Raw genomic sequence first — 72,089 nt, 5'->3', positions numbered from 1 at the left:
TTCTACCAAACAAATGACCAAATGTCTCACATGGGTGTGGGGTCCGCAATTTTGTGGACCCCACACCCATGTGAGACATTTGGTCATTTAATTGGTAGAAAATTTGGGACCTCTAGCATTTTCCATTTTGGAAAGATGGTTAAAAGTCATCTTACAACTTTTAATCTATTTTGAGTCACATTATCTTTCATATTTTTTACATATTTTTTCAAAAAAAACTAAAAGACTAACTTTTAACTATCTACCCAAAACAACCCTAAAATCAATTTTTTCTATTTCATCCATAAACACTAATTTCATCAATCTAGTCCCTAAATTTTAGGATTTCAATTCAGGTAGTTTAATTAGAGATTTCCTCTCCCCCCTCACAAGATATCAATTAGTATGTTAGTAGTTTAATTACAACGTATGCTAACGTCTCTCCATATACTTAAATATAAAATCTCACTCACTTTGGCACATAAATGCCCTCTCCATGATCACGTGGACAATTTCTCACGGTCTTAATTAAAAACGATTATACAAATCAATAACTATTTAAGTTTTCCAAATTATAAAATTACCGTTTTGCCATCAAATTTGGCTTCAAAATATTACTAATTTGTACAATTGTCTAAAATTGAACCATATGAACAAAAGCAAAAATTTTAAGACTAAATAGATAACATTAATAGTTTAAAAAAATAGTGATAAATCATCAGATAAAAGTGAAATTAACTCTTTAAGGAAAACTAATACACTCTAGTCATTTTATGAAGTCACCTTCCAAACGCATCACTTCCTTAAAATTGCATATTTTGAAAAACACGTTCAATTAACTTATTTAGTTAATTGTTAAAAATTTAAGATGCTCAAATCTAAAGTAGCATTTTGAAAACACAACCTCATAAAACAATTTGAATTAGAAAATAAATATAAAACAACTTACATTTAAAAAATTAATTAGTAACGACTCAAATTTGTAATATCATAATGAGTAAATTTTTATATCAAATATTCTTTATGATCTCATCCCTATCCCTACATTGGTGCAAAGAATCTCACTTTTCATACATTATATCAATACATAGATGACATGCAAAGTATCTGATCAAGCAAATTTAATTATCTTAATGAGAGAGATTGAGAGATTCAAACAAGCCTACCACGCTAACGTCTAAATAAAATGCTACAAAAATGGGGAGAGAGAGAGAGGATTCTTCCCCAACTAGCTATCATGCACCTGCCCACTTGAACTATTCCCACTTCGATACACATCCGATTCCATTCATAACATAAATTGTTCATTGGTTTCTATATTTTGGGTTCTCTCAAAATTTAAGGCCCCTTTGACCCACTCACAGAGGATTCTTCCCCAGCTAGCTATCATGTTCAATTTTCTGTTCTGACCGTCTGATTTCAATACCATTCCTCATCAGAGGGAATAGTAAGGCACATAGCCCAGAGAGCTCCTCATGTTGGTTACTACCTCATTACACTTTGTGAGAAGGCTAAGCATCTTCTGTGCAATATCCATGTTGCTTGCCCTGGGCACCACCGGAGCCGGGGCCAGTGCCGGAGTAGTAAATGTGTTAAAATTATGAGAATTTCTTGGAAATTGGGCTGGAATTTGAAAATTTTTACTATTAAAATCTATTCCATTTGAAGAAGAAATTGTACCATCATCACCAAAACTAGCATTGAAGTTGATCTTATTACCAACCATCAAATTCTCTCCCCCACCACTACTTTCTCCCTTCACTGCAAATTTTACGCGAGGTATCACTCTGCTGCCAGTGGGTCCTGCCTCATCGCCCATTGGTTTCTTCAGACACGACTTGAGCTGGATCAATGGCGGCTGTGCTGATAGCGGTGGCTGTGGCCTCTGTTCGAATGAAGAATCGCGGGTTTCTATGTGGGCATCTTCTTTTTGGACCTTGCTTTCTGATTCGAGTGCCACTGAAGCCCCCAATAGCCGAATGTGGCATCTCACATTCACATTGCCGAATAGAGTATTGTTTCCAGCAAGATGCCTATGTGCTGCCTCAGCATCAACTCTGTGAATGAAGACGACGCGGCATGTCGAGGACTGCCAGAAAATTCGGGTAGATGAATGATCAAGCGGCCCAAAACGAGCGAGCCTCGCCTTCAGCTCAGACCCAGATGGTAGTGTTGTCTCAGGAGGAAACTTCATCACCAGCATAGTAGGGTCGGGTGATTTTGCCGTGGACTCTGTTTTCCTGGCCAAATCTGGTTTGAGGGGTTTCGGAAGAGCCAAAGTTTCTTTGCCATCTTTTTGAGCAGTTTTTTTTTCTGCTGCCAGAGACTTCATGTCATTAATTTTCTTCACCCTCTTCGCAGTCAATTCTTCTTGGCGATCGGATGGGCCACGTTTCCGGCCTCCTTTTGTCAGATCACTGGGTCTGAAAAGAGGTTTCGGGGGTTTCAAAGATGGCAAAACTTTGATGTTCTCATGGGGAGGATAATCAGAACCAATCTCAGTTGGGTTCAGCAGGGCCAAGCTCTTTTGGTAAACAACTGACCGAAATTTCAAAAAGGCACGCTGTATAGTTTCAGAACCGTTCATCTCCACACCATGGAACGGATCAAGGGCAATAGCTTTCAAATCACCCAGTAAATGTGAAAGCTTGATCTCAATATTTCCTATCCCATCCGTTGGCTGCGTTCTAAGAGAATCAGGCAACAATGTACTACTGGCGCCATCATCTTTCCTCCGATGCTCAATTTGAAAATCATCTCTCAGACACAGACCAACATGGACCAATTTTTCTGTTACTCTTCCAATCGATGCACCAACTTTTCCAGTAGCAGCCCGCTTCTGCATACGATCAGAGCTCATTTCCAAGTCCATTTCTTTCTTTCTCTTCTTCTTCTTCTTCTTCTCCCCAGAGACTGATTTTTCAGCACCCAGTTCCCGAACGGGATGTTTAAAAAGCTTGGCCTTCTTTGCCTCCGTGTCAATAAGATTTCTTGAATCCAAACCGTGAAACCTAGTTTCAATTGTTGGCAAAACATGTCCACCATTACCACCGATGTGAACTTGTTCCTGTTCATGCACTTCTTCAACTATAGCTGGTAAACTTGGAGGTTGCTGGAAGCCTTCACACAATTTCAACGGGGTTGCACTCTGATGATAATGTTCCAAGTTAATTGTCGCATCACCTTCTGGCTCCGAAGTAAGAAGCACATGATCTATTCCGCCATGGAATGTCCCTTTCCCAGACAAACCAGAAGCATTCATGACTCTGGGGTCTGCTAATGCTACAACTTTCTCACCAGTTGCATCTTGACTTGAAACTGAACCGCCATCCATTCCAATTGCTACCATCTGCTCAAGTTTTGCTCGAGTCTGCTGCTTCACAGAGGGTGCTGGAGCCCTCTTTTGCAACACATAATCCCCAGCTGCTAATTCCACAGAGCCCACTACATAAGCCGGCTGCGTAGAGGAAGTTGTTTGCCCCATTTGCTGGATTTTCAACTCATTTGACTCATCTCTCTGTTTAAAAAGGTATTTATCCTTGGTTGGTTGGTCCTTTGCTTTATTAGGTTTTGAAGTGTTCTTCTTCTTACCCAAAGCTTCTGCAAAAACCATTGGGCCACTCAACGGAGCTGCGAAAATGACACAGACATAATAAGATGCACAAGTTTAATTTGTAAGCCAACACATGATACAAATTGGATTTGAGAAACAAACTCGAGTATTAAAGGATGCATAAATTACATCCAACAGCAAGAAGTGCTGAACTTGGAGATCTGCAGAATTAAGAGTTCTACTTGAGATTATGCTACCATCCTGTAGAAAGACTGAATTTTTGAACTTGATAACATGTTTTAGCACAAGCAGAAACCAAATGGATGAGAAAGCCTGATTAGTTAAAGAAAGAGGACCAAATTACAAGCATAGCAACTAAGATTTGGCTGACGAGCCAGGGGAAGAATATTGGGTAATTTGGCATGACTTGACTGTTCAAAACAATGTTTCGAAACACGGACCGTTGAGCAAATTGAAAAAGGGGCAGGGTCAAGGGTCACTGGTTCAACTGGAATCGAACTATGACAAATATATTAAAAATTATAGATAAAACTATATTAAAAATTAAGCTACGTTAAGTAGAGAGTGCGCGTATATCGAACTATAACATCATAATTACATCATAAATATATAAAAAAATACACATAAAACTATAAAAAACAAGTATTAAGCTACGCTAAAAGTGGAGAGTGCGCGCATGTTTATACTTTAAGATATATATTTACATAAATATATTATTTAAATTGTTTTTATATTGATTGTTTGTTTAAAAAAGTAATTTTACATTGTGTTCGGAAAAAAAATGAATGTACTAAATAATAAATGTTTACTTAATAATAAATGTTTACTTAATAATCAGCAGCAGGTAAAGTGTTACAGTGGCTGCAGCTCCACATTCGTGGACAAATGGTCTCAAGTTTGAGGCTTAGCACCCCACATTCCTGTCTGCAGCCTTTGATTTTTAAAGGGGAAGATCCAACCAGTTTTGCAAACCAGCCAACGGTTCGAGTAGGTTTCCGGCTCAACTGCGGTTCTCAACAGTACTTCAAGATTAAGCCGGTTTTCCATCCAGATCGGGTTCGATAGTTCATCCGGACCGGAACCTAAACGGGTCAACCAGTCGAACCAGCCAGTCCGATCTAGTTTTAATAACATTGGTTAAAAATTATAATTAAGAAAAAGAAAAATTAAAACCACTCAAGACTACGATCTCGAGGATTATTTTGTATAACTAGTGTCACCAATGAGCAGAAAGGGAAAAGAAAGTAATCTTTAGAAGTGGATCTTTAATCCAGCATAGAACACAAACAGAAGTTTAACTGCAAAAGCTACCAATACCCATTTTTTTGAGAAAGGCACAAATACCAAAAACATTTTATTTAATCACATTTTAACCATTAAACAAGTATCTGATTCAGCCCAAAAATTAGTTGCACGAAAAGTCTAACGTTGAGAGTACCCAAGCGACATTTATGTATTTTACATATAAATATATTGTAATAAATATATATTTTTTTTTTTGATAAATAAAATTTATTAAAAAGAGCATCAAGGAGATGTTAAAGAATACATATTGTGAGTAATAATTGTGTTCCTTAATTGTAATATATATGTGAAATCATAAATGTCTACATTACACAACTGCATTTGTTGTTAAACAAAAACATAGTAAATTCTCATAACATCTCATCACCAATAAACATATATTTTACTCCCCAATCACATAACCCAATTTGAAAGATCTATTAAAATGCAATTCTGACAAAATTCTTGGCCAAGCTCTACTCTATAACTGGTCTAAACGTGTGCAAGTATTGTAATTACTGAGTAGACGATCTACTGCTACTTTAATACCATGTTAAATTGTTGACCACCATCTCATCTAAAATATAAAAGCTTAAGCAATTACAGATAGGTGTAATTTTATTATTTATATCCTCAATGAAAAAAAGCCTATATATGTCCACTACTTTTATCGACTCTCCAAATCTTGCACACTTACGTTTATGTTGTCTTTCTAAATGTGCAAAAGAACAACATTATGATAAACCTCGAGTACCCAATAAAAACAGTAACCAACAAGTCATGTAAAGAGCAAATAACAAAATACCTCTGACAGTCTGAGCCACAGCTTTCATTGGTTCACGACAAGGGCGTACGGGCTGTGCCCCAAATGCTTGAGCATAGGTCTCATCAAACTCCTCAAACACTGCTTTTCGATAAGCCAAAGCAACAGTCTTATTCATAATAAAATCAAGACCGCTGCACTCATCACTAGTAGGCATCAATGCCAACTGCTTCATAAAAGCGAGAGTATCTTTAGGGCGAAAACTCTCTCTCGCTTTACCAATCTGGCTCACAGGGTAAACCACTTCAGGCTCATGGTCACTCAAATCAACGGCAAAGTAACCTTCAACCTCAGTTGGCCGAAAATTAAACGCATTCCTGCACCGACAAGCCAAAGCCAGACAACGAATCCGGCTTGCCTCATCAATTGCTTCTTCCACAGCCTTAATAAATGTTCTTGAATTTGTCTGCCTCAACTTCTCAGAGAAATTAGCATCAAATGGGATGAGCTCGGCTGGATCAAACCATCCATAACTACTATCACCAAAGAAAGCAACCAATACATGACCTGGTCTCTTTGACCTACGAACCAAAGGTGATGCAAATGCTTCATTATATATATGGCCTGGCCACCACGGGTGTGATTTTACCTTCCCCCAAACCATATCCCCTATTTCATATCCATAACCCACAGAACTTGACTGTCCAGCCCCTATGGCTTTACACTTCTCATTTGCTGCAAATTCATCAGACATCGAAATCTTCAAATCACTCTGAGAAACACTATGCCCCTTCCCCAACCCACCATTCCTGGTATCACATTTTAGGTCATTTGCTCTAGGAGACAATTCTACAAACACCTTTTCCGCAGAATTGACCACAGTTTCCTCAACCCTGGACGTCCATTGCTCGGACCCACTGTTCTTGGCAACCATTTTATTGTCATTCACCATCTGTATCACGTCTTCATTTCGAATATCAGAAGCACGAGATTTCATTTCCTCATCAACCCCTTTCCAATCAACCAACGAAACCCTAGTTTCCTCGGATTCACTATTATCTCCAACCGAAACCCTACCATCAACATCACTTTCCGGAGCTCGATTCTCCAGCTCCGTTGAAATTCTGTTTTCTTCAAACCCTATTAAATCAACAGACTTATCACCGTCATTTGCACCATTGATCTCTTTCTCAAAACTACCAACGATACCAGCTCGAGAATCAGAGCTAACAACACCAGCGTTTCCTGAAACCCTAGCAATTGACTGAGACTCGTCTCCGATTAAATCAGTCTTTCGATCTAACTCGATATTGTTATTGTTCATCACGTTCGAAACCCTAGAAATTGAGTTCTTGAGGGTTTGGATATCAAAAAAAACAAATACCTTATGTTACTGTAGAGGTTGATAAATCAGCAAAATGAAGCGCCTTCAGGCGTTTGGATTCCAGGAAAACGCGAGAAACGGCGAGAAATTTGTGAAGAGCTTCGGGATTTGGAGATTACAGAGTGGATCACTGGGTGAAGAATTTTATTAGCTTCTGCTGCAACTTGGGCGCCCCAACCCGAGAAATCCGAATTCAGTTTGAATTTTTTTAAGGCTTAGATTAGATATTTTTAAATTTGGTATGAATTTGAATAAAAATTTAAAAATTTGAATTAAATTTAGATGGATTTGGGTAAAGACGTCAAATAATTCGAGCAATTTAAAGTCCGAATTATACATATATAGATATATAAAAATATTAAATATACATATAAATTATTAACCATTACATGATATTAAAATAATTTAAATTATTAAATTATATTGAATATATTATTATATATACGAATAAAATAAAATTTTCTTTTTTTTTTTTTACTCATAAATTGTAAGAACTACTACAGCGGCATATCTCTTACATTATATAAATTTATTTATTTTGGTGATATTACTTATTTTCTATATAAAAAAATTTAAATATAGTCAAATTTAAATAATTTAATAATGTAGCTAGAAAAAAAAAATTGAAATTCATTTACAACTCAGGCAATTCGGACAACTCGGACATTTCGGGTTCAACTCGAGTCAGGCTTGGACATGCAACCTCGGGTTACAATTCGGGTTTGGACAGGTCTGGGCAGGTCTCAGCACAACTTAAATTGGGCTTGGACAACCTCTCAACCGAATCAAACCCGCCCGAGTTGCACCCCTAACTCTGGAATTTGCGATTTAATTTTTCCATTTTTCGTACGATTTTGTAAGATTACGATTCTTATGCGCCACATCACTGAACAGTGGCACACACGTCATTTACCTTAAAATTGTAATTTCTGTTGGGCATGTATCAAATTTTTTTTTTAAAATTTGAATAATTTTTTTTTTTTTTAATATCAAGTATCCAAATGGAGAATTTTGTAACTTTATCAAATCATTGGTTGACTAGCTAGTAGAATTTTTTCACAAATTTTTATCTTGAGATTGTTATCCAGGAACATTCGGTGGTAAAAATCCAATGATAATGAATAGTGATTTGATGAAAAACATATTAGTCATCAGTTTGATGAAAAAAATATGAAATCTTAGATTTGATGAACTATTAAAGGAAGAAAAAGTAATTTTTTTCATTAAATTTAAATTTAATGATAGATATGAACCATTAAAAATGATCTCATTGATCAGATTTGAGACGAGTTTGTAATTTCTTGCTCCGTCTCATATTAGAGACAAATCGAATGTATGAAAGAATGGGGACATGATAATTGTATAACTTTAAAAGATATAAATATTAATAAAAAATATATATAATATGGAGAAATTATTGGAAAATCCCATTTGGGAGAGTTTTAGGCCATTTAGTCCTCTTTTTAGAATAATACATGTGGGAGTCCTCTTTTTGTGCGCATTGTGTTCAACATGATCCATTTCAGTTTTGTGGGTTGGTATTTCTGACATTTGTACCTTTTTATATTTGGTATTTGAAAACGTTTTTGGGAGGGTTTGATATGAATCCCTTTGATTACGTTGGTTTTGGTGTCGACGTTATAGAAGATCATATATTAGCAGATTTATAGGGATTGCAAGGTTCATCAATATTCGAATACTACGCAGAGGAAGGGTGAGGCAAGTTGTTCGAAGGGTGGTTTTAGTTTTGTGTTGAGTCGTTTGTTGTGTTCTGTAGTCCGTGGTGTAGCATTTTTTGAGTTCGTTGACGGTAATGTATTTGTTATTTTTTTTCTTTTGTTTTTGATTGTTGGGGAGGGGGGTGTGGGATGTTTGATTATCATGTGCGCGACATCCACATCATCCTGATTACTGTTTCGTTTGATACGCTCCAGCAGGACGTATAGTAATGGTATACGTGTAATGCATACTTGATGAACATGAGTTGCATTGTTTTTTTTTTTTTCTTCTTGTTTTCGTGTAGGAATGGGTGACTGTATGATGTTGTTGTGTTCGTGCGAGAATAGGAACATTGTTGTTATGGTGCGTGCTAATTTCACGTTTACCAGATTGACCACTTATGTGTGCGAACGTTTCTCAAAATTTAGAGCAAGGCAGACTTTGAAAACATGTTGTGTCTTGCCAAGTCATTTCGGCTAGATCACATCAAAGTCAATGTAGTAGTCCGTGGTGCAGCTCGGGGTGTCAAATGTGGAGGTAGTTTGGCACATGGGCATGATGACACAGGTGTTGACGTCGGGGAAATGGTCACAAATATTGATGAGAAGGCTGATTTGTTACCAAATTTTTGCCAACAAGCTGGTAAGGTGTTGTTGTCTGCGGATTAGGCAGGTGGCATAACTCATATCGAGCAATGTTTTGAGGGTACACTATCAAATGTGGGTTTCAATTTAGGTTCAGAAAGAATGACTCGGTTCGCATTACGGCGAAATGCATGTTTAGTGAGTCAAGGGGTGTTTGTGGTCCATCCATGCAAGGGTGTTAAATGTGAATAGGTATTTTTATCTGAAGAAATGGTGTCGTGACCACATGTATGGGTTCGCTGTGCGTACTGACAAAAACCTGAGGATGGGGTCTGAGCTTGTTACAGATGTTGTTGCGGAAAGTGTGCATGATAAATCATTGACTCGCCCTACCAATGTCAAATATGATTTCAAAAAAGTATACGGGTTGCAAATTAGTTACCGTGTAGCTTGGTTAGGGGTTGAAAAGGCCAGAGGAGAGCTTTATGGCGATCATTCCATATCATTTAACCAATTGCGTTGGTACAATAATGCCGTTATGGAATATAACCCCGGAAGTTATATTAATCTTGACTTCGATGAACACAATACACGTCGGTTTAATAGGTTGTTCATATCATTCAAAGCATACATGTATGGGCTTAACCACTATCGTCCGTTATTGTTTCTCGATGGTGCTTTTCTAAAAGGTTGATTTAAAGGCAACCTGCCTGCAGCTACTAGAAAAGATGGCAACCAAGGTAATGTTCTTCATAATTGTTTTGTATGTCATGGTTGTGTTTGATTATACGCACATTGGAGTGTTATACACACAGTGGTAGATATTGGGATTTACCTTTTTTTTTTTTGGGGGGGGCTTGTTTTCAAGTCTATTCCCAATGGCTTTTGCGATCATTGATTCTGAAAATGCAGCAAATTGGGCTTGGTTCTTACAAAATCTGGCTAATAGAGTTGATGGGGATCGGAACTTGACATTTGTTTCCGATCGGTACGTCGGTATCATTGAATCTTTGCCTACTATTTTCCTGTCTGCCCACCACGCTTTTTGTATGCAACATTTACAAAGGAATTTGAAGGATAAGATGAAATATGTGAACAAATTGTACCGTATTGGGTTGGTAAGTAAAATGCGGGAATGTGCATATGTACCAACCGTTACTGACTTTAATGAAAAAATGGAGGCGTTCATTAAGTCCAGGAGGCACATCGCTGTCAATTTCTTACAAGATCTAAAGTCGCACCACTAGGCGAACGCGTACTTCAAGTAACGGAACACGTAAACAACTTCATTTAATTTTCCCTCCCACCATGTTCATGACTTATTATTCCCCGTTTGACATTGAACATTACATATCACAAACCGCACACATTTGCAAGGGCAATCGTTATGGTAAGATGCGTTCGAACGCTGCAGAATCATTTAACTATTGGATAAAGGAAACACACCATCTACCAATCACCCGAATGGTTGACGCAATTAGGACATAGATTATGAATCAGGTGTCGGACCGTAGCGGAGCGTCAAGTTCGTGAGCTGGTATAATATGTCCGAAGATGGAGTACAGACTCAAAATGGTGTACAAGAAAGGAAGATCATGGACTGTTAGTCAATCTACCCTGTTCTGGTGGACATTGGTAGGCGTACATGCTCATGTTTCTAATAGCAGATCAACGAGCTCCCGTAAAAACATGCAGTGGTGGTTATCCGCAACTGCGACAGTGATTTGAATGCGTTGGTTAACCCTTATTTGCACGTCACCAACTATCAATCATCATACTCCCAAGCCATATTTCCGACACTAACAGTTGAGAAACCACAGGTTACTACCTCCAAGTGTGCGGCAACCACCCGGTAGACCAAAGAAAAAGACGATACCGTCAAAAAATGAAGAAGTGCAACAAATCCGATGTGGCCGTTGCGAACGATTAGGGAATCATAACAGGAAAACATGCAATGAACCATTATAGCGTCACAAATTATGCGGCAAGATGTTTAAGTTAACCCATTCCACAATGCTTTTATTTTTTCTTTTTAATTTCCTTCGTTACCAATAATATGTGTTAGTTTGTTTTCAATTTGACATGCAAAATAAATAAAGGTAGTTCGATTCATGGTTGGTGTTATGTTTTAATGTTGGGATACCTACCCATTCCATAGGGTTGTTACGTTTTCGTCTACTTTCCGTCCTTACGAAAAATATGTGTTAGTTCGTTTTCAATTTGACGTATTTTTCTTTTAATTTCCGTCATTACCAATAATTTGCGTTAGTTCATTTTCAATTTGACGTGCATAATTAATTTGGGTAGTTCGATTCATGGTTGGTGTTATGTTCCAATGTTGGGATACTTACGCATTCCACAGGGTTGTTACGTTTTTGTCTACCTTCTGTCTTTACCAAAAATATGTGTTAGTTTGTTTTCAATTTGACGTGCAAAATGAAATGTGCTTGGCCGATTCACCGTTGGTGTTATGTTTTGATGTTGGAATACATACCCATTTCACAAGACTGTTACGTTTTCTTTTAATTTCCCTCGTCAGCAGACATATGTTTTAGTTTGGTTTCAATGTGACGTGCAACACAAATTTGGATAGTTCGATTCACCGTTGGTGTTATGTTTTTGATGTTGGAGTACCTACCCATTCCATAAGGCTATCATGTTTTCGTTTAATTCCAGTCAATACCAATCATATGTTTTAGTTCATTTTCAATTTGACGTGTAGCGTAAATTGTGCTATCCCAGTTCACGGTCAGTGTTATGTCTTCTGTCGGTACCAATAATATGTGTTAGTTCATTTTCAAATTGACGTGTAGAATTAATTTGGATAGGTTGCGTCACATTTGGTGTGACGTTTTATTGTTGGAATACCTTTTCCCTGATTCTATAATAAATTACGTTTTATAGAATATGTGACTTGTGCCATAACACCAAAATTATAACAATCCCATACATTGAACTTTACCCAAAATGTAGCACCCACACAATTCCACCTGGTTTACAAAAATTACTATCGTAATACAAGAACGTGATGTTCATTTTTCAGATCGATTTTCTTCATTACCATCCCCGTTTACAAGTTCGGGCATGTTATTTGGGGAGGGAATATTGTTCAAATGCTAATGGACCACTAAACAACATGGGAGAATGACACTCGCAAGAGGGGTTCGATCCAAATGTGACCTTACAAACGGTTAACAACTTACATGCATTTGTGGGCTTGCCACATGCATGCCCAGCGTCAACGAACAATCAATAAAAAAGCACACACAAAAGCATGTAAGTAACTGCATTTCAACCGCATTCATTCACAACGAACAAAGTCATAACCATCGTCCACCTTTGTTCATAACCAGCCTCCTTATGTGAATTACCAACACCTGTAACATGCATACGAAATACATAAAAAAAAAAAACACATCCCACAATACATGCACCTGACACTATTACCTCCGTTTCGGATGGCCATCTAGACAAGTTCATGAACTGTGCAACTACTGTTTGCACTCTTCACATCACGAACACGACAATATATGATTAACCACAATTCAAACAAACAAACACAAACAAAGTTGATTGGGGGAAAAATAAATTCAGACAACCATAAACATTACCACACAAGCAGTTAATTTTCTTCAAAACAAAATGTAACATATAACCCGGACATTCCGGGTCGGTTAATCGAAAAATTGCCGCTATTCGAAAATCAATACCACCCAAATGTATCATCACAGTTTGTCTTATTAAATTGGAGGACAATTACCATGTGAAACAAAAGTAACCGTCCAAAACGAAACAGAACAAAACACTTCATCACCAAGCACATTAATCGCATGTCTGTCTTCCATCCCTTTTTGTGGGTCATTCACAAAAGCTTCCACCATAGTTGCACGTGCACTGATGCAAGTAGTACCTTCCATTGCCCTCTGGATCCCAATGTGGTGTACATATTGCCGCATTAAGTAACAAACGATGATTGCACAATCAGGACTGCCGTGGATGGACGTATCACACACAGACAAAAACAAGACATCAAAATCAGTAGCCAATGTAACCAAAACAATTTCACAACTAAAAATACTTACGTATCCAGTCGCTGCTGCGAATAATCAATAACAGCCTCTAGCACCATGTCCCGATCAGCGGTACAAACAATTTCATCCTTTGCGGCTGTCTGGCATGTTCGGCAAACATATTCTAGTACATTTCATTTATATTACATTAACCAACAACCAAGTGTCACACAACGCCTCAACATTTACATATGCAACACACAACTTCACAGAAAAATACAAAATGCACAATGATACTGTAACAGTTTATGAAAATACATACCAGAATTGATACTACATTGTAATGTATGTCTTCCGAACCAGTGCGTGGCCTAAGCAAATTGTAATGTTTCCACGACCCATTTTCTGTATCGTACACCACTAACATCCAATGGCGTTTGTGGCAAATAGGGAAATGTAAGTATCTACAACCAACGCAAGCGCAGAGTTGGCCTCCAGGTATCGATCCCTTGACGTTTCACTTACATTTACTACTATATCCTGCATTCCATTATGTGACCACCATTTCAAAAAACAACAACAACATACCTTAAAACCAGAATTACGTGGAGTGGGAATAAAAATAAAAAAAACAAACCAGACGTATGCCACTGAAGAAATATAACTTCTCCGGAAAAACCAATCCCGCTGCAAGCACATTCTGTTTGCTCACCAAAAGCTCTGCGCATGCATCGACCACCTGCCACCAACCAACTACACATTTAGCACAATTATTCACTACACTAACACTACAACGGTAATAGATGCGACACCACAAGCATGTTGAACAAGGTGCCACAGTGTACAGTTAAAATGCATGCATACGTAGTTCAAGCTACTGTGCGCGACATACATTTCCCCTAGTTACAAAGTGTTTGACTAAATTTTTAATGTTTGAAAAGTAGACAAACACATCTTTGTTACCACCGGTCCAAATGACAGCCCTAAAAAAATACCACACATTAGATAGTGACAACCACAAAACAAAATGAAATCAAATAAAAAAAATTTGCCAAACACGACTCACTTGTCTCCATCCCGCTCATATGTTGTGCTAAGTTTACGTTTTACATCCTCTTTCATTAATTTCCAGACAGCAAAACGATTATTCAGCCCAAACCCCTACCTCTTCTTGTTATACGCATCAACGTCGTTAACAACTACAACTTTATCGCACAAATCAATATTAAAATTAATACCACCCTTGCTAACTGCACGTTGCCCCTCACTTCCATCCACATGACGAAGTCGCCCCCGAAGCATAGGATACTCAAATTCCAGCAACTTCTTTTCCCGCCTCACCTTCTCTTTGATTTTCTTGACAAATGAGTTTTGTAAAGCAGAGCCTACCGATACCTTAACAAGCGTTCTACCTACCATTTGCAATTCTGTTCGGTTCCCACCATCGGCAACAAAAGTTTCTGCTTATAACACTTTCCCACTTGCCGCTCCTAATTCCATCCGATTTTCGATGCCAACATTGTCTCAACCCACAACTTTCTAAGTAACATCATGGATCATCTCCTCTGCATTTTCTGCATCCCCAAAGGCAAATGAGTCTATCTCGCTCTTGGTGTCAACCCTGTGTGCACCTTCTCCAGTGGGATTTGTATCTGACAAAGCGAGTTTCTCCTCAAGCTCGGTTATAGTGCTCCTCATATCACTAATAACACCTGTCATCTGTGCTATTTCATCCTCTTTCACTTTCAGGCAACCGTTGAACACAACAAACATATTTGAAGCTTGTTGTTCAAGTGCAGTCATTAGTTTTGAAACCTGGTCCTCCAACTTTGCAATCACAAAATCTTTGCTTTTGTTCTCCGACTCTAGAGCAAAAAAATTCCTCTGTGCATCCTCAATGGGGTTTGGAACCAATGGGCCATCAGAATTTGTCAAAAATCAAACTCCATCATCTCCCGTTTTAGCTACCTTTTTGTTTTTACCAATTGGTGGTTCATCTGCCAACTGTGTCTTTACCTGCATTCTAGATGGGACTCCTCCGATAACCACATTCATATCAGATTTCCTTCCATCTATTGTCTTCTTATCCATGTGTACGTCATCAAACATGTTAACCTTATCTACGAAGTCATCATCACTCTAGTCCACCATGTCATTACCACTCAGCAATTGCTCCATTTCGTATACCAACACTTGCAATCTACCTGGTACCACCTACTTATACAACCCACAACTATACAATTACACACAAATGCATATACGTTTCAAACAACCATGCTAAATGTCACCAAACTTAAGGCACAAAGGTGGCAGATCACCTCAAAACTGTCAACATCATCCAACGTCACATTCCACATCTTTGTCAACAAAGTGTCAACATACCACTTTAGAAATCTGGGAAACACTCCGGGCTTGTCGGCCACCTCCAACGACGTGTGTTCGCATAGGAAATATTGCATCGAAAAGGGAAATAAAAAATACTACCATGCAGTCCATAACATAGTACACCCACAGAAAAGCACAAAACCCAAAACAAACCAACTGTCTTACTTACCAGCAATACGATGATGCATCCAGTAACTTTTTTAGAGGTACGATGGAACTCTTTCACTAACCCCATCACCGTGTTCCGTATCGCACCAGTCTAATTGTACAACTTCATTGAATCCAATTTATCTATAATACGAATAAACGTTCAGCTCACAGATTCCCTCGATGTCGAGAAAAATTCACACAAACATACAACGTTATCAACTTCACGGCATCCTCAACGTCTCTTGCAAAATGTGCCACACACTGTGTAAAAAAAAAGGGTCTTCACAAGCTTTGAACTAATACGGCTCATGGACCCACATCTTCGTTACATGAAGTCGGACAGTGCGCGCTGCCCAGGAGTCATCACTAACGGCTGACCACCACATTGCAACCCAAATATCAATCTGATGTCGCTGTCCTTCAGCGTCAGCATGCCATTTTCAACATGAAAACAACCAGGATCCGGCACGTACGTCTGTATCAGTTTGAACACTAACTCATCACATTTTCTGAACTCGTGTGGTTTTAGATCATTCTCCTGAATGGCTTCAAACATCAACCAGAATGGGGTCCTCCTCAGGTGGACACAGTGGGCCTCTGTCAATCCTACTGTGGTTACAATTTTCACGATCTCTACAATGTTGGACCGATAATTTAAACAGATTTTTCGAGGAACCACGGCTGCAGGCGCACTTCTGATATGGTTTTACTTGTTTGAACAATATACGTCCTTGAATCCTAGGACCAATCTTCTTCGACAGTGACCCAACAACAACATAAAGGCAGGTCCTATCTCTTGAACGCGTGCACGGGCTCGATGTCATCACACCTCCTGCAATACAAAAGCCAAAAAACAATTCACATTAATTATGCACATTACACACATTCAGCTGGCACATCTAACTCCATTGTCAACACACAATTATGTAACTACATATCATACGCCTCAACAAATATAATGCCACCACACCCCACATTACTACTACAACACATCTATGACAGCCATAACACACCATACTTCCCCACAACACACAAAACCAACATACATACCCACAACAAATTGGACACGCATACAGTACAATAAAAACCACACCACCACTACATGACACCATGGGCTGTGCTTGCACGCATACACAACTAACTACCGTATTCCCTTCTTAACAAATACAACAAAACAACAACACCAACAAACATGACCAAACAAACATCCATGTACATTACCACACACAAACCATCACAACACCAACTAAACTGTCATGACCCGAACCCGCCCCTATGGGTTAAGGACATAACCGGCCAGCAATCTTGAGATTACCTACAGCCTCATATTCTACAGACAGAACTTGTCAGAGTAAAGGGGCCAAATGGAAGCAAAAATTAAAAAATTTGTCCATAGAGCCGTGCTTATATGCACATCAAACAGACCATATTCAGTTACGTTAATAACCCACCTCAAAATTACAGTTTCACAAAATTCATTACAGACAGGATCATTCAAAACGAGTCAACCTATGACAGGCTATTTACAGATATACACTAGGCCCTTGCCAACAAGACAAAACATAAGTACATAGCAAAAAGGCAAGGTAGGTCTCAAGAGTGAGACGCAAGGCTGACTTTCCCAAAACTCGGATTTCTCCTAGCAGACTTCACTGGGGCTGGGTTTGGACTTCCCTTGGCTCACCTACAAACACATGAATGAGTGTGAGCGATAGCCCAGTGAATAATATCAAACATGACAATTATATGACAATATGTAGAACAACATGCTTCAAACGGCCTTGGGCCCAATTCATACTTCTATTTAACACGGATATATATATACTTATACAAAATTTAGATCAAGTGACTGTAGTTCCAACATACTGGCCTTTGGCCCATTCAGGTTTCCATTCTTGTCAAAACGGCCTCCGGCCCATTCATTTATGTCAAAACGGCCTTCGGCCCATCCATTTACGTCAAAACGGCTTTTAGCCCACTCATTCATGACGGAACGACCTTCGGTCCATTCATATTCATCTAAACGACCTTTGGTCCATTCATATACATCAAAACGACCTTCGGTCCATTCTTTCTTATCAAAACGACCTTTGGTCCATTCATATACATCAAAACGACCTTCGGTCCATTCTTTCTTATCAAAGCGACCTTTGGTCCATTCATATACATCAAAACGACCTTCGGTCCATTCTTTCTTATCAAAACGACCTTTGGTCCATTCATTGATTCTTGTCAGACTTTAGTCCACAATCCCAATTAACAGCTCATAAAGTTTATAAGGGAATAACAATTGGACATTGACAAACTTTCAAATATTGATATTACTCACAGTGATCAGCTTGTTGATTTGCCCTGGAGCTTGACCCTACACGTTTCATGAACACAAAAGGGTCATTAACAGTTCAATCCGTTCTTTAATTCACATATTCCTCTTTAGGCTTTATTATTATCTCATTAACTCATTTACAATGCTTAACATATGCCTAAGAGTGCTTGCAAGTGAAACAGAACGGAAAACAGAACACAAAATGCAAAAACAGGATTTCAGAAAATAGGGTCCCCGCTCAAGCGTGAACTTCCCCGCTCGAGCGGACCCTCAAGGCCTGCAAAAGTGCTGGTTGCATCAAAAATACGCTCGAGCGTGAAATAGGACGCTCGAGCGGAAGGCCTGTCAAAATAGCTCCCACGCTCGAGCGTTAATTACCACGCTCGAGCGGACATTAAGTCTGCAAAAAGTACTGGGAGCACGCATTTCCCGCTCGAGCGTCAGGTTCCCCGCTCGAGCGGACCTCAAAATTCTGGAAAACCCAGAACTGTGTTCTTGAGCTTCAACTCGAAATTCAAAGGTTCAAGATGCATGATTTCGGCTCAAATATCATAGAAACATACACTAACATGGCATAAACCCTAAGTTACAACATAATGAAGCTCAATCCCAAGAATTACTTACATGCATGGCCCATTTTGACTCAAATTCATTTTCCAACATAATTAATTCATGCATTCCCACTTCACATCTTCATCAATCATGCATGCATGCCAATCCTTGACTCCATTTCTATTACAATTGGTACAAATGGTGCTCATAACCATGAAGCTCGACCAAACCATACTTGCATGTATGATTCGACACCCAATTTCTCATATTCTACTCCTCACATGCTTGATATTATGCAATTTCATGGCAATTCTATGCATGCATGTGCATATAAACTTCAATTTCATCATACTCAATACCATTCATGTTCTTGATCAGATATTCTCTTCGAATTAACATTATTACATGCACAAATTCATGAATTAAGGGTTGATCACTCACCTAGAAGCTTCAATCTCCACCCGTTCTTGTTAATTCTAGAGTGTAGCTTCCCAATCCACAATCTTGAATCAAAATGCCCAATGGTGCTTCCCCTCTCTCTCAAAGTCGACTCTCTCTTTTCTAGAGAGTTAAACTCCAGCCAAAATGATATAAGGAGGAGAATTGAATGTAACAAGGGCCCTTGTATGGCCCCACTAACTTAAAATTATTAATATTAAATAATTGAGGCACTAGACCCTCAATTTAATCAGTTTAATCTGACCCGAATAAATTTCCAATTAAGTTTCACCGTAGGCTCTAAAATTTATGCCAATCACAATGGCGTAATCAATTTCGGGTTCTGTGGCCGATAGGGCCCTCAATTTAATTTCCAAAGTAGGTTACTCAAACGGATATTCCTACAGTGAACAGATAGAATTGCAAAATCACATATATTCACATAATGGCACATAAAGTCAGGCTGAACACCTAATCGTATTCAAATTAAGGACCAATTTAGCATAATGCAGAACAGGGGTATCACATAAACCATACTCCCAACTTGGGCACACACATGCCACTTTAAACCCCTACTCCCAGAACACACACACATTATTCTGTCGCGATATTCCTCTATATATGTGACACGAACAAACCTACACCAAAAAGCACCCACAAAAAAAAACACTCCCACACTCAACATTATCATAGTCTAAACGCACACCAACCCCCGAAACAAAGAACCATTTCCCCCCACCCTCACCCACAACACCCACACACCTACACTACACCCACCAATCCATAACCTCCAAACCCAAAATAGTAGGAACACACACAAAATTCTCATAATGTTAAACAAAAGGACACCGTCATTTTCAAAACCCCATCATGACCAACACTTACACACCATACACTAAACATGTAAAAGACTGCATGACAACACATTCATAACCAACACTGTTCACATAATCGAAAATGGGAGATATGGACACTTACTGCGTCGCGTCGTCGTCATCGGATTTGGATTGGTAAATCTTTAATGTACTACCAAGAACACCTATCAAACTCGCCAAGTACACCAACCCTCGCCAATAAACTATGATGTTACATTCGCCGCTACAGATTCAATTGGATTTGGGGGTATTGGGTTGTTGTACATATTCCACGCTTGGGCATTTTCATTCCATATCTACATCACCAAATCTGGAATGATTTACAACAAATCCAAACCCCCTTCCCACACTTTCGCCGTAGATTATGTGCTGCAGTTCACACATCCCTGTCGCTAGTAACAACCCCGGCACCCTAACATTCACACCCCGCCAACTTTTTAGTCGCCTCCACAACCTGCGCTACGTGTAAGTGATGAACGTGGATTATTGGAATGTGGGAGACGACACTCCGAAATGACGTTGGAAAACCCTAAATACCAAAACCACACGCAATACTTTAGTTCACCGAATTCCAACACAGGCACCTGAGGAGTTGATCGCAATAACCAAAATGTGGAAATAAGAAACTAAACCAATTTGTGTGTAATATCTAAATGTGGGCCAGCCCAAAACACTACCAATCCAAAAAACCCTATAGTGCATTTTTTCAAAACGTTCCATCTACGCCAATCAAGGAACCATTATTTCCCAAAACTAATACCCATTTCAAAAGGACAAAAACATAAACAAACACATAATGGGACCTCTGTGTGTACAAATAAAAATATGGGAGTGATTAGTTTCTAATTCCACATTATGGGATTTATGGGTCAATTATATAATATAGTATTATTATGAATATTGGTTTATAATTAATGAAAGTTAAAACATATGATATAAAAAATAAATAAGTGAAAATGAATATATTTTGAATTTTAATTTTATAATATTAAAAAAATAAATAATATATGTATTATATATATGAATACATTTAGTAAATACAACAACGATTAAGACTCCCAATTTTGGGGATCTCCATGACCCCAAAATGATTTGGATCACTCATGTGAGAGAGATAGGAAAAAAAAATTTGGAGTTGCCGGGTAGCTCGAAAAAATTATTGCCCGAATGGCTCAATTGTCGGAAACAACGTCATTTTGACTTCTTTTTCCCCCCCCTCTCTCTGCTGCCTCTTCTTCCTTTCCCCTAGGCAATCTGAAAAATTACAAGAAGAAGAAGAAAAGCCCAAAAAAATCAAACGGTCCCAAAATCTAATCTGAGAAAAAAAATCAAAAATCTAAATCTAAAATCAAAACCAATTTCAACAGCAAATTCAGCACACACACACACAAAAGAAGAAGAAGAAGAAAAGCAACCCCAATTTTAGCCAAAAAAACCCCTAATTTCAGCACAAAATAACCCTAATTTCAGTACCAAAACAACACCAAAACAGTAGCAATTTGAGCAAAACCCATGTCCAAAACCCACAAAAGCCATCAAAATAGAAACATAATCTACTTATTATTATTATTATTATCAGCCTTTGGAGCACCATGAAGACCAAAGAAGTAACCCTGAGGGTTGTTCTCAAAACCAGTTCTTGATATATATGCTCCATCTCAAAACCAGTTCTTGATATATATGTTCTGTCTGCGAGTCGACACCAGTAGCTCACAATCTATCTCTACGTGTTCACAGAGATGGATGTATACAGATTTGTTCCCCCTCTCTATTTTTCTTCTTCTTTTCCTCCTCATTCTCTCCATCTTTTTTTTCCCCTTCTCCTTCTCTTCCTCCTCCTTCTCTCCATCTTTTCTCTTTTTCTTCTGTCTATTCTATCTATTTCAGAGAAGGAAAGAACATGAGGGGAAAAAAAAAAAGAATACCCAAAATGACATTGTTTTTGGGTATTTGAGCTATTTCGGGTCAATTTTTTTCGAGTTACGAAGTATTATTCAAAAATAAATAAATACATGAATAGTCTAGATCATTTTGAGGGTCATGAGGTTCCCAAAAATAGAAGCCTCAATCATTTTTGTAGTAAATATAAATAAGCAAGGGAGTGTTAGAACATGATAGGGGAAGTAAAATTTATTTCTGCCTCACTTACACTTTAGCACATGAAAAATACATGCAGGGTGGACGAGATGTGGGAGTGAAAAAAAAATGGCCATCTCTATTCTTGACTCCAATTTTGTTCAAATTTTAAACTACGTTTGTTTCAATTGATAATCAGTATGTTTGGTTTGAATTTTTTGGATTAAGTTTTTTAAAAATTGAGTTTTTTAGTTTTCATATTTTTTTGTTTTTAGTGAATATTATTAAAATTTTAAACATGTTTTTTACTTTTTTAAATGCACCTTATTTAGATGTATCTAAAAGTAAAAAATTTGTGAAAAAATATTTTTAAAAATTAATAAATACAAAAAAATACAAAAAAAAATATACTGAATTCTTATATTTTTTTTGTATTTTTGGTATTTAGTGAATTTTTTAAATATTTTTTTACTTTTTAGGTGTATTTATGTTAGGTGTGTCTAAAAAACAAAAAAAAATTACTTAAAATATTAAAAAAATTCAATAAAAACAAAAAAAAATATGAAAAATAAGAAAGTAGAATTTTCTGAAAGGTGTTTTTGAAAAAATAGAATCAAGCAAGCTATTTTTAATGAAAAATATTTTTTAAATGTCTAGTGGTGATGGCTGCCGTAGTACTATGGTGACATTGGTTATTGGAAAAGGAAAATGAGTGAGAGCACTGATTAGTGCTATCACTAATGATATGACAGTGAATCCTATTAGGAATGATTTGATGTTTTGACCTTGGTGTTATATTTTTTTTTCTTTTTTTATTGAGTGTCATGTCATTAGTAGTCTTTTTAAAGTTCCAAAATTAGTAGTCTCTATCATTGTTGATTGGAAAATGTTTTCCTCCTTTTAGAAAGCGAAAAATATTGTTTACAAATAGGCTTATGTTATGTGGATCATGAAAAAAAAAATTTGTTGACTTTTCATTTTTTACCAAATATCATAAAATACAAAAAAAACATTTAGGGTAAGAGTCAAACAAGATTAATTTGTTGGGACTTTTATGTTCAAATAAATCTAATTTGTTTGGATTTTTTTTCTTGTCCGAATGTCCAAAAATTGATTAATTAGTAACATTTCAAGTTGGTTCAACCATATAAAATCCAAATGTTTTAAGTTTAAATTATTTTGAAAAAATGGTGAAAAGTTATTTTTTAATTTTTTTTGACAAAACGTGAGAAATAATGCAACCTAAAATGGATTAAAAACTAAAAGATGATTTTTAACCATCTCTCCAAAATAATCCTGTTTAGGTAGACAATTAGCATTTTTGGAGATAAAATTAATATTATTTGATATGTTTAAATAAAATAATTAGAGTTACAGATTTTGTTTTTAACAAATACAAGTGATTTTAAAATAAAGATTTTCAAATCGAAAATTTTTTGAACCTATATCTCAAATTCTTGTTTATAAAAAATTCATGTCGTTTCGTAAAATATATTGCAAAATGTTTTGAAGGTATGTTTTCTAAACGTGATTTCAAAAAATAACATGAGTTTAAGCATTACATTTAAAACTATTTCAATTTAAACAAAATAAAAATAAAAATGAAAAATTTACATTTGGTAAAACTAAAATATAAAAAAATAATAATTGTAAAAATGTCAGTTATAAAGTTTTAGTTACATTAAACTAAATTAAAAGCAACCCTAAATTCTAAATTTTGAATGAGGGCAACCTGATTAGGATTTTATTTTTTTTTAAAGATTCTTCTGCGCTAGAAGCCTCTAAAAATTTAAAAATGTATAGATCAATTTTGAAAGAAAAAAAAATTCACTAAAGATAAATTTAATTTTGTTTTTTACAGTTTAATATCTTGTTACTTAGAAAAACCCCATCTTTCAAGATGGAATTTAAAGAACCACAAACGAGCGCAGAACCGAAAATACTTCAAATTTCATTTTATTTTTATAATTACCCTGCAATAAAATTGGCAAACAATAAAATTCTATACTTCAACTCAATAATTTTGTCACTACAAACACAATCTCTAAATAAAAATCGCAAAAATATATCACCAATAATCACATTTAATTACAGACCTGAAATTACAAAACATGTAATGATATGCATAAACCTAATAGAGGTCCCTCTGGCCAAGTGAACCTGAGACATCTTATTTCTGTATCTGAAAAGAACTGGGTTAAGAGAAACAAAAATACTCGAAGAACCAAAAAAAAAAAAATTGGATTGAGGCGCAAACCTAGCAATTGCTGTGTATTTGGGTTTATATTTTCAGTCTTCAGGAGCGTTTTGGTTAGGAGGAGTTCCGGCAAGCCAACCCCACACGCCACCAGAGCTCTGTCTCTGCTTTGCACTGAAGGCAGCTTGTTCAGAAGCAGCCTTTTGTCGTTGAAGAAGTTCAAGTTCCTTTTGTAGGGTCTCCATTGTTTGCAGCTTTTGTCGGAGCTCTGCTACATCGACCTGTAGGTCCAAAGAAGGATTAGGGTTGCACCACTTTCCAGTGAAGGAAAATATTTGAAGAGGTTTGGTCCTCCTAGATAACATTATTCAAAAAATGAAGGCGGCAGCCCTTCAGTAGAGCCCCCCCCCCCCCCCAAAAAAAAAAAAAAAAAAAAAAAAAAAAATTATTTGGATAGCATAGACATGCGACAAAATATGACATAAGATGGACACACCAGCATGACAATTTTGACATGACAAGTTGGGGCTATGCTCAAAATATGTAGTTTTAAATATTTATTATACATTAAAGGAGGGATTAATATATATAAATTTGTATTATTTTTTCTTTTATCAATGAATCTCAAGTTATTTTGTTCAAAAATTTGTAACAAATTTCATGTGTCCAAGTGTCCAAAGTGTATATGGGTCTAAATTACTTTAAAAACATAATAGGACATGTTTGTACGTGTGCCAACATATGTCCGACACAATCGTACTTCCTTCTTAAAAATGTTTGTGCTTCTTGGTTTGGATCTCATGGCGAGCAAACAAAAAAAGGAAAAAATATTAACTCTATCCTTTTTTTTGTTGGCGCAAATCCAACTTAAAGTTTGAATGTTTAAAAGGTAATTTATTTTTTGATGAGGGTTTTTTTTTTTTTTTTTTTTTTCCCCGTTAAGAACGTTTTTTGAGGGTTTGAAAAGGAAATGCAGTGGTTATTTACCAAATCATTTATATAATCTTCTTTCCCAGCAAAGGATTATCTAATTGGACTAATCAAGCAATATTCCATCAACTATCAAACACAAAAGCTTAACATTATAAGCACGTACCTCGAGTTTGAAACATCTCGACTGCTCAGCAGCTAGCTGTCCACGCACAGATTGAAGCTCCTGCAGTGTCAATTTCAGTATATGTCATTGGAATTTGGTTGAACATACCATCACCTCATGCATATGAGAAGTAAGATTTTTGGTGGAATAAAATATAAAACTTAATCTGCTCCTCTTTTACTGAAACAATAATTTTGGCTGGCAAGCTAAGCATGGACACAGACACAAGACACAGTGATTTTAAAATATTGGGGATACAGACATGGTGAGGACATGACAATAATTATATATATATATATATATTTGCTATGCAAATTAATATAATATCCACAAACAATCAAAATTAACAAAATCTAACACTAATTCAATATATATAACGTCACTCTCAAGTTAACTCTTTACCATTTATGTCTTTTCTATGGATGATCTATTCATTATTTAAATCTAAGCAAAAAGTAATAAACATTCAACATCCAACATCCATTAAAAGCACTAAAGAATAGAGGGGAAAAAATAGTTGTGTGTCCCTGAAAAATAAATAAATAAATAAAATAAAATAAAGGGACACATCACGTGGTGTGTCCCCCATACATGTCCCCATGGCCACACAGCTATGGCACCTGTTTTGAAGTGTTAGTGCTCCATAGCTAGTGAGCAACAATCTGGCTAACTAGATGGGGTTGCCTTCTCAAACAACTACATTTCTAGTGAACTCCACAAACCCTGATTTAAAGCAAGTTTTTATGATTTGTTTCCATATTTGACATTGCAGCCAAAGTAAAAGAGGCTGTTATTTCATACTTTCTTAATGAATCAAAGGAATTTTTTTTTTTTTTTTTTTTTTTTTGAAAACTGAAAGAAATTGTAAAAATCAAAATACATTCAGTCCGTCTGAAAATCTTAAAAAAATACGCCATTTTCTTAACAGAGGAAAAAAGATTGGCTAAATCTTCTGCAGGAAACAAAACTAGTATTGCCTCGGGTGAAAAGGAGATGGGTGACATTTTCAGAAATTTCACAACAAAATTTCCATCAAGATTTATGAAACTTAAAAAACATACTTTCATTAAATAAGGATTCTGCCATTTTCATTAAAAAAAAGTGCTTCCCATCAGGATTCTGTCACAAGGACAATAATTTTGTAGCAATCATCTCCCAAAAAAACTCATCCATTAAATAAACACAAGAAGTTACCTTATACAAATCTGAGTTACGTGCCCCAGATTCGACTAACTCTTGCTTTAGCTGAAGAGACTGCATCTTCTCCTTGCTGAGTGATGATTCTAATTCTTCTTTCCCTGCCTTGAGGGTTGCTATAAGAGGTTCATTGCTTTCTTCGCTTCTAGTTCTCTGCATGATATTCTCATGAATATAAGCACAAAGATGCAGAATGGCAAGAATTAAAAGATACAGAAGTTAAACTGGCATCAGGAATAAGGTAGAGTCCAAAGTGTTGGGATTCTCTCCAGTGGGGAACCCAACTGAAGAGTGTTGTTGGGCCTTGGTGGGCTCACCATGGGATCCACCTCAATGATATAAACCGTTCATCTTGTAGGGCTCTTTGATCAGATCAACCATGAAAAAATCAAATTGATTGGACAACTGTAGCCACATGATCGGATCACATTTGTCTTCAAAAAAATGAACAAGTATAATTTTGAGAATAGACCATTCATTTTTTAGAATAGACCGTTCATTTTTTGAAGACAAATGTGATCAGTATATTTTTTGGAAGGATGATTTGATCAGAGAGACCTACCAAATGAACGGTTCGGATCATCACGGTGAATCTCGTGGTGGGCCCACCAAAGCCCAAAGCACCCTCCAGTTAGGACTACCAACCGAAGAGAATCCCATTCCAATGCAAAAAAATGGCAGCAAACCCAAGCTACTGTCACAAATGTCATAAGTTACTGGTAACTAAGGAATTGAAGCATAATGAACAAATTTGAATGGGGAAGAGTAAATTACATTTTAATACATAAAAACATATGTATAGAATTTGGTAGTCTAGAATTGTTGGAAATTGTTTTAACATTTAAAAAATTAAGGACTTATTCATCATATTTACATTGGGTGGGGGACAAAAAGGAGCATGTATTATTCAGATTATCAAAAAATTATGATGATATTATGAACTGTTAGATATTACATTTGAAAAGTTCATACGATTTTCTCACAACTCTACTAATAATATGACCAAAAAAGTGCAGTTGTCCGAAACATTTTAAATTTTCATACTAATTGCTTATAATCCAAGAGTAATTGTTGCTATTTAAATATACATAGAAACTCCGAAAATCCAGTAATATATTAATTTTCTTTAACAAAGACAATACTTGGAGTTAAGAATTATGTATCCAGTTGAATGCAAACTATATCACAACCGTATTGATAGAAAATTCATAGGAGCAGATATCAATGGGAGGTCTGCAATATTGCAATACCATTGGATCTGAATCAACATTGTCCATGAGAATCTCCCTTATTTTTCCTTCTTGGCCCGCTTCAAATTCAGATTCCACGTCTCTGGTTGCAGCATTATGAATAGCTGACACACTGTCAGGTACAGGAGTCTCCACCATTTTTGATTGCAAGGCTGATTTGTGACTCGGTTTAAGGACGTTAACCTAACAGCAATAATATAACCAAATTTAGGAGAAGGAAACAAAGCATGATAAGCCGTGCGAAAGCAGTTGAAGATTACTCTTGACCTCATTGTTGTACCGCCCATTATAACCTCCAAAAGATATTAGGATATCTTCACCATTGTAGGAGCTCACGACCAAACTCAAGCCCTGTGATGGACACAATTCAAATAGTTACTTTTTGTTATTTAATAGCCCGGAAATAAAGGCAGCTCAATTAAATTATCATTATTTTTTAATTGTGGACAATAATTCATACATCCATCATAACTTCCAAAATTCTCAATTATACTAATGGTCCCATATAATGTCATTATATGATACGGACCATGGTTTGGTTTGGTGGAGTATATATGAAAAAAGGAAAGAACAAGTTGAGTTATGTTATCATGTTTCACCCAATCAACAAAAGGGTTGAACAGCAGATCCAGTCAAACTTACAAAATGATTAAATAGTCCAGTCTACATTTAAATGGTATACAACTGTAGATTCAAGTAAAAAAAAACTAAAAACACACCATGCTTTGGAAATGAAATGTACATGATGCTAATATGTTTCAAAGTTAATCAAGCTTTTTGTTCAGTAATCTTATTTTCAGAAGAATGATGATATACATTACTATTGTAGTTTTGATTTAATGCTACGCATTGGGTTTTGGCTCACTCCTCTTCCCTATATATTTGTAGGCGATGATGGTGCTTGAAGGCTTTATAATTCAAGCTTTGTGAATATGATGTAAAGACTCGTATGCTCTAGCCTTTGCAAGAAAAAGGCTTAGCATTGTGAAGTCATTGTTCATATTGAGCAAAATAGTTAGGGTTGTAATATTCATGATGATGACGATCATCATCACCTCAGAAGCTAATAAGAGAATTTTGGGTCAGTTTATTACGCAGAAAGCTAAATCAACCTGGTATATACATTTAAGACTATTAGGAAAGACATCAGTTAACAGGAAGTTGTCCTTCAACTTAGAAATGTTCAATTCAACCTAGATATCCTTCCTATCTTTTAAAATAGTGTAATGCATGTGAAAACAAATTCTGCAACCTAAATTGAGATGCCCTACAGGTTGTTAAGTTTACAGATAGATTGATTTAAAAAAATCCTCCAATCAAAACACCTCACTGGCAAGAGGAACACGTCCTTGAACAGTAGTTACAACAGACCAAACCAGCGTAGACATGTTGAGGACAACAGTTTCTGAGACCCCTGCAAAAAGTTAAAAAGAAGGAATAAACACCAAACAGGAGTGGTAGCATATACAAAGCATTTTCACCAAAAACTACAACAGATTTTTATCTTCACTGAACACCAAGAATTTTCGAAGATTACCACAATCATCAAGCAAATTTTTTCAAATTATCCTAAATTTATGAAATTTTTTTTTTTTTTAATTTTTACTTTTAAATCATGCAAAATGAGCCATTGAACAGAATAAAATATCAAGTGCTTCATGGTCAAGGATGTACATTCATTTCCAATATCAAGAAAGCAAGGACATTTTCCATACATGCATCTGGTTCTACAAGAAGAAAATTTGCTCACATGTAAGCTAGCATATCAAATTCCAATGGGTGTTCAAGTGCATGAAACGAGGCATTCCCTTTATTCTCAACACAAAAAATGTCACTCTATGAAGACAAGTTTGCAATATGACATTTGTCATATCAGATGCAATAAAAGATTTGACTCATGGGAAAAAGTTGTGATGATAACAGTATTCCACTTCTTGCAGCTTCTAAATGTGTATATTGTAATGCTATTTGATTGGCATCGCAACCCAGCAAGTAGAATCATCATCATCCAGAGGGTAAAAAACCACTAGTCTCATGAGGTTAAGGTGGGTCTTGAGGAAGGTTTGACACCAAAAGCTCCTACAACACTCATGTGATCTTTCAACGACAAGACTAGATCCCTGTACAGGCAGTTCAAATTCCCAGGGTCCTTTAACAATAATGAGATTCATTATCAATGACAGCGGACCATTCCCATCAAGAAGTTTTGGTTTCAAACTTGACTTACCCAAACCCCACATCAAGTTATTTTCTTTTCTTTATTTTTGTAAGTACTTTCACTAACTAATATTTCAGGTTGACTACTAGGCATCAGCTAGCAGGCCTCTAGATATAAGGAACCAACACATATCAATCTCATATCTAAATAAGTTTTCAAATACATACCACTTCTATTGTCACCACCACCAACAATAAACCAGTTCTCACCAACTGTCACACCTGCATGCCCAGCCCGGGGACTTGGTATCTCACCCTGTTGTGTAGGTCTTGACCATTCCATCTTCAACATCCAATTACACGATCAATGTATATAAGATTCAAATTATACCATGAGAAAAATATTAAAGACAGATATCCTACCGCTTGCAAATCAAGGACATGCAGATCATTGAAGCAAGTAGCATGTGAACCCCCGCCAAAAATAAGAAGGTAACGCTCTGCATGGACAGCTGCAGCATGATCGGACCTTGGGGAAGGCGGCACCCCCCTACAAAAATAATGAAGAAAATTAAACATCAACAGACTTGCAAATTTAGGCCTCATTTGACAACTGCCTCTTTTAGCCAAAAAGTCAAAAAGTTACAAAAAAAATCAAAAAGCCAACAACTCATACCAAAAAGTCAAAGATTCCCTTTTCTCTCTACTTTTTGCACAACTTTTCGTAAAAAGCCAAAAAGTCATTCCAAACATACTAGTTTTTTTTACATCACATTTTATCCAAAAAGCCAAAAAGTTAATAAAAAAACCTGTTCCCAAACGAGGCCTTAATCATAAATTAAAACACTTGGTTCCATTTCAAAACATAGTGAAAAGCTTTTGTTGGAAAATCTAGTTAGGAGTAACTTCTTGTATTTTTATTTTTCAACTAAGGACATGTTTGATTGGATAGATTAGAGCATGGAATTGAGATTATTAATCCGTGAGCCCAATTATCCTATATTTGTTTTAACACTTTGGTTTAAGATAATTAATCCAATGGATAATTAATACAACAAATTTGTAGGATTATTAGTAATGGAGTACGGGTGGGATTATTAATCCAATGGATAATTTATCCTATTAATCCAATTGGATAGTGAATACCACACTAATTTTGATAGGATTATTAATACCTCACCATTAGTCTTGTGAATCAAACATGGCCTAAGAGTATAACTATGGGAAAAATATGTGGTGTTTGGGGAAGTTGGTAAAAAGCTGGCATTTTGGCTTTTTTGTAGCTTTTTGGCTTTTTTGGTGTAAAAAAGTAAAGAGCTGATGTGACCTAAAAAAGCCAAAAAGCCAAAAAGCTAGCATCATCGTGTGACACCATCAAACTTGCAGCACATAGAAGATATAAATAATGGCCAGATCACCACCATTGTGCAGAAGACAGTAACTCTACAAATACTAAGAAAGGAAAAATGTAAATTATTCAAACATCTCAAATATAAGCAGATGATGAGTATAAGAACAAACACCAATAAAACTCGTCAAGTACTCAAATGTCATTATAGTGGCAAATGGTCAATCAAATGGCTGCCTTAAATTCATCAATGTTCCCAACAATGCCAAACAACCAAAATTGCAAAATAGACATATAAACTTGCTTTTGAAATTTCTCAAAGGGCATCTTACACAGCATCAAATTCATCCCAGGTCATGGTTTCTAAGTCAAGAATGTGCAGGTCATTCAGGAGGGATCTCTTTGCATCTTGTCCGCCAAATATGACTAAAGTTGAACCTACAAGGGTCACAGACTGGCCTCCGCGTGAGACCTGCCAAGCAGGCATAACCATAAGAAAACATTAAACAAGTGACAATATCTTAATTTGTTTCTTGTGCAGAAGAATGACAAACAAACAGCAGATAAACTTGACCAATGTACTTTGAGACCTGCCAAGCAGGCATAACCATAAGAAAACATTAAACAAGTGATAACATCTTAATTTGCTTCTTGTGCAGAAGAATAAAAACAAACAGCAGGTAAACTTGACCAATGTACAAGTTTGTGTTTGAAAATTGAATACAAAATCTATCAAATTTGAGGCATTTTTTAAATCTTGACAATTTTCAGCAACCTACGCCTTTAGAAATACAAACAAAACTACAATTTTGTTAGAAACAAAATGTGCCCAAGGAGTAAAACAAAAATCATTATGTTCTTATCTAAGAAGCACAAATATGGATATAGGACACATATACGACACGTTGGGGTTCCTCGTCATCCAAAATCAAAAGACAGGATAACACAGAATTTTTATTAAAAAATACAGAAACACAGCAGGGACACAACAATGAACAAAATATATTATATATGCATCAATGAATTAAAAACATAATATTTATTTTTTATGGTACACAAAAATCTTGTTTGTTATATGAAAATATTACCAAATAATTGATTTTCTATGTCTATGAGTTGGAAAAAAAAATGGGAGTAGAAAGCCCATATGCTTTAGTTTTAGAAGCCCCATCAATCATAAATAAAATGGAAATTGTAGAGGTTTGGGGTTTCAAATATGAAAGGCTTAAAGGTCGGATTAGTATTTATGAATCCACATTACATGGACTCAAGTGTTGGTGTCGGGTGCACTAATATCCAAGGATATGGAGACACGGAAAAATATTCATCTCTCTTTTTTAGGGTAAAAAATAGTGTTTACAAAGTGTCATAGAGCATTCATTGTATAACAGGGATTTTATACGTAGTGTATAGTTAACTCAAATTACTAAATATGCTTGCTGGGTCACTAGGTGAATGTCTAGCTGCACATGTCAGACACATAACCCATACCCTTGTGTTTTGTGAAGAGATAAGTAAGCTTAGGATCATGTTACATAGAGCCTAAGAAGCATGAAAACTTCTAAGAAGGTGGTGTGTTCATGTCCAACATGTGTTTGACACCGACACTTGTCGGACACTTCCAGACGGTCATCGAACACTTCTAACGTGTCAGACACATGTCCACATATTTTTATTTATTAAAAAATAAATAAATCAGACTTGGACACTCAGGAGACATGTTCATCTCTTAGACACACATGAAACACATTACAAGTTTGAACAAAACTAACTTAGGATCAAATGATAAAATAAAAAATAATGTAAATTTATACTTGTTAATCCATCCTTCTAAACTTTAAAAATTCATGTTTTGTTGCATATTTTTGTTGACTTTGAATGAAATATTCATCTACATGACATGCAAAATATATAAAACCATATATTTTGTGCATGCCCCCACATATCATGTCCTACATTTTTTTAAAAAAATTGTCATGTCGATGTGTCCTTATCGTGTAACGTGTTTGTGTTTGTGTTCGTGCTTCTTAGCATAAAGCTCACTCTTGATTCTAAACTAGGAAACCATTTTTCCCCATGGAATTTGATTTCTTGGGAACTCACAAGTGATTGTCAAGAAACAAAAGGTGTTATTAAGATGTAAATGATCAAATACCGGCGGTTTCCCGTAAGTCTTCAAGGTTGACCAAGTATGAGTTTTCAGATCGAATGCCTTCACTGTCACAAGAAAAAATAAAAACAATGAGATCAAATAATTATATCGATAATGCAGAATCAAGAAGGAAACACTAAAGCAGATACACAAATGAATGAGACTTCCACTTATCAATCAACCTGTAAAATCATATCCCGTCATTCATGGATGGAAGAAGCCTCCGAAATCACATGAAGAATAGCAATTGTTGTCAAAAAGAACTTTTTGTACAGCAACTATGCCATCCCCCCTTTAGAATAAAAAAGCAAAATTTCTAAAACTTACAACTAAGAAAGAGAGCAATTGTTCACATCAAATTTCTCTGTGGACCAAAATAAAAAAATTTGGGCTTGTTTGGTTTGCATCTCAAGATATAATTTTTGGGAAAAAATTTCAAAATTTTGTTTGGTTCAAATTTTTTGAAAAAAATTTCCAAAATCACTCTCGCTCCTACACATCAATCAATCACTTTTTCTCTCTCCTTTCTCCTTCTCAATCACTTTTTCTCTCACACACATCTACTCAACTACAACAAAGTATCAAATCATCCCAAACTCCAAAACTATTTTCAAAATATACAACCAAACAAGCCCAAAAAAAATTTAAACTCTCTCCCCAAATTTTTTTTTGAAAATTTATCTCAAAACACAATCCAAACTTTTCAAGAGTTCAATTTACACAGCCAAATATTTATTTCTAAAATTTTAATCAAGCAAAAGCTAATCTCTAAATAACCACATACTTTAGTTTAAAAGATTGAAATTAGCAAAGAAAGTAGAACAGAAGAACAGAAGAAATAGAGAATTCTAAATTAAGATCTAAGGAAAACTAGCCTAGAGCTACGAAGCCTTTAAAAGCTTATCAAAATGTCAATCAACTCATATTTCCACATGTAACCTAGATGAAATGGTAGCATGAGTCCAATTATTTAGGTGAGGGAAGAATTATCATAAAATATCGCAATGGTGTCCAGAATTAAGCAGATCAGAAAGAGACCACCACATCATAAGTAGATGATAAGTACAGGCACTACACTTTGGAGTCTTAATCAAGTGTTTACAGGCTAACATGATTTGCTATCTTCAACTTAGAGATTACATGAGACTGAAAAAAAATACAAATACAGTTTATAAGATCAATTTAATTTCAAAAATAACTAAATTTGTATTTAACCGTGCAAAGAGTGATCCATATAGATTTATCCAAAAAAAAAAAAAAATGAGTAATCCATATAGACATAAGCTATAATTCCATGTGATTGTTCTTCTTCCATGTGATTGTGCTTCTTCTTATTATTATTATTATTTTTGGATCAACAACAAAATAATGTTATTAAAGATAAATAGAAGTACAAAGAGAACAATCCTCATTAAAAGAAACTAGTCAACTTAAAACAGGACTAAGAGAGCAATTCTATACATCACAAATAGCTCTCAAATCTCTAGAAATCAAAAAAAGAGGGTCCCTTTATTTTTTTGTTTGGATGAATACAATCAATTATAAATAAATATTCAGTTAACAATAGATAAAAAGACAAAAGCATCATTTTTGCCTAATGTTCCACCAATTTTTTCCCACCTAGCAAACATTAGCCAATTTAAAACTTTCTGTGGTATTTGACATACCAAAAGTAAATACTTTCAACAAAATTAGAACCTTATGTGAAAAGTAGTACAATATATATGACTCTTACCTTGGATATATTCAGAAGGATCCTTCGTATGTCCAGCTAATGAAAGAAGCTTATTTGCCCCCCATGGTATCTACAGGCACCAAAACGATATGATCATACAACACAGGTGCAAACACTCATTTCAAACCTTTGCATCCAATATTCTACAAAAGAAGAAACTAATCTCCACACTAACCAGGGAATGGCCAGCACAGGGAGGCATTGGTACTGGAGAAGGTGATTCTAGAGACACGGTCTCGGCTTTAACTTCAATCCTGGACCAAGTCCAACTTCTCAAATCTAGAACCTGCATTTTTGCTCAGTTTGAAGAAAAGTTATATCTACAGGTAACAAGAATCAGAAACATAAATATATATGCATAGTTAATAAAGATAAAAATGGAAAAGCATAAGAGGGAGGAGAAAAGAGGAAGAAAAGAAAAGAAAAAACTTAATAAAAAACTCAAAGACATTATTAAAGAACTGAATACCATATTCAGTTTTTCCAGGCAACAGCTGGAAAAATTGGCTACTATTCGCCAACAGTATTCCATATGAATAAACTGTATGACATGTGCATGTAAGACATGCACAACTGTAAATAGTTTCCATACCTGAAGATCATTAAGGTAACGTCCATTTTGGTTTCCGCCAAATATGTACATCTTGTCATCAATAACTGCTGCTCCATGCTGAGAATTTGACACATTTGATCAGAGTGAGGAAGAAGAGTGGGGGCGCTTGAAGAAACAAGAAGCACCAACAAATCTTTTAAAATTGGAGACAAGCCAATACCTCATATCTTGCTTTTGGGCGTGGACCAGATACTGGAGGTGCAATCCATTGATCATAGACATTAACTGAACCAAGGCCCTCCAATACAACATCTTTATCCTGAGTTTCCAACAAGCTCCCATTTTCAGTGGGAATGGTCTTTGTCTCAGGAAAAGTGTTTCCATTTTCGGTAACTGCCTCAACCTTTGGATAATGCTATAAAACCCACAAAGGGGAGGGGGGAAATGAAACAACAAACAAACAAAAGAAAATGGTGACAATAAGTACGAAAACTGGGAGAAATGCCCTAGCCTATGAAAAGATCACATAAAAAATAAATCATTAAGACGTAATTGGAAAAATCAAGGGCTACAACTTCAGTTAAAGCACATGGTACCTCATGAAGAAAAGGATGGAGTTATCCTCGTAGAATTGAATTATATTACAATCTTGAGGGTTGAATGGATCAATGATCAAATAAACAGTCTTAGACAGCAGTCCAGACAAAGGCAAAAAACTAGGTTGTGATCATATGCCTTGGTCAATTTTCTGATCTATTCGGCTGTTATATTTCTTTTACTTGATGAATACCAGTTTAAGCAGAACTAAATTTAAGATCTCGTAACAAGCACAGATATAGCTAAGTTACAGACTAAACCTCAAGGATTACAACTTCATACACCTTGCTACGATATCATTGATCTAATATTAAAAGGCTGTCATTCACATGATATGCTGATGACATGTATCAGAGGTCTTCCCATAAACAGTTACATATGAAATGGTCAATGAGAAATTGCACTCTAACTAAAATCAAAGTACCTGAGATGAAACAAACAATTCAAGCATAACATTTTCAAAAAACGTCTCGTGCTAACCAACCTCCTTCTAAATGAAGGCATTCACCCTCCAGCAGGTGTCTACATCGATTCTAAATTGTGACACAAAAGTACAATATAGAAAACTAATCCGTACTTAATATCACATAATTTGAAAGTGTAGCCAAAAATTTATTTCAACATACTCACATTTATTTCCACATCTACAATGGGCTCTGCAACGCCATTGGATGCTCTTGAATACCACCCTGGATCTTCTTCCTATTTAAAAATAAAATAAAATATTGAAACAAATATTATATGTAAGTTTTTATAAGATCAGAGACTTGAAACACGGTAACATAAACTGAAAAGTTCACTTTGACAATACCTCTAATATTTTTACAAAGAGCCGCATTGCTTCTGTGGAAGCCATGTTTCCAAGCCCATTCCAACTGCATAAAGGGGAACACCTTATAAAATAGCAACTCAAGAACGTAGCAACAGATTTATGATAGTTCGGATGTCAAATATAGTTAGCAACTGATCTTTGAAGACCATGTGATGCAATCTAGGTATAAGACTCTTGTTGTGAAAGATCATACCACAGGTTACAAAAGATTAGCTAGTTTGGGAAAGGTGAAAATGATGAAAAAGGAATGAAAAATAATGTTTGTCTGTGTGTATGAGAGAGAACAAGAAAGAGTAAAGGAAACTACCCAGGTAGATGTTAGCAACCAGAGTTGACCATGAACAGTGACAAAGATCAAGGACATGGGCCCCCCATTGAAGATTCTTTTTTTTCTTCTTTTTTCATTTGATTTTGAGTAAATAATCCCATTAACGAACCAAACACCATTATCCTATAATTATACTCCCTCTTACAAGGTAAGACACATCTAGAGCATTATGTACATGCCAACCTCCTCAACTCCCCAACCCAAACTGAGAAGGTGGGGAACAAAAGGTTTCACTTCTCAAATCTCAGAGTAAGCATAGCCGAAATGCACATGTTAAGATGATAGCAAGGTAAGACAAGAAAAGATAAAGTTAGAAAAATCAACAAATTTGTGAGACAATAGAAGTTGCTCTAATTGGAAATAAAATGAGAGAAAACCAAGAAGGTTTGATCATGTGCAAATACTGCACCAAGGAGCAAGACTAACACTATACGCATTTAGAAAAATGCTAGGTGAAGGGATAGAATAAATTTAACATGGGTTGAGATAGAGAAGGAAAATAAAAATGGCATGATAGATTGTGGTTTAACTAAACTTTTTGCCCTTGACAAAACATAATGGCAAATGTTGGAATATGAGCTGTTAAGTTGCAACAGTCCCCCAATCTCGAACAAGACTTCAAGAATGTCATAAAAGGAACACAAACAATACAACAAATGCGGAAAAGTTATTAGAAAATACAAACAAATTTGAATCTTATTTTTAAGTGCATTAATCAATTAAAATGATTCTCCAAATGGTGGATTCTAATTTATTTTCCTCGTGATGGATCAGAGCACAAAAAGTCATGTGGGCTGGACCTATGTGATAACAACACGTATAGTCTCCATGATTCCAAACACAATTTTTAATTAATTGTAATAGAAAAAATTCAACACAAATTTTATTTTTTAAATTAATAAATAGAAACCACATTGTACAAAAGAAGCCTTCTTTTCTCCACTCTCCAGAAGATCCTTGTATGATGCCTCTACAACTCCATTATTACATTGTTCGATGTTCTTGCCTCTTGCTACTTGATATCAAATTGCCAAGTGTCAATGGTTTCAATATGACTCTCCCAATATTCAATCACAAAAAGTAATCAAAACTTCGTTTTCATATATTAAATAGATTAATTTGTCTTTTATCAAATATTAAACCAATGACTACATTAATGAATCTCATATAGAATGTATAGTATTTTACTATATCTTTAAAATTCTTATTTTACACTTTATTTAAAATTTATAAATATTTTCTATATGTATGTTAAAAAGTCATATTCTCAATTTTAGTTGAAGTAATCATATCCTTTCTTATCATCTCAACCCATGTTTTCCTTGGCCTTCCTCTATTTTTGAAAAGTTTTGTTGTGACAATACAAAGCAGAAAACCTATGCCTCGCCAAAACTTTTGTTGATAAGTAACACTAAAAATGCCACCCATTAAAAAAGCTAGTATCAATCAAAAACATCCATCTTGTACCCTTGTACAGGCCAAAGGAACAAAACTGACAGCCCTCCACATCCTCAATGCTCAAAGTGCTCTAAAAGGCCAAAATTGCACAATACAGCAATTTACACAAAGAGAGCTGCATCACACATCTTCCTCCTCTTTCCAATTTTACTTCCTCTCCAACTATAAAGAAGGTCAGCAACCTATCTCCAGAACACAAATATAGCCAAACTCAAAGACACCTTGCACACGTTTCCAGTGCCTACACTAACAACTATGGTTATGAATTTAAGAAAGGAAGTTATTTTCTAGTTGTTAATCTCCAAATATTCCAATATATAAGTACCCCCAATGACAATATATGTCAGCATCAACTAAGCACCACTTCAAACCATGCTAAATATCAACAAAGTGCATTCAAAGTTAGCAAAGTCAATCGTAGAGCTCAAGCAAACAAACCTTGTCCATTTGCTTTGCTCGACAGGACTCCAACCTCTAGGTTTGGCAATTTTACAAGGCCCTACAGTTGCCTGCAATAAATCAGAACCCACCACATATAAAACCATCATTTTCAGTAGCTCCACATGCAGAGCAAATCCTTCAAACAATACAAATAAATAAATCATATAAATAAATTGTTCAACACCAAATCCTAAATGGCATATAAATAAACACCACCCCACACCCACCACAATTTCAATATCAGTCTTAGCTGTGTATTTTTATCATTTACAAACACTGGTCCTTTGTTTGGTCACTCAGATCACCCGAAAACAAAAGAAATAAAACATTTAATCATAAAATTGATATTTGAGTACTTTCAATTACAGGAGAATTGAAAAAACAAAAAATAAAACAACTCAAAGTAATTGCACTTTCATGTGCATTGAGAGTTGTGTCACGTGCCGAGCACAACCCCACTTGCACCTCCATGAAAATTGTAATTATTTTGGGTTGTTTCCACTAATTTGCAATTTTTCCTTCGAATTTCCCCATTCACCCTGAACAAGAAACAAAGGCTCCGTTCGTTTTGTTTTGTAAACGTGATTCCACACCTATGTGTGAATATGATGTTTGGTAGGAGTTTTGGAATCACGTTTCCAAAACTCTACAGAGAAATCTGTCTCACGCGCACTTTTCAGAATTTTTTTTTTTGTGCAAATTTTGCCTAACCGGTTGTCCGGCCGGTCGTTCGGCCGGTTGACCGGAATAGTGATTTTTTTTTTTGTTGCAATTGATATGTTAATTTTTATATAATCAAAAAAAACATTTTCTAAAATTTTTAAAATTTTTTATGTGCTTTAAAATAATTTTGAGTTGTATATTTAGTTATGAGTTGTAAATTTTTGTATCAAATTTCAAATGTCACATCAATAATTTCTCACTCAAATCAAAACTATTTTCAAAACTCTTTACCAAACAAATTTTCCATGCTCAAATCATAATTCCAAACCTCACAAACTCAAAATACAACTCATACTCTCAAATCATAATTACAAAACTCTACCAAACGCAACCAAAATTTCCAATTCCAATCTTTTCCTTTCATTTTCCCATCAACCAAACATAATAAATAGATCAACATTTCCACAAACGCCAATCTCAATCCCCCCCAAACAAACACAGATCTATACCAATTAATGTCAAAATAACAGAAATTAAACCCATCATTTCCCATACAAACACATACAGCTCCTACAACAATTAAACCAAATTGAGACACAAATTTGACATCATACAACACGGGATCAAATTAAAAAAAAATCAAACCTGTTGGTAGAGAGCGTAAAGCAGCAAAGCGACTTCGTTGGAGAACTTGGAGCTGACGCCTTTGGAGGAGGAGTCCGGAGATCCGTCGAAGCCCACGTACGAGGCAGCCGCGTAGAACCTCTCTGGGTACGCGAGGCCAGCCCTCGCCATTTTTTGGGTTTTGCAGATCGGATCGATGCGAGTCGGGCTATTACAGAGGAAGAAGACTGAAACGGAGATTTTGAATTGAAATTTCGGGCTAATCGGGTTATTTATATATGAATGTTAGTTTGTAGTGGTTTGTAGTGGTGAGAGAGTGGTGCGTAGACTCTGTTAATAAATAGGGTTAGTGACAACTTGTCTGTTTTTTAGGTGTATAAAACTGAAAATAAAAATTAAGGGTTGGTTTGGGGTGTCTTAAAAAAAGTGTATTTTTTATCTTTTTACGAAAAGATGTATAGAAAAGTAGAGAGGTGATGTGACGAAAAAAAGATAAAAAGATGAATTATATAGTAGATGCCAAACCAAGCTTAAGTATAAAAAGTTAAGGTTAGGTTTGATATTCCATAAAAAAAAGTTAAAAGGTCCAAAAAAAAAAAAAAAAAAAGTCACTATCTCACATCACTTCTTTTTTATATTATTTTGGATTCAATTTATATTTTATAAAAAATTAAAAAGTACGTTTATTTTTAACATCTCAAACAATCCCTAAATGTTTAATTTTTTAATTTAAAAAATTGTTTGGCATGTACTGATTTAATTAAGCTATTTAATCTATATAAGTAACTGAATTCTAAAAAATAATTAAAATTTAAATTTTATCTTTTTACTTTTTATATTAAAATATTTAATTAAATTCTTTTATCACATAAATTATTGTAATCACAATTATAACATAAACAAATTAATATATATAAATTTTTTTAAACAAAAAAAAAAAACCTCATAAATAATGTATTCAAATATATACATGCAAGTTAAATCCAAATGGAAAAATAATTTTCTAGACTTACTTGCTTGCCTTAATACATATAAGGGTAAATTACAAATACACCTTCGGAGGTTTCTTTAAAATACAGATTGTCCTTTGTAATTTGAAAAATTATGAATACTCCTTTGTCATAATTTTTTATTTAACAGAATTAACTAAAAAAATGAAATTTATAATTGTTCTCATATACAATAATAAAATTACTTAAATTATTAATTGAAACATATTTTTAATATCATTAAAAATTGTTAATTGACTTGATAATTTATTAATAAAATGGGTGATTTGTTATGAAATTATAAAGCTGAACGGGTGAAATGTAATTTTCAAAACCATAGAAGGCAATTCGTATTTTAATCAAACGTCATGTGTGTATTTATAATATACCCTACATATAAACTAAAAAAAGAAAAAAGAAAAAAACTCATAAATAATGTATTCAAATATATACATATACAAGTTAAATCCAAATGGAAAAATAATTTTCTAGACTTATTTGCATGCCTCAATAGATGAAATTGAACTCCTTGGAAGAACAGTCAAAATCGTAAGGGAGAGGACACAAAAACTAATTTAAGAGCTAAGCTGAAATAAATTGAATTTAACCTCTACTAAACGGGGCTAAAGCAGCCAAAACCGTGAGAAATAATGCTTTCAGAAATTACTTTTCTAAACCTATATCACTTGCCATCTTTCTTTTTTTTCTTTTTTTTTTTTTTCCACTTAGGCCTCGTTTTGAAACAAATTTTTTTTAATAACTTTTTGATTAAAATATGATGTAAAAAAACTAATATATTTGCGATAAATTTTTAGTTTTTTACGAAAAATGTGTAAAAAGTAAAGAGAAAACAGAATCTTTGACTTTTTTTGTATAAATTATTGGCTCTTTGATTTTTTTATTGACTTTTTGGAAAGACTAAATAAGTGCACTTTTTGACTTTTTTTGTATTATGTGTAGAAAAAGTAGAGAGGAGATGTTGATTGATGTGACCCAAAAAAGATAAAAAGATGAAATAAGTATACTTTTTTCTTTGTAGCCAAACTTGGCCTGTTGTCAAATGAAATCTTAGGGGTTGTTTGGGGTGTCCTAAATAAGTGTACTTTTTGTCTTTTTGGACTAAAAAATTAAGGAGAAAAATATGGATGTTTGGGTTAACTTTTTGACTTTTTATGGAAATATGTGTATTAAAAAATTGTAAAAATTGGTTTGTAAGGGAAAATTAGGATTGAAAATTGTGCAGCCGTAATTGTTGACTTTTGGTAAATAGTGTTAACTTTTTAACTTTTTGAATAACTTTTTAACTTTTTAGCTTTTTCTCAATATCCCAAACTTGGCCTTAGTGTGTTAAGTGATAAGTGAAAGTATTTTTTGACGGAAGAATTTAGCTTTTTTTTAAGTGGGATTTAATTTTTTTCAAAATAATATCATATATACAATCAAACCAGCTTAATTAATAAATCACTTAATATTTTTAGTTTTAAGAACTGAATTAGGTTAGTGTTGTATTTGAGTTGGGAAAAATTCTATAACAAATATTTTTATGTAAAAAATAAAAATATATAAATTATAGTTATGTCTCTTAAAAATTTGAAAAATATATATAATTGATTTTTTAAAAGATTTTAATTAATATAATAATTAAATTTTTTATAATCGTTAATTTGTTAATTCTATGAATTAAAAATAATAATATTGTCATATATTTTCAATTAAATTATATATTTTGTTATCCAAAAAGCAACCTAAGAGGGGGGTGAATTAGGTTTCTACAAATTAAAATTAATAATACCCTAATAAAATTAATTACTAGTACAACAAATTATTAACAAGCACAATGATGAACTTAGCAGTAAATGATCAATCAAAATAACAATGAAGTATAACTAACATACAGGGTAAATCAAATGATTAACACATGAATATTAGATAGTTATAACAGTAGTAGGAAAGTAAAGAGATTAGGGAAAAGGAGACAAACAGATTTATAGTAGTTCGGCTTCAACTAGGAATGGCAATTTGAACCTGCCCCGACGGGGACCCGATCCCCCGATCCCCATTTGAGCGGTTTTTCCAGGAAAAATACCCCTGATGGGATGGGGATGGTATTCAAAAATCAATCCCCGATTAGTTTCGGGCCGGGGACGGGGAGAAGTGTCCAAGCCCCGTCCCCGGCCCCGTCCCGGTTTGTCCCCAAAGTAAAATTACCATTTTACCCATATATATATATATATATAAAACAAACAAACCTTAAAACATTACACAATCATTCATTCAACAGAGGCACCAACTTCTCTCTCTCTCTCTCTCTCTCTCTCTCTCTCTCTGTGTGACTACACACTTTCTCTCTCTCAGATTGGAGTGAGGCAGCGGACGATCTAAGGCTTATCGAGTCATGATCTTCACTGATCGAGTCGCGATATTCACCGATCGAGTCGCGATTCAACAACAAACCTCCAAGAAATCTGAGCAACTCATCAATTTGGTCAAGAAAAAGTAGATCTGTCGTCCATATATATGTGTGTGTGTGTGTGTAATGAACAAATTTTTCTGGTCCTCTAGGTTTCAATTTTTCTAGTCCCTCTGTTTGTTTGGTTGCTAAGGGAATTTTAGGGGGGAAAATTTAGTGAAAAAGACAAAAAAATAGATTTTGTTATGATCTCCGTGATATGCAAAATTCTTGATTTCTTTTACATTGTCCCCAGTTAGTTCTTGATTTTCAATTTTTCTTGATTTCTTTTACATTGTCCCCAGTTAGTTCTTGATTTCTTGATCTCTGTGATATGCAAAATTCTTTTTTAAGCATGAAAAAGTAAGATCATTTACTTGTTTAACAATTTAAAATTGTAGTTGATCAAATGCATTTTCCAGTGGGTTGTTCTTGAAACATTTTGTTATGATCCCAAGTGGATGAGATCTGAAAAAAAAAAACATTTTCCAGTGGGTTCTCTTCTGCACCTTCTAGTGCGAGATCTGGAAAAAAAAAAAAAAAATAGTTTCGGGGATTTTTCGGGGTCAGGGAAACCCGATCCCCGTTAGGGGCGAGGACGGGGAGCTAATGGGTTTCCCACCGGGGATCGGGGACGGGGAATTTTGTGCCTTCGGGGACGGGGATATGTGTACGAGCAAATTCTTACAGAACTTGCGTCGGTACAATTCCAGCATCATTTAGCCGATCCTAATCGGACTGCTAGTCCTATTAATTACAGTAAGGCTACTATCCAGACTATTATTCCTATCCAGGCCTGGGGTATGCATCCCCATGTTACCAGAACTCTTGACATTCGGTCTAAAGAATCCAGATACAGTTATTGGGATTATATCGATGCTTTTTCTCAAGAATTTTACTATATGAATCCTCCACGAAGCCACTCCTGGTTCTTTCGTGTTCTTCCTGATGTGCTCAAAAATGATCTCCCCAATTGGTTTCTCATTTGGTGGGATAAATTCGGTATTCAGCTTGACGCATTTCCAGAATATGTTCGACTTGCATTCAATGAATGGCAAGTGGCTTTCAGTCAGCTTCCAGTTAATAAAGAAATTTCCATGTCAAAATGTCTTATTCATTTTGCCATTCGCTTTGGAATTCCATGGATATGGAAATGGGATTTCAAATGTGACTTCCAGAATAAAGTTCCTAAACTAAAACGTGTTTTCCTGTATAAATGGTGGAATAAAATGGATGATCCAAAATCCAAGCAGGAATTACTCCAGAAAATCAAAGAGCATACTCAAGCTTGCTGGGATGCTTCCCCCAAGTCTATCCCAGCTCCTCTTGTCCATCCATTTATCCAAATCCAGCATGAGCTCAGGGAAAAATTTCCAGACTTATCAGAAACTGAACTTGTCATCAAAAGCATGGATTATATGAAACAACAATTTATCCAATCCATTGCTAGCAAAGACTCCAGCATGAAATCTATATCCAGTACCCAGAGCGAAGACGATCGGACTACAGCAGATCCATATGAGGAAGAAAATACTTTTACTGTTCTTGCAGGTGAATCTCAGGATCCGGATGAAGACCCGACCGAACCAAATTATGGAGATATTTGGGATTCGGTTACAGAAATGATTGCCGACAAATTACTCTACGACAAAAGCAAAGGCAAAACCAAAGCACCATGATGTAGCTCAGTTGTCAACTTTTGTCCGCCAACAACTTTCTAGCTCCACAACAGGCCAAACAACTTTCGGTGATGATAATACTGACACCTCAACTTTTGATAAAGCAGATTCCCATTATCTGCCACCTTTCCAGCTGTCTCTCTTTGCTGACATTTGAAGATAAGAAGATAAGGGCGCCCGACTGCACAATCATCCAGCACACGCCACCTGTCTTCGTTATCTTTTCTTTCTGTAGTATAAATTGGTAGCCTCTGGTCTGTGGAGGGCACCACGAAATTTTCTTTTTCAAGTTTGAAATCCTTCCCTCTCCCTCTTTCTATTTTCAGTGTGTTTTCTTTGTAAAAGTTTGAAGCATAATAATAAAGTCTGCCGTTTTGTAAGTATTTCTTTCCTTTCTTATGTTTTTAATGCATGTCTGTATATCAACTTGTTATATTAAATGATATATTAGATATTTGGAAAAATAGAAAAGCTAATATTGAATATTATATTGCAGTCACTCGTAATGATAATTGGGCACAAGAACAATTAGAAGAGTGCAATAATAAAATAAATCAAGTCCAGAATTTAATCAACGAACAAATTTGCCTTTTGGCAAGGACCAATCGGCCTCCTCCTCCAGGACTTTAGATTTATGGACCATATATGATATAATTAATTATAAATAAAATAAAATTATTTTATATGTTATTCCTGGGTTTGTGCCATTGAGAGGTAGCATAGTGTGATGCTGAGTGGGACGTCATTCAAGTCGCATAGCTCCGGTGTTCGTCCAGCGGTTAGCAATAAGGACCTTTTGGTAGCATAAGTCGTTGACAGACGTGCTTAGTCTACCCCTGTGTCAAGCACTGTTATTGGTATCAGAGCCAAGTTTAATGTATTAAGTAATTTGTTTTATTCATAATTAATTATGCATATATGGTCACTCACACTATAATGAGTACTGTTCCTACAGAGGAAAATACAGTAGCCCCTACAGTAGCTGAAACAGAAGCTTCTACCTCAGAAGCCAGAGAGCTTGTAGCTTACCAGGAAGTAAAAGAAGCCCTTGACAAGTGGACAATCCCGAAGGTAGACCCTAAGGCCATCTATAAGATCGGTACTTTAAATTTTTTCGGTAAAAAGATAATTAAAACCTTTGAACATGCAACTCCAGTAAATAATAATGATACACTAATGTATTTACTAAGTGTCCAGGATCTAATGCCTTTTTTCAAAGAATATAAGTATATCCATATAGGACTTGTCCAGATTGCTTTAAAACCTTTGACCCTTCTAGGCCAAAATACCAGTATACAGTGTACTTTACGTGATGGTAGGTGTACCAATTGGAGAGCATCACTTATGGGTGCTATGGAAACCAGTTTAGCCCATGGTCCAGTATATTTTGATATATATCCAAATTTCAGTATTGCTCTATCTGATCAAAACTTATCAAAAGTCTTAGAATTCAGAATTCTTACTCATGGTTATGAGTATCTTCCAGGATCTCCTTCTTTTTCTGTAATTTCTAGAATCTATTTAAAAGTTTTATCTACTTTAAATCCTTATGTCAGGAAGAAAAGTATTGATGGACAAACGGTGTTAATAGACACTAATCTCTACAGTAGTCAAGTTGCAGTCCCAAAGATTATCGAATGGGAAAAAATTTCTTTTCCAGAAAGATTGAAGATAACTAACGCTGTTCCTCCCAGACCAATTGTAAGACACAATTTGGATGATATTATACAGACCCATCAAGGTAATGTTTATCTTCAATTTCAAAGACCACCTGTACAATTATCCAGAAGTATGTCCTGTGCTAGTTTTAGAACAGCCCCTTCACATCAACCTCACAAAGTTGATTACCCAGAATCTTCCAGACAATCTTATTCTGAACCTCCAGATGCCATATTTCAAGGTCAACCTTCTCGATCCTATTCCAGACCTAATTCTGACGAACCTCAGGAATCTGACCAAGATCCCATAGTTTGAGGTGTCTAGTATTCTAACCAACAAATACCTCATGGAGTATATGATCCACCAATTCCTCCAAATATTTACTCCACTCCTAGAGCATCCAGTAAGGGCCAGTATAGCCCTACAGCCAGTGATATGGATTTTAGAATTTAAATGGATTTTACACCTGGCAGTGAAAATCGCAAGATTCTAAATCAGAATCTTTTACAGGAGAAGTATACAGAATTTAGAAAATGGTATTTTACTATTCCTAGTACAGAACAAATACAGGAACATAAAATTCAGTATTATTCTTATTTAAATGAAATACAAGTATTATATCCGTTTCCTATGTGGTATGTACAGAATGCTTATCCTCCAGATTCTCAGCTTAATGTGTTAGAAAGCATACAGCAAAAATGGGTAACTACAGATGGACATGAAATCTTTACTATCCATCCTCCTACCCAAAGCCTGGAACTTCAACCTACAGTACCCAACACCAAGCCAATGACTATAGCCGCTTATACAGAAATTCCTCCTAAAAGTCAACATAGAGATCCAGTTCTTATTCAAGATATGATTCCTGTTTTAAAACAAAACAATTATACAAATCTTTTCTGTCAAACAGCCGGCAAGCAGCTTACACGTATTGAAGAAATGGTATCCCATGTTAAGAAAAACTGCAAATTAGAACCAAAACCTACAGACATTGAGCCCGTCCTTATCAAGCCTACTCCTGTCCTTAAAGATTTCAAATTAAAATCAAAAGAAGAAACTGAATTTATGGATACTCTTCTTTCCTGCATAAAAAATTTACATATTAGTAAACCACCTCTGACTACCACGTCTCAGGTTAATATGCTGTCCAGTACTACTCTTGTGCCTCCTAACAATGACTCTTATGATAACTTATCTCCTTCCGAGATTTTTGAAATTCAACAAAATTTCTAACCCACGCAACCTTCTTCTGTCAACCGCGTCACCTATGGAGCTAGTACCCAACGCTTATCCTTATCTGCTCCTCACCGATATTATTATCCTCGGCCTAGTCCTATGGATCTTTTATATGAAGAGGACTTTTTCCAGACCCAACGCTCTTACCATAGTAATACCATTTATGAATGGAATATTAATGGTCTTTCCGAATATCAGATTTATGAACTTCTTCAGCAAATGCTTATGTTTGCTACTGTTTGCAAACAAAATAACAATACCGACCATCAAGTTGCTCGCTATCTTGTTAGTGGTTTCACTGGTGTTCTGAAAGGCTGGTGGGATAACATTCTCACACCTAACCAGTGTTCAGAAATCCTTTCATCCACCCAGACAGTTATTGAAATTGATACTGCCAGCCTCAGTACTGGTACTGCTGCCGCACAGATTGAACGAGAAGAACAAGATGCCGTCTACACACTCATTAACACTATCATCACCCATTTTGTTGGTCAGGCTACTGGTGCCTCAGATCGTAATAGGGAACTCCTGATGAACTTCGATGCCCTTCTTTATCCCATTTTCGTTGGTATAAAGATGTTTTCCTGATGAACATTATGCAAAGAGCCGATGGAAGTTCTGACCATTGGAAGGCCAAATTCATTGACGGTCTCCCTACTCTTTTTGCTGAAAGAGTCCGTAAAAAATTACGAGATCACCATCGTTCTGTATCCATACCATATTATCAGTATACCTATGGCCAATTAATTAGTTTGGTTACTGATGAAGGTCTTGCACTCTGTAATGACCTTAAACTCCAGCAACAAATAAAACAGTAACAACTTACAGGTAGAAAAGAATTAGGTGAGTTTTGTGAACAATTTGCTTATGATCCTCCAGTCCAATATCCTCATAAGCAAAGAAAACATAAAAATTACTCTAAATCCCACAAAAGATCCAGAAAGTATTCCAAACCTAAGGTCCAGTCACAACCCCAGACTTCTAGACCTAAGTATAAATCCAGAACTAAAGGCAAGTCTTTCCAGAAGAATAAATCCAGTATTAAATGTTACAAATGTGGACAAATAGGTCATTATGCTAATAAATGTAGAGCTAAAATTCAATCTAAGCTTAATGAGTTAGCTTTAGATGACGAAACACAGCAAAAAATATTACAGTTAATTTCTAACTCTAGTTCTTCATCAGATCCTTCTGATAATGAATTAGCAGCAATATATTCAGATAGTTCAAACCAAGAAACAGATGATAATCTAGAAAATGAAAATTGCCCTTGTAAAACTTCTGTAAATCAAGTTTCCGACGAAGTAAATTATTGGAAATCCATTGTAGAAATGAATGGACTTAATATTGGTCCCAGTATTAATGTCCTAACTGATTCTGAACAAAATCTTTTAGAAATTGCAGATGGAATTAAAGATCCAGCTACTAAATTAAAGTTTCTTGAAATGTGCTATAATCAGAAGAAAGAAGAAGTACTTCCCCCTAAACATTATAGCATGAAGGAAGTCTTTAACCGAATGCAGACACCCAGTCCAGAAAAACCCATTACGGTTCAGGATCTAAAAATGGAAATTAATGCTTTAAAGGTAGAAATTAAACATTTACAGAATTCCAATCTTGTTATTAATTCACAAATTAAAAGAATAAATACCCAACTACAGAATGAGAAAAAGACTAAACCGGATACACCTGAACCTAATCCAGACTATTTAATGTTATTAAATAGAATAACATTTCAGAAATGGTATATTCGTATTACATTCATGATTCAACCAGATTATATTATTCGCGATGCTATTGCTTTGGTTGATAGTGGTACAGATATGAATTGCATACAAGAAGGCTTGGTTCCCACCAAGTATTTCCAGAAAACAAGTCAATCACTGACTAGTGCCAGTGGTAACAGTTTGTATATTGACTACAAACTTTCAGAAGTATTACTTTGTAATCAAGGATTATGTTTAAAAACCTCTTTTGTTTTAATTAAAAACATGGCCCAAAATATAATTCTTGGAACTCATTTTCTGAATCTTTTAATGCCTATTACTAAAATTGATACCGTAGGTATTCATACAACCCTTGATAACCAAAACATTGTCCCCAGTTAGTTCTTGATTTTCAATTTTTCTTGATTTCTTTTACATTGTCCCCAGTTAGTTCTTGATTTCTTGATCTCTGTGATATGCAAAATTCTTTTTTAAGCATGAAAAAGTAAGATCATTTACTTGTTTAACAATTTAAAATTGTAGTTGATCAAATGCATTTTCCAGTGGGTTGTTCTTGAAACATTTTGTTATGATCCCAAGTGGATAAGATCTGAAAAAAAAAACATTTTCCAGTGGGTTCTCTTCTGCACCTTCTAGTGTGAGATCTGGAAAAAAAAAAAAAATAGTTTCGGGGATTTTTCGGGGTCGGGGAAACCCGATCCCCGTTAGGGGCGAGGACGGGGGGCTAATGGGTTTCCCACCGGGGATCGGGAACGGGGACGAGGACGGGGAATTTTGTGCCTTCGGGGACGGGGAGTGTGATCCCCGGCCCCATCCCGCCCCGTTGCCATTCCTAACTTCAACTAAGCCTACATCCACTCCTCAAGTTTCACTTAAGATTTTTCACTATCTTCTAGTTTCACAGGGGTGCTAGCAACCTCTTTACAAATTGAGCAATCCTCCACGGATTTTACATAGATTTCACAAGCCCAAACCCTTGCAAATCTTAGGTGATTCACAATCACTCTCAAGATTTCAAGAACACAGTGTTTGCAATACTTTTACAAGATGAAATGGTATTTTTGCTTTCAAAAAAAGCTTACAATAAATATCTCTCAAAGATAGATATAAAAGCTTTGATTTTTCTGTAAATCTTACACAGGAAAGATAAGCTTAATGCTATAAGGCTCAGTATATAATTTCTGAGAGAGGATGTAAACAAAAATTGAAGAACTCTTCTAAGAGAATTTTTCAAAGAATAGATGTGAGTGATTATAGATCAAAGAATATTTTCTGATTTTTTTGTCACTTGTTTACATTAGAGGCTTTAGTATATATAATGCAAATTATACCTTTTATAGCCGTTTATAACTGTTCTATTTATTTGAATTTATAGCCGTTTATAGGCGTTGTACTTCCATCATTACCAATTTGAATATCTTATACTCCATTATTACAAATTTGAATATCTTCCACTTGAACCTTTTGAACCTTTTGGCCTTTTGAACCTTTATAGCCATTTATAGCCGTTGTACTTCCATCATTACTAATTTGAATATCTTCCACTTGAACCTTTTAACCTTTTGGCCTGCTGTTGTGCTAGACTGTTTAAACCTTTGTTTTGGGATGTTTGAACTCTTGATTTAATCAAATACTAAATACATTCTAACAACATTTAGGATAAAGGTTTAGGTGAGAAATAATGGGACAAAATAAATTTTGATTCTATTTTTCTCTTTCAAATAAATAATCAAAATAAATTTTGATTAAAATATAATTAAATAAATCATCAAAATAAATTTTGGATTCTATTTTTCTCTTTCAAATAAATTAAAACATAACTAAATAAATCATCAAAATAAATTTTGGATTCTATTTTTCTCTTTCAAATAAATTAAAACATAATTAAATAAATTATCAAAATAAATAAGTCTAACAATCTCCCTATTTTTTATGGTGGCACACAATGATGTTTTGATTTGTTTTGAGAGTAACAAGGGCTCTCCCTCAAGTCATGCTCCCTGAATTCATTTCTAAACACATAGGGTAACACATGTGTAATAAATAAGCTTTAATCAATAACATGATATAAGATTAAGATATCAAACTATAAATACATAACATCATATTAGTTTGAAAATAATACCATAATACATAACATCATATAATTTCTCCCCCTGTGACATTATTAAAAGGAAATCATGGGTCAGAATATGGAGGAGGAGAATGATATTGATAAATGGCATCAAAAAATAGATAATCAAAACAGATATATACATATATATATATGATTCGACCGTGTCTCTTTTTTGTTCTTCAAAAATCGCGTCAGACACGCGTCCTTGCTTTTGCGTCAGCCGAGTGACAAAAGCGAGACGGGTCAATCAGTCAATCAGCTGCCTCGGCTCTCTCTCCCTCTTGTCGTCTTCTCATCTGTCTTCTTCTTAATCACTCTCTTCCCCTTCTTCTTCCTCATTCACTTCGTGAGAGAGATAAAACAGAGAGACTGAGCAGAGTAGAAAGGTTTCCAAAAACCACTCTCCTTTCGATTACATCTCTCTCCTACTACATGGCCTTGTCCCATCCCCTTACTCTCTTTCCGGACCTGAATGATCCCGTAAGCATTGCTGGGCCGAGTGTTTCGGCTCCTATTCTTCTCAACCTTCCTATGATATCGATTGGGCAAACAATGGCAGCTCAATCAGACATTGAAGCTATAGCCATCCCGGTCTTCCCCTTTCTTTTTTTTATTATTCCGGACTCGGTTTCGTGGTTGATGGTTGTTGTCTATGTTGCATTTCCATCATTTACTCTGTGTATTTGAGTCTTGAGTTGTGTTGGGGAGGTTTGGAAAACAAGTCAAGCCTTTACTCTGTGTATTTGCATTTCCATCCTTCTGCGGGCAAACCGAAGACTTGTGACCCAGCTGGCCACACGCAAAACAAGTCAAGCCTCCCTGACTACCTCTCCCAGAGCCCGCGCTCGGTACCGGAAAGGTCGATCTAGCCAAACCACCTTGAGACTGCTGAGGGTTAGAACCCCTCTGTCTCCTGCCGTCACCCTGACCATCTTGGCTCCTCTTGGAACCCCTCTGCCCCTCGTCTTCCTCCTGCATCATAATCTCCATATGAGCAGCAGCATCAACCAAACGTCTGTACTCTCGGATAAAGGACCCTCCAACCCTCAACTTGAGTCCACGCCTCAACTTCCGTTCAAACTCAAAACAACGGCGTTCCTCGGACGCCACCAATTCAGGTGCAAACCTGGACAGACTAGTAAAAGTAGCCTCAAACTCGGCCACTAACAAGCCCTGCTGTCTAAGCTGGCAAAACTGCTCCCTCAGCTTCTCCCTAGCAGCTGAAGATAAAAACTTCTCCTGGAAAGCATTCACAAATGCCTCCCATACACCACCAACACTGCCCTTCTCGTACTTCCACCATTGACCCGCATCTCTCTTCAGTTGGAAGGATGCTAAGGTCACCTTTAAAGCCCCGTCCTCGATGCCAAACATCTCGAACGTTTTCTCCATCTGTTCCAACCACTCGTCAGCCTTAAGTGGCTCCTTCGGATCCCCAACAAACTCGTCCGGATTGGACCGGAAGAATTCTCTCTTCAAGAAGGAAGGCCCTGCCTCAACAACCTGGGCCTGAACTGGAGCCTGAACTAGATTCTCAGCTCAAAAAATACCCACAGACTCCCTCAAAGCATCGGCTATCCCTCGGGCTAAAGTGCCCATAGCCTTCTAACCTGCTGGCTCGGCCACATTGGCCTGGCCAACCCCCTCCTGCTGTGCCGGAATATCATCCGGTAAAGGCATCTCCTGCCTACCACGTCTGCCTCGTCTACCACGTCCTCGTCCTGACATCCTAATAAAGGTAACGAAGAACGTTCACATTCATAAATGTGCCAAAACTAAACACTCGCGTCCTAATACATGGACAACTGTAATTCACTCCACGTAAGCACGTAAACACATAAGCACTTACGAATTTCATTTCCGGATAACGATAGTCCCCGAGGCGTTACTAGAGTTCCAGTTAGAAACAGCATTGATCAAGTGCTTTTCCAACAAGACTCCCAGAAACCCAAGAATCCAATCAACATCCTAGAAAATACATTCCATACCCACATAGTCACATAAGCATGTTATCAATTAAGCACATAGCATAAGACACTACATCTAAGTCTCTATCAAGCGAGACAAACCCATTGTGATCCTAATCACTTCCCACGTACCCAAAGTATTCGAACTCGGTACGCTCTGATACCAAGTTGTAACGCCCTCAAAATAATACATAAAACCCATCACCTTAGACAAGCATTGATATAAAAGAAACCAACCATTTCTATTCATCAGAATAATTCTTACAATTGTATTACATGTTAACAACAAAAGCAAATGCCCTATAGGCTTACAGCTTTCTAAGTTAACACTTGGTTACAAAAAGAAGAGTGCTAACTCAATACATATTAAGCCCTTGTGTAGACACGCGCCCACGAGGGACCCGCGCTACAGTTCGGACTCGATTTGCGTCACGGTTCTTAATCTGAACCAAAGAGTCCAAATCCAGCAAATCGTTTTGAGAAACAGATTTTTGAAAAGAAGTGCCAAACATGGACTGCTTTGCCAGATACAGAGTCGCCACCTAAATATTTTATTTTGGGGAATTTAGGAAACCCTGACTCGGTGCCAAAGGCCACGTGTCCGTCATCACTAAAGTTGCCTCGGCTCAGGAACTTGGGTACGATTGGGGAAGGTCAGCTATGAGCACCCCCTCTCGCCCGATCCGAAGATCGGCCTCTACTAACCATGATATCCGTTTTTGAAAACGTTATGTGTTCTTAATCCGGTTATTAGCCTAGAATTACTATGTTATGCGCACAGCACAAAAGTATAGACTAGATTGCCTAATTTGGGAATAAGCATTGCATATCCGTTTGTTTTGGAAAAACACTTTGGAATTTGCTACTCGCAAGTAGGCTAAAATACGGATTTCAACGAGTTTTTCCAACTCAGACAATCCAACCTTCACCCACGGGCATTCAAACAGTTTATCACGTAAGCATCTAGCCACATGGTAAGCATGCTGTCATGATAGCATTCACACGCATGCGATATGCTAAAGCATGAAAATACTTACATCGTACTCCGTGCCAAAACAATAAACTAGTTAGCCAAAATGCATGGTCCTAGTTCATGTCAAATTGACTAATGCAACACATACAGGATGCAATTAGAGTAGGCTCGGCTAACCTAAACATGGCATGTGAAATGCAATCAATTGATGCACGTATTCAATTTGGAATTGAAGTACAAATGCAATTAGCATGATGTTCCGAGCCCGGTGCATGCAAGACAAATGTATGGATGCACGCATGCATAGCATAAGGTATGCTAATTTAAACATGCCCTAATCTACCTTCATAAGCAGGTAAATAAAAGGGAAGAAAGAAGTGGGGATTGAAAGACACGCACCCACACGCACCCACACGCACCCACACTTATTACAGATTCGCCCTCGCCCAGAGGGACCAAATAAATATTACAGATGATTAACCTACAAGCTAATTAAATATTACAGACCATCTAATTAGCTAAGCAAATTAACTAATCTAGGGAAAACAGATAAACCGCCTCGGGAAGAGAGCCCAATGCGATGCATGCTCGGTCCTGCTCGGAAGTACACTGCCATGCGCAAGCTGTCTCTGTTTTCCCTACTATACTCCTCTGAAGACTGCCAAAGTCTCAGGATGTGCTTACTGGATGTTGAGGAGTGCCACCGGCTGGAGGGAATCGTCACCGGCTGTGATTTGGTGTCCATCGGCACACAATGAATCCATCCGCCACCGATTTATTGCCGGTCGGCACTCTATGCAGTCGATCGGCAAGAAGTTCCTGCAAAACCTGTTTGACAGCAGCAGAGGACAGAACTTTGCATGGCAATGCAATTCAAGCCCTATATGCACCAATCATGTCCCTTATCATGTGAGTGAGTCAAAGGGACATGCTCCTTGGTTCTCAGACCATCAATCGCATATTTCCATGCGTGAGGTCCCAAGGGACCAAGTGTACACATTTTGATGTCAAATGCAATGCAAACCAATAAACCAAAGCCCAATTCCTATCACTAGATCAAGGAACAAGACATGCATGCTAGATGCAATGCAACCTAGGCATGCAAGCTAAGGATGCAACATGGGAATGCAAGATGTACATGCAAGCATGCAAACAAACATACAAGGTAAGCATGCAAGCAAGCAAAGGATGGACTTAAGCATGATTTAGGCAGCTCTAACTAGGCCCAAAACAGTGGCCATAAGTGCTATGAAATGAGGACTAAACACACATACACACATGCACACGTTAAAGGGCTAACACTCAAGCGCAAAAGGGCAACTCTCAAGCACACTTGAAAGAGGAATAACATGGACTAATGGCATGCAAGGTAAGCATTGAAAATCATGTTATAAGAGGTGCCAAGCCAATTAAACAAGATAAACAAGACATGCAAACAAAGCCAAAAACCCAAGACAAGCCAAGAGGCTTAAACCAAGACTAAGTCAACCAAGCCTCACAAGGCTAAGAGGACTTAAAATAGGTCTAATGCGAATCTAAACAACACCCAAGGGACACCTAGATGGCATCTAAGTGGCTCAAATTCAAAAGCATGCACAATGACCAAAACATGGAGCATGCAAGACAAGCTTTCAAAGCTTCAAAGAGGCATCCAAGGCAAGCATACAAGCATGTTAAAGGGACTGAAATAACATGGCAAATGGTCCCAACCCACTAAATTAAGGCAAGGATGCATGCTATACATTCACACACTTAAGGCCAACAAGCCAAAAATGCAAAGGGGCTATACTAAGCATGCCAAAGTCGACCCAAACAACTAAGGACAGACCTCAAACATAGCAAAATAAGCACAAAAGCTTCACAAAGCCATGCCTAAAACATGCTAGAACAATGGTTTACAACCTAAGGCATGTTAAGGCAATAAAGTGGCATTACAAGGCATGTATGCTAAGCCAGCATGGTGTACCAAAACCAACATACAACAATGCTATTTCATGGCAAAATAAGCATAAATAACAGCCAAGGCATGGTCAGCATGAGGCTTAGCTAGGTGTTCATTAAAGAGGCAAAAATGGCCTTTTTCAAGGACAATAAGGAGAGGGGGTGGCCCTCCCCTTCTTGGGACTTCAAGGCACCATCCTTACCACTGAAATCCCTCAAGATTTCAGTGGTGAGGAGGTCCAAACACCAAAGTCCTGGAGCTCACTCAAAATAGCACAAAATGGAGCCCCTCAAGGCTTAAGAGGGGGCAAACACCTCCAAACCACAAAACACTCTAAACAAACTATTTAGAGGGCCCAAAAACAGAACTTTTTTATATTATACACTAAGCTCAAAAACAGTTCTAAGATAGGCAAAAATAGTATGCAAGAATGGGGTAAAAAGGGGTACGATTGTTACCCTTGTTGACCTTCTTCACAAATGGTGGACTAGCCCCTTCCTTGAGCTCAAAACAACTCCAAAACTTCAAGAACAAACCTATGGCCCTTCAATAACCAAGAAAAGGTGTAACACTATGTGTTTGTGTGCAATAGTAAGCCTAAACACACACAACACAAGAGAATGAGAGATATAGTTATAGGATAGATACAAAACCCTAAACCTAGAACCAGAGCTTCTCTCACAACTTTTCTAACCTTTTTTTGTCTAACCCTAAAGCCAAGAGAGGAGGGCTCCTCTTATAGAGAAGCCAATCTTGTAAAGCTTACTCAAGAAGCTAACAAGGAAGCCATCCCTTCATACACGTGTATGGAGGGGAACAAAATGCAAGCCAGCTGTATTAAAATATCTGCAAAAGCAGATGAACAGTAGTCGGCTGCTCAAAATTGCCATTTTGACAAAATGGACTGCCGACCGGCAACAAAGAATGCCGACCGGCAATATACATTGCTGATGGTAACAAAACACCAGCCGGTGGCCTCTGGCCATGGCCGGTGATGTGTGGGGATGCCTCACAAGGCATTCCCTACCCCTCCAAGGCAAAACACAAGTGTTTGGTGCAAAACCAGACACTAAACAGTCGAGTTCGGAGATCTTGAGGCAAGGCACGTAGCCGAGACCTCCGGGGACTCCAAACGAACACAAACATAGATGATCACCGGGTGTTCAAACGGTGACCTCCAAGTCTTGAGGACGGTCAAAAATGGGGTGTCTACACCTTGGCTTGAATTTATAAGTAATACATCAAAATAAACAAAAAGAGTCTTGAACTCTCATCATCATCCAAGCTATGTCCTTGGAAGTGGCATACTACCTGTACCTGAAAATAATGTCCCATAAAGGGTGAGCCAACGACCAGTAGAGATATGCTAAACACAGTATGAGCAATAACTAAGACATTAGCAATTGATAAATGTTCAATTTCCATAAACCAATTCATAACCCGTTCCATTTCATGACCACTATGTTCATGTTTCATTTCGATTTCCATTTCTTATCAATTTCACAATTTACATCAACGGCTCAGAACCTGGCCAACCACTTATATGAGACAATGACTCATATTAAACATTTCCCATTTTACAATAGATAAACATACTAGTTGTATCAACATCTCAACAGATAAGCATACAAGCTATATCCACATTTCAACAGATATGCATATTAGCTATATCAACACTTCCAATGATAAGCATATGAGCTGTATCAACACTTCCAAAGATAAGCATATGAGCTGTATCAACACATTATCTGACAAGCATATGAGCTGTATCAGTGGAGTCCATCCCCTATCTCCTCCCAAACAACATCCGATTTAGAGGTCCATCCCCTATCTTTCCCTAAACCGTGGAGTACATCCCCTATCTCCTCCCACACACCCAACGTATATACACAAAGGTCATATACACAATCAATCAATACATAACGTTAATGTATTCTATCAACCGTCATACTCTATGACATATCCAATTGATTAGTTTTAGTTTGCCTAATCATCATGCATTGTCCACAACAATCAAAACCACCCTCCACCGGTAGCCCAAGCAATTATTTCTAAACAGATAATAAAAACTCCAACAGATAAAATATCAATGTTTTCAAAAGTGAGCGATTAATAAATCTAAGTCCACTATTCTACCATACAATGAACCAATTTCATTATTTTCAACTCAATTCTATATAACCATAATTTTCCCAAATTAATCATACCAATTAATTTATACACCCAATTAGGGTTTGCTACCCCATTTCCCAATATTGACCTAATGGTCTAAATATCAAGAACCAACAACTATATCATCATTTTGAAACCCAAAATACATATTATGAGCCCAAAATCACAAAACCCTCTTTAACACATTTTGAAACCTTAAGTCCCAAAATCAACCATTTAAACAATAAGCTCAAAATCTAGGTTAAAACCCATAAGAGTGAGTAAGAATCCCTACCTCAAATTCGGAGCTCAAGGAAAGAAGGTGAAGAAACTCAACGTGCTCCAAAACTCAATATTCTCAGATCAATGGGTAGCCCTCGATGATCAACCCAACTTTTACAAAGGCCGAAGGAAGAGAAAACACTCTAACTAGATCAAACCCTAGAGAGAAAGGAATTTCTAGAAAGAGGAACTCTCAAAATGGCTTTTTAGAAAGTAAGAGAGAGAGAGAGAAAGTAAAAAGTGAATTTAAAACGTCCAGCTGCCAACTGATATACGACATTCCCGCTCGAGCGGAGAACACAACGCTCGAGCGTCAAGAACAAAAAACTAGGTACGCTCGAGCGCAAGAAGGCCCGCTCGAGCGCCAAGACACAAGAATAAAGTACATCCGCTCGAGCGCGAAAACCAGTCCGCTCGAGTGTGAATTTCCCCCTCCTAAAACTTACGCCAAAAAGTACTATCCGCTCGAGCGCCAGAGTACCCGCTTGAGCGCCACCGCTCGAGCGCAAAGAAACCAGCTCGAGCATGAAAAACATGCTTGCAGAAGTTCTGCAGAGCACCAAAATACTGGGAGCGTGCAATCTCTGCTCGAGCGCAAGAAGACCCGCTCGAGCGGACCTCTTAAAAACTGGGCAACAAAGAATTGAAACCAAAGCCTAACCAACCTGTAACAACTCAGCCCAAAACATCCTAAAACTCAATCAAGTGGAATTAAAGGATGACAACAAGGTATACCACCACCAATATCACGGAACCGAGTCCGGAATACAACAGAACAGTAAAGGGACAACCGGGATCGCTATAACCTCCCCCTTAAAGAATTTCGTCCCCGAAATTAAATACAAGTTTTTCAAAAACAGGTTTTCTCCATTCTCAACAATATTATAACATAATATTAAACAATCCGACCCACTACCGGTCAAACCCATCTCTTTTCAAGAGGCATTTCACATTACACATAACAACCTGCATTATCAACATGTATTCCTTTGAAATTTACCAATTTCAACTCATTTCCCACAATTCCATAATACATGCAACATTAATATCATGCCTGCATTTCCACAATACATTGTACATATGCAATGTTATAACAAATTTCCATTAACCAAAACATTCACAATGTTTTACAACTTAAGACACATATAATGTTCTTAAAGTTCAACGATATTACAAAATTACCAATACATGGTTACACATCAACAAACAAGTCCGGATATTTCTCGCGAACTTCTAACTCACGTTCCCAAGTGGCTTCCTCCACTCCATGATGTTTCCACAAAACCTTTACCAAAGGGATGGTCTTGCTTCGCAAGACTTGATCCCGCCTATCCAAGACCCGAACCGGTCTCTCCTCATACGAGGTATCCTCTTCTACCTCCAAGTCGGTCCAATCTAACACAATGGACAGATCCGGCTCATACTTCCGAAGCATGCTCACATGAAACACGTCATGCACCCCGGACAACTGCGGCGGTAAAGCTAAACGATAAGCAACCTCGCCAACCCTCTCAAGGATCTCAAAGGGACCGATAAACCGAGGGGATAACTTCCTACTCTTCCCGAACCTCATCAAACCTCGCCTAGGTGATATTTTCAAGAAGACATGATCACCTACCTCAAGCGCCAAAGGCCTCCTCCTACGGTTAGCATAACTCTTTTGGCGACTCTGGGCTGTAACAAGCCTCCTACGGATAAGCTCAACTTTCTCCGTCGTCTCCCTAACCAACTCCGGACCCAACAAAGGTGCATCACCCACCTCGGCCCAACACACTGGAGACCTACACGGTCGACCATACAAGGCCTCAAACGGTGCCATACCGATGCTAGACTGAAAACTGTTGTTGTAGGCAAACTCCACCAAGGGCAAGTGCCTCTCCCACGTCCCACTAAAGTCAAGGACACAACCTCGAAGCATATCCTCAAGGATCTGAATAGCACGCTCGGACTGCCCGTCAGTCTGAGGATGATAAGCCGTAAAGGTCAACCTAGTGCCCAAGGCACTCTGCAAACTCTGCCGCAACCTAGCAGTAAAACGAGGATCTCTATCTGAGACGATCGTCACTGGGACCCCGTGCAATCTCACTATGTCCCGAATATACAAGTCGGCGAGATGATTTACCGAATCTCTCATGCGCATAGGAATGAAATGCGCCGACTTAGTCAACCGGTCTACAACCACCCAAATGGCGTCACTACCCCGCTGAGTCCTCAGAAAACCTACAACGAAGTCCATAGTGACATACTCCCACTTTTACTCGGCAATAGGCAAGGGTTGCAACAAACCCGCTGGCCTCTGATGCTCGACCTTCACTTGTTGACAAGTAAGGCACTTCGATACGAAAACAGCCACATCTCTCTTCATACCCTACCACCAAAACTGGCGACCCAAATCCCGATACATCTCAGTGCCTCCCGGATGCACCGCAAGACGTGAATGATGGAACTCTCGGAGTACTTCCTCTCGGCAAGACTCCGGCACAAATAAACGGTCTCGGTATCTCACACTCAGGTCGAGATACACCGTCAAACCCTTCTCAACTTTCCCATTTGAGATCTTCTCTCGGAGGGATTCTACCTCAAGGTCACCTCTCTGTGCCCCTAACACTCGGGTCACAAGTGTAGGCTGCGCAATAACAGAAAACAAGGCCGCAGCCTCAGCTGATTCACTCAGAAGCAAGTCAAACTCGCCAAGTGCAGCCAACATCTCCCATTCCCGGATGGCTACACAAGCTACATCACTAATGGATTTCCTACTAAGGGCATCGGCCACAACATTGGCCTTTCTCGGGTGATAGTGCAACTCAAAATCATAGTCCTCAATGAACTCCATTCATCTCCTCTGCCTCAAATTCAAGTCTCTCTGTGTAAACAGATACTTCAAACTCTTGTGGTCCGAGAACACCTCTAACCTCTCACCATAAAGGTAGTGCCTCCAAATCTTTAAGGCAAAAATCACTGCTGCTAACTCTAGGTTGTGTGTAGGGTAATTCTTCTCGTGTATTTTCAACTGACGTGAGCCATAAGCTACCACTTCCCCCTCTTGCATCAACACACAACCCAAACCCTCTCGTGAGGCATCACAGTAAACCGCATAACCCAACACTCTCTCCGGAATAATCAAAACCGGAGCGGTGGTCAATCTAACCTTCAACTCTTGGAACGACTTTTTGCAAGTCTCACTCCACACAAACTTGACCCCTTTTCGCTTCAATCTAGTCAATGGCGAAGCTAGCCTGGAGAAATCTTTCACAAACCGACGATAATACCCAGCTAATCCCAGAAAACTGCGGATCTCAAACACATTCTTAGGCTATGCCCAATCTTGCATTGCCTCTACCTTGGATGTATTAACAGACACCCCTTCACCGGATACCACATGGCCTAAGAATTTGACCTCTCCTAGCCAGAACTCACACTTCCCAAACTTGGTATATAGCCTATGGGCTCTAAGCAACTCAAGCACCACTCTCAAGTGTTCCTCGTGCTCCTCCTCAGAAGGCGAATAGATAAGAATGTCATCCACGAAAACGACTACAAATCGGTCCAAGAATTCCCGGAAGATCCGGTTCATCAAGTCCATAAAGACTGCCGGTGCATTGGTAAGCCCGAATGGCATCACCAGAAACTCATAATGGCCATACCGCGTACGAAATGCCGTCTTAGGAATATCCTCCTCCCTGACCCTCAACTGGTGGTAACCCGATCTCAAGTCTATCTTAGAGAAACAACGGGAACCCTTCAACTAGTCAAACAGATCATCTATTCGGGGCATAGGGTACTTATTCTTGACCATAGCCCGATTCAACTTCTGGTAGTCTATACACAATCTCAAGGCACTATCTTTCTTTTTAGCAAAGAGGGCCGGTGCTCCCTACGGCGAAACACTAGGGCGAACAAAACCCTTATCTAGCATTTCCTGGAGCTGAATCTTCAACTCACTCAACTCGGCTGGGGCAAAATGATAATGTGCCATAGAAATCGGCGCTGTGCCGGACACTAAATCAATAGAGAACTCTATCTCTCGGTGAGGTGACAAACTAACGAGATCCTCGGGAAAAACATCCGAATACTCACAAACCACCCTCGGCAATACCATCTGGATCTCATCACACTCACCACTCAAAAAACTAGCAAGTAGACCACTAAGCTCACTCCGTCCTCGCGGATCATACATCAGTGGCAACACACTACCAACCCGATCCCCCAAGAAATGGAAACACTCTCCGCTCAAGGTACAAACCGTGACCCTCTGGCGGTAGCAATCAATAACAGCCCGGTATGACGATAGCCAGTCCATACCCAAAATAACATCAAAACCCTTCATGGGCATGACAACAAAAGGAAAAGGAAGCCTATGGTCGGCGACCTCTATATCGCAACCTCTAACACCTTGTTTCAAGATCAACTCACCACCAATAGGCGATACCACACATATAGGAGATGCTAACTGTGCCAACTCCAATTCCAAAACAGATGCAAATGCAGCAGATACAAAAGAATGAGATGCACCGGTATCAATCAATACATTAGCAACCGAGTTGCAAAACAAGAAGGTACCTCTCACTACTGACGGAGCCAGTACTAGATCCTGCGCGGTAACAGCATACACGCGCCCTGTAGGCCCCTGATCTACCTGCTCACCTCTAGGAGCAAAAGACTGCTGCACTGACTGGGATAACGACGTTCCCTGATTGGCTCTCGAGGCCTACACAGACTGAGCTAGCTGATAACTCTGCGTCTGCCTAGAACTAGACGCTCCTGAAGTGGCACTTAACTGTGGGCAAAACCTCTTCAGGTGCCCAGGCTGACCACACTGATAGCAAGACAAAGGCTGGCCCCTGCCCTGACTCTGGCCCTGAGGTCTAGCTGAAGAAGAAGCAGTTCGCTGACCCCCTCCCTTCTGCGGGCAAACCGAAGGCTTGTGACCCAGCTGGCCACACGCAAAACAAGTCAAGCCTCCCTAACTACCTCTCCAAGAGCCCGCGCTCGGTACCGGAAAGGTCGATCTAGCCAAACCACCCTGAGACTGTTGAGGGTTAGAACCCCTCTGTCTCCTGCCGTCACCCTGACCATCTTGGCTCCTTTTGGAACCCCTCTGCCCCTCGTCTTCCTCCTGCATCATAATCTCCATATGAGCAGCAGCATCAACCAAACGTATGTACTCTCGGATAAAGGACCCTCCAACCCTCAACTTGAGTCCACGCCTCAACTTCCGCTCAAACTCAAAACAACGGCGTTCCTCGGACGCCACCAATTCAGGTGCAAACCTGGACAGACTAGTAAAAGTAGCCTCAAACTCGGCCATTGACAAGCCCTACTGTCTAAGCTGGCAAAACTGCTCCCTCAGCTTCTCCCTAGCAGCTGAAGATAAAAACTTCTCCTGGAAAGTATTCACAAACGCCTCCCATATACCACCAACACTGCCCTTCTCGTACTTCCACCATTGACCCGCATCTCCCTTCAGCTGGAAGGATGCTAAGGTCACCTTTAAAGCCCCGTCCTCGATGCCAAGCATCTCGAACGTCTTCTCCATCTGTTCCAACCACTCGTCAGCCTTAAGTGGCTCCTTCAGATCCCCAACAAACTCGTCCGGATTGGACCAGAAGAATTCCCTCTTCAAGAAGGAAGGTCCTGCCTCAACAACCTGCGCCTAAACTGAAGCCTGAACTGGATTCTCAGCTCGACAAATACCCACAGACTCCCTCAAAGCATCGGCTATCCTTCGAGCTAAAGCGCCCATAGCCTCCTAACCTGCTGGCTCGGCCACATTGGCCTGGCCAACCCCCTCCTGCTGTGCCGGAATATCATCCGGTAAAGGCATCTCCTGCCTACCACGTCTGCCTCGTCTACCACGTCCTCATCCTGACATCCTAATAAAGGTAACGAAGAACGTTAGCACATTCATAAATGTGCCAAAACTAAACACTCGTGTCCTAATACATGAACAACTGTAATTCACTCCACGTAAGCACATAAACACATAAGCACTTACGAATTTCATTTCCGGATAATGATAGTCCCGAGGCGTTACTAGAGTTCCGGTTAGAAACAGTATTGATCAAGTGCTTTTCCAACAAGACTCCCAGAAACCCAAGGATCCAATCAACATCCTAGAAACTATATTCCATACCCACATAGTCACATAAGCATGTTATCAATTAAGCACATAGCATAAGACACTACATCTAAGTCTCTATCAAGCGAGACAACCCATTGTGATCCTAATCACTTCCAACGTACCCAAAGTATTCGAACCCGGTACGCTCTGATACCAAGTTGTAACGCCCTCAAAATAATACATAAAACCCATCACCTTAGACAAGCATTGATATAAAAGAAACCAACCATTTCTATTCATCAGAGTAATTCTTACAACTGTATTACATGTTAACAACAAAAGTAAATGCCCTATGGGCTTACAGCTTTCCAAGTTAACACTTGGTTACAAAAAGAAGAGTGCTAACTCAATACATATTAAGCCCTTGGCTTGAATTTACAAGTAATACATCAAAATAAACAAAAAGAGTCTTGAACTCTCATCATCATCCAAGCTATGTCCTTGGAGATGGCATACTACCTGTACCTGAAAATAATGTCCCATAAAGGGTGAGCCAACGCTCAGTAGAGATATGCTAAACACAGTATGAGCAATAACTAAGACATTAGCAATTGATAAATGTTCAATTTTTATAAACCAATTCATAACCCGTTTCCATTTCACGACCACTATGTTCAGGTTTCATTTCGATTTCCATTTCTTATCAATTTCACGATTTACATCAATGGCTCAGAACCTGGCCAACCACTTATATGAGACAATGACTCATATTAAACATTTCCCATTTTACAATAGATAAACATACTAGTTGTATCAACATCTCAACAGATAAGCATACAAGCTATATCCACATTTCAACATATATGCATATTAGCTATATCAACACTTCCAATGATAAGCATATGAGCTGTATCAACACTTCCAAAGATAAGCATATGAGCTGTATCAACACATTATCTGACAAGCATATGAGCTGTATCAGTAGAGTCCATCCCCTATCTCCTCCCAAACAACATCCGGTTTAGAGGTCCATCCTCTATCTTTCCCTAAACCATGGAGTACATCCCCTATCTCCTCCCACACACCCAACGTATATACACAAAGGTCATATACACAATCAATCAATACATAACGTTAATGTATTCTATTAATCGTCATACTCTATGACATATCCAATTGATTAGTTTTAGTTTGCCTAATCATCATGCATTGTCTACAACAATCAAAACCACCCTCCACCGGTAGCCCAAGCAATTATTTCTAAACAGATAATAAAAGCTCCAACATATAAAATATCAATGTTTTCAAAAGTGAGCGATTAATAAATCTAACTCCACTATTCTACCATACAATGAACCAATTTCATTATTTTCAACTCAATTCCATATAACCACAATTTTCCCAAATTAATCATACCAATTAATTTATACACCCAATTAGGGTTTTCTACCCCATTTCTCAATATTAACCCAATGGTCTAAATATCAAGAACCAACAACTATATCATCATTTTGAAATCCAAAATACATATTATGAGCCCAAAATCACAAAACCCTCTTTAACACATTTTGAAACCCTAAGTCCCAAAATCAACCATTTAAACAATAAGTTCAAAATCTAGGTTAAAACCCATAAGAGTGAGTAGGAATCCCTACCTCAAATTCGAAGCTTAAGGAAAGAAGGTGAAGAAACTCAACGTGCTCCAAAACTCAATATTCTCGGATCAATGGGTAGCCCTCGATGATCAACCTAACTTTTACAAAGGCCGAAGGAAGAAGAAACACTCTAACTAGATCAAACCCTAAAGAGAAGGGAGTTTCTAGAGAGAGGAACTCTCAAAATGGCTTTTTAGAAAGTAAGAGAGAGAGAGAGAAAGTAAAAAGTGAATTTAAAACGTCCAGCTGCCAACTGATATACGACATTCCCGCTCGAGCGGAGAACACAATGCTCGAGCGTCAAGAACAAAAAACTAGGCATGCTCGAGCGCAAGAAGGCCCGCTCGAGCGCCAAGACACAAGAATAAAGTACATCCGCTCGAGCGCGAAAACCAGTCCGCTCGAGCGTGGATTTCCCCCTCCCAGAACTTACGCCAAAAAGTACTACCCGCTCGAGCGCAAAGAAACCCGCTCGAGCGTGAAAAACATGCTTGCAGAAGTTCTGCAGAGCACCAAAATACTGGGAGCGTGCAATCTCCGCTCGAGCGCAAGAAGACCCGCTTGAGCGGACCTCTTAAAAACTAGGCAACAAAGAATTGAAACCAAAGCCTAACCAACCTGTAACAACTCAGCCCAAAACATCCTAAAACTCAATCAAGTGGAATTAAAGGATGACAACAAGGTATACCACCACCAACATCACGGAACCGAGTCCGGAATACAACAGAACAATAAAGGGACAACCGGGATCGCTGTAATTATTCTAGTATGAGATTGAGGATTCATGATCATATCTATCTGTAAGCTATTATTGTTGAGGATCATGTAGAGATCCCTACTGGACTATATGTTCATCCCACGTTGTTGAATCTTTTTCAGGTGTTAAGCAGGATGTGTTACAAGATGTGGATCTTCTTACTTGTTGGCCACGGGGCCTCTTTTGTATTGGCGCAATGCCATATGTGTAAAAGGGTTACACCCTTCTTTGGATTCTTTAAAGATGTAAGCCTTCGGGCACTTTATTCAGTATGCTCATGTTGTATTTAATTTGCATTTGGATGAGAGAATTGTTATTTATTTCTACTCATGGGACTAAAGAGTTTATTTCCGCATGTTATCTCTGAACTTGAATTAAGCTAATGAATTTGAGAATGGCTTCGAGTAATAAAAAGTAGGGCGTTACAGAAGCCAATCATTTCACACTGACATCCTATACGGAGACGGTGATTGCAGTCACAAAATTGGCTCACCGACTGCAGAACAAGACGAGTGAGCTCCATCAGGTTAACGCACAACTCGCTCTCCTCTAGCGCATGTACAAGGATGTGCGAGCAGAAATAAGTGCACTGAAGGCTGAAAATAAAGAGCTTAAACGGAAGACCACTTCCATGGCCCGATTTGGAGCAACGTCGTTCTTGGCCTTTGATAGTCAGCGGGGAGTCGTCACTCTCGATGAAAGCACGGGGGCAGGGGCGTCAAGGGTTGCCCAAGGTGATAAAAAGAAGAAGAAAACGATAGAAGAGACGAGTAAGTAAGATCGGCATATGGCCAGAAAAAATAAAGGTTTTTTTTTTTTATGTTTATTTTGATCGACATGTGGCCATAAAAAAAAATTAAGGGTGTTTTTTTTTATGTAAATATTTATATTTTGATTTGTTGCTGTGTTTATGTTTAAGTACTGAAAAATGAAATTAAAACGCAGGGGGAAAAAAAAGAAAATTAAGCCCAAACAAAAAATAATAATGAGAGACCAAATTGTTAATGAGTATATGAGAAGCATTTGAGCATGATCTAATTCTCAATTTCACAGCAAGAGCATACCAATCTCAAGACTATAATAGACATAACAGTGCATAGATCAAACAAGGTTGCCAAGCAAGAACATAAATATGGAGCTAAAGTTCAAGTCACTCTTCCTTGAAGAAAACGATCTTCCTCTTACATTATCAACAGCTAATCAGCTCAAAGGTCATGTTGTAAGAATTAAGATACCAAAAGCATAGAGATACCAAAATAATCAGAGATACTAAAACAATCAAGTCTTTTTTTCTCCCCCGATAACATTTTCAACAAAATCAAGCACAAGGAGGGAGTATGGTACAGCATATAGGATGAAAGAATGTAAGTCTCATTATAGGACAAATAATCATCCATATCAAGGTAGCTCTATGATACTAAAAAAATGATAACACATAATGATCATACAACTGAAGCTCATACCATTTAACAATAATGGGCATAAAAAAAAAATAGTAACATGTAAAGGTGCAAGCCCATAAGTTTGATATCAAAAATAGAATAGAAACTGAGGGAATTTTAAAAAATAATCAAGTTTAAATTCTCCCCCTTGTTTTATTTGGTAAAATTAATAGGAGATATGATAAATGAAAGCTCATAACTGAAGTGTTCTCGTCAATAATATCAAATAGGATGCCAAAATGATACCAACATACAATCTACCAAGAATACTAATATGCAATCTAGAAGATTTAACAATCATAACTCAAACATTATGTAGAATACCAAATATTGCTCATAATAGGTTAAACTCAATATAATCTCATGGAGCTAATGTAATTCCAAAAAAATGAAGCATGTTCAAGGTATAGCAATCCATATGCCAAGAAAAATCATGAATTTCAATATGTACCACACATTTAAGCATAGGCATGATTTTTAGGTAAGCGTATCATCAAGGAGTATACATTGCAAATCATATGAAGCATAATCAATCTTTTTCATATCAAAGTAATAACAATATTAGCTCAAGGAAAATAAGATAGAATTTTTACCTCAAACGCTTAAGAGAGTATATGAGGCATACCTTAGATTCAAGAGATGGAAACTTTTCAATCTTCAATTTTCTTTTATAAGGAGTTCATCTCAAAAGGGTTTAACAAGTATGTTAGCAAAATGATTTCTAACCCTAAGTTAGTGCTACCCTTTTCTATTTTGTGTAAATATAACATTCATAGAACAATTACTATTACTCAATAACAATACAACACAAATCACTTCTTATCACAAACTAAAAAGGTGAAAAATAATTCAATGATCAAACAAGAGTTTGGAATGTCATTTTTCAAAATTTTCTAGTTGTAACGCATAGCATAATATGCATAAGAAAATAGTTTTATGCACTTTGTTTTATTAAGAAATGATGCAACAATCTCATTTAATCACATACATTATCAAGAGGCATTTTCATCAATTCAATCCACATGCTCAAGTGTGATAAAACATTTTACTCAATATGAAACACAACATGAATGTTATAAACAATTAATTCAACAATTTATCAATCAAAAGCATTTCATGAGATGTATGCCAATATAATCCATATTCAAAAGATATTCAATAGGATAGATGCAATGTCTTTACAAACGTATGATACTTCTTTTCATGTAGACATTGTTGATGGATCATAATCAAGGAATTTCACAACTCATTCAAATATTCCAATGTAAAGCATATAAGCATGAAATTTTCATATTGAGCATGTTCTTGAGATCACAAATGTAGAATTCAAAATATAGATAGTATACATCTCAAAAAAATGCTACGACATCAAAATTGATTCTACGAAGATATGACTCAAAAAGGAATTAATATATTAGTATGAAGTCATATATAAGATGTGAAAAGTATGCTCACAAAATTTATCACTTCTTATCTCTTTTTCATAGCAATGGATGACATGATATAAAATGTTAATGAATACATGAATCATTCATATTCTAATAGGCATTCATCAAAATAATATAATTCTCATTTTTTAGTTCAATGAATGTTTGAAAGAAACTAGCAGAACATGACTTAGCAAACTTAGTACAATTAGGTTACATGGAAGCAATGATTAGACACAACCTATTGTACACAAATCACACCTTAAAGAATATAGAACTTTAAGCTTAAAGGTGTGTTAGGAGTTATACATTCATTTACCTCTTTAGAATCTTCATCCATACATTACCTCTATTATTCATCTTGGTGATTTTCATTTCATCATTCTTCTTCTTGTAGGAGCTGATTTTGCTCTTTAGATTGAACACTCTTGTTGTGCATTTCCTTTCGAAGTCCTTGGCGTTTTTTGAGATTCCATCTACAAAATATCTTGATTTCTTTCTTGGTACCCATACTTTATTGGGTTCATGGGGATTAGTCTCAAGAACATTTAATCTCATAAAAGGTTTAGGAGAATCAAAACCAATGCCTACTTTGTAAAAAACACATCTTTTATTTCCAAGAAGCTTGTTGAGGTTTTCTTTTCCTTTTACAAAATTTTCAAGAGTTTTGTTTAAATCCTCAACATTGTTTTTCAAAATATTTTTCTCATTGGCAATAGACGTAAAGTCATTTTTCAAAGTAGAATTTTTCATTTTTAAAACACCCACATCATTTGAAAGAGAAGTAACCAATTTCTTTAATTTAGAATTCTTAACACAAATGTTTCTAAATATGTCATGTAATTCATTG

At 37.1% G+C, this 72,089-nt stretch overlaps 2 protein-coding genes across 3 annotated transcripts; both read right to left on the bottom strand.

The window, feature by feature from the left end:
• Positions 1–1,025: 1,025 nt before the first annotated feature.
• LOC114313132 (PWWP domain-containing protein 1-like) lies at positions 1,026–7,193 on the bottom strand. The gene is made up of 2 exons (XM_082870161.1): positions 5,643–7,193; positions 1,026–3,609 (listed from the first exon to the last, which is right to left on the bottom strand). Exons 1-2 carry the CDS (start codon positions 6,922–6,924, stop codon positions 1,415–1,417), a joined length of 3,477 nt encoding a protein of 1,158 aa, XP_082726287.1. The 5' UTR covers positions 6,925–7,193; the 3' UTR covers positions 1,026–1,414.
• A 16,890-nt stretch (positions 7,194–24,083) lies between these two features.
• ACBP4 (acyl-CoA binding protein 4) lies at positions 24,084–41,090 on the bottom strand. Of its 2 annotated transcripts, XM_082870160.1 has the most exons (19): positions 40,749–41,090; positions 39,438–39,508; positions 37,193–37,256; positions 37,012–37,083; positions 36,005–36,199; positions 35,824–35,901; positions 35,407–35,517; positions 35,232–35,301; positions 33,500–33,561; positions 31,677–31,816; positions 30,420–30,546; positions 30,225–30,339; positions 29,165–29,253; positions 28,107–28,190; positions 27,840–28,022; positions 26,587–26,742; positions 25,393–25,452; positions 24,357–24,577; positions 24,084–24,281 (listed from the first exon to the last, which is right to left on the bottom strand). In XM_082870160.1, exons 1-18 carry the CDS (start codon positions 40,896–40,898, stop codon positions 24,389–24,391), a joined length of 2,016 nt encoding a protein of 671 aa, XP_082726286.1. In that variant the 5' UTR covers positions 40,899–41,090; the 3' UTR covers positions 24,084–24,281; positions 24,357–24,388. The 2 variants fall into 2 exon arrangements, with proteins under 2 accessions (XP_082726286.1, XP_082726285.1); XM_082870159.1 differs by having other exon boundaries at positions 24,084–24,577.
• Between the last annotated feature and the right edge of the window lie 30,999 nt (positions 41,091–72,089).

The sequence above is a fragment of the Camellia sinensis genome, chromosome 5, assembly GCF_055761805.1.
Source record: "Camellia sinensis isolate YWXY chromosome 5, ASM5576180v1, whole genome shotgun sequence".
In the NCBI taxonomy this organism is placed as follows: Eukaryota; Viridiplantae; Streptophyta; class Magnoliopsida; order Ericales; family Theaceae; genus Camellia; species Camellia sinensis.
Note: the sequence above shows the minus strand (reverse complement) of the source record. Positions and strands in the feature narration are given on the sequence as shown.

Coding starts and splice junctions, on each gene's coding strand:
- LOC114313132 (XM_082870161.1), bottom strand. CDS start 6,924: ATGAACAATAACAATATCGAGTTAGATCGAAAGACTGATTTAATCGGA. Junction 3,610..5,642: donor TGTGGCTCAGACTGTCAGAG/GTATTTTGTTAT, acceptor TCATTTTCGCAG/CTCCGTTGAGTGGCCCAATG.
- ACBP4 (XM_082870159.1), bottom strand. CDS start 40,898: ATGGCGAGGGCTGGCCTCGCGTACCCAGAGAGGTTCTACGCGGCTGCC. Junction 30,547..31,676: donor TGGGATGAATTTGATGCTGT/GTAAGATGCCCT, acceptor TTATTTTTGTAG/GGGGGTGCCGCCTTCCCCAA. Junction 26,743..27,839: donor ATGTTGATTCAGATCCAATG/GTATTGCAATAT, acceptor AATATCATGCAG/AGAACTAGAAGCGAAGAAAG.